The sequence below is a fragment of the Amblyomma americanum genome, chromosome 3 (genome assembly GCF_052857255.1).
Source record: "Amblyomma americanum isolate KBUSLIRL-KWMA chromosome 3, ASM5285725v1, whole genome shotgun sequence".
Taxonomy (NCBI): domain Eukaryota; kingdom Metazoa; phylum Arthropoda; class Arachnida; order Ixodida; family Ixodidae; genus Amblyomma; species Amblyomma americanum.
Window position 1 is genome coordinate 134432767 of NC_135499.1, and position 71639 is coordinate 134504405.

Sequence of the window (71639 nt, forward strand, 5' to 3'; positions counted from 1 at the left end):
GCAATGTTTCAGGTGCTGGCTGCAGCAAACAAGCCACAAGGCTTGCACATGAGGGCTGCAGTAGATCTCGCATCATTGGTCATGGCACATGGTATCCAGCTTTCGTCAGTCCGCATTAAATATTTTTCTGATCGATCGTTACGCGGGACTGGTCGACAAGTCCTAAGTGATCTAATCATCAATTGCCCCCGACAGCTAGACACCAAAATGACATCCCAGCCTCGTGGAAAGGACAATTCAAGGCAGCTCCCCTACCCAGGAATATGCACCCCGATTTTTACCAGTCAAGACGACAAGGATAAGCCGAAAAAAAATGAAAAGGCACTACGGCGGGCGCGAAGGCATGTTCTATGTCGATGCTGCGGGTGCCGAGCAGGGAACGACGGCCGTCGTGGTAGTGCATCAAAATAAAACAATGGATGGAGTAGTACTGGCTAGCCAGGACATACTGGCTGCGGAAGAAGTGGTGATAGCTCTAGCTGCAACACCTACTACCTCGCAATACATTCTTACAGATTCACAGTATCGTAATTACCTCAGGGGCAGGATCGCACCGCTAGCAGCTAAAACTCCTGCAAGATAGTTACACCCGTGGCTACCAGTCCACACATAAACACTTAATATGTGTACCAGGTCACCAGGGCATCCCAGGTATCCAGAGCGTGCATGCCTCTGCCCGAGCATTTCTCCCCCGGGCACCCAGTACGGATGTCGTGGAACCTCCTAACCCGCTACTAACTTACACCGACATACTTCAGTACTTAAGATTATCCCGCGGGGTCTACCCTCCGCCGGCTAAGACACTAGACAAAAGGGAGGAACTACACTTCATAGGATAGGATAACTTTACTGAGCACTAGCGCAAGTACTTTTATGCAGTTCAGATGAGTACATCTCCGCAACGGTAGGCTGCCCCTATTCCAGGGCTCCGCTGGATGCTGCCGTCAGCTCAGCTCGCCGTATGTATCAGACCGAACTGGTCATCGCGGCAGTCGCTGGAGAGCATACCCTCCCATTGCTCCGCACTTGGGTTTGGTATAATTGGAACGACGTCGACTTTTTGACATGCCCATGTTATGTGATATAGTGTAGTTTTTTCATGGCACTACAGATACTTTTGTTCGTAAGAAGTGTGGTGAATTTTACTCAGTGTGTTTAGGTTTGGATATGACGCCGTTTGTAGTTGTTTCCATGTGACAGCCTCTTCTTTGTTTAATGATTTGTGCGGTGGTGGGTACGCATCCTGCGGCCTTTGTAGTTGTTTAGTATGGCCGAGCATTCCTGCGGTACTGGCAGGGATTCCTCAAGGTCGTTAACGTTGGATGCTCGGTAGTTAGTATATCCTAGAGCTGTCCAGCTCGCCTCTGTCCGCCAAAATGCTCACCCAGTATGTTGGCCTGTTCTTCTGATGATGTTTGTGTCCCAGGTGTATTCAATAGAGGAAGTGTGAAAGGGGTATGGTCACTGCTGAATCTACGAACCTTTTCCCACATTTTTTTTTAGGTTATTGAGCTGTTTTTGAGGACACATATTTCTGCCGCGAGGATTTCTCGGCATTTCTTCGAACGAATCGTGCTCTGGCCTTGGCTCTCTTAAAGACAATCAAGTTGAGTTCTCCGCTGTGGGAAACCGGCGCAGAGAGGCCCAAGCGTTAATTTGTTGTTTTTTTGCCAATGTGCATTCTTGTGCCCACCATACTTTATGTTTTTTGTGAATGAGTCTTGTTTGTGGTATGGCTAGTGTAGCGGCCGATATTATTATGCATGCAGTAAACTTTTCATTAATTTCGTCTATGCTGAGGTCTTCACAAAATTCTTTTTCTAGTTTGGCACTTGCTGTAAAAAGTGACCAGTCGGCGAGGTGAAGTTTCCAGCGCTGTAGTCTTGTGGAGATGACTGGAGTAGACGATGAGAGGCTGATGATAGTTGGTAGGTAATCACTTCCCAGAGGGTCATTTAAAACATCCCATTTAAAATCGTTAAAAAGCGATGGTTATGCGAAAGCTAAATCGAGGAAGCTCATTTTTGCCGAGCTTGGGCAAGAATAAGTGATTTTCCAGTATTGAAAAGATAGATATTAATTGAGAGGATAAAATCTTCGATTATTTGTCTCCTTGAGTCACATCGTTCGCTTCCCCAACATGGGGAGTGAGCGTTAAAATCGCCAACTACCAGATGTGGCTCCGGCAGTTGATCAATCAGGCTTTCTAAATCTTCTATTGTTAATGTGATGTCGGGGGGGGAAGATATACAGAACATACTGTTATTGTTTTGTAGGTAACGACGCTAACTGCGATTGCCTCAAGTTTTGTGTTAAGTTTGACTTCTTGAGCAGGGACGCCGCTTTGGACGACAATTGCGATGCCTCCCGATAGTCGATTTGCCTGCTCGCGATCGCGTCTAAAAGTTTTTTTAATGTTTCAGGATATGCACATGTTGTGGACCAAGTTTGGTCTCCTGAAGACATAAAACTATGGGTAACATTGACCCTAAAATATGTTATGTCACTGTAATTCCGCATAAGTCCCCTGCAATTCCATTGAATTAAAAAAGCCATGTTTATGCTTTTGAAAGGAAATGAAAGGAGATTTAATTACGTGGTGGGCCCGTTATGAGGGGCCTGTGTTTTTATCGCTCAAGAGAGCTGTTCCGCCGCTGTAATGGAGGCGCAGTGGATGTTGTATCCATCACCTCAACAGAGGTGCTGGAGGACCGCGCCGCCGCGGTTGTGTTAGTTTCAGGCCTCTCCCGACGGGCGGACGTCCTACGGGATGCCGACCCATGCACCGGCGCTCCCTGCTTTGGCAATGACAGGGCAGGTTTCGCTGGCCCTGCCTGAGGCGTGGATGGCCCTGCCATAGGCTCGGTGGAAGCGGCCTTGGCAGGTGCCTGAGTGCTGTGTGGTGCTATGCCCCTGCGCACCACATCAGCGAAGTTTTGTTTTGCTGCGAAGGAGAATGTGTTTGTAAGCGCAAAACGCCTTCTCATTTCTTCAAATAAAATGTTTTCCTTTGTATTTATGGTGAATATCTCTTTCTTTCTTCCAGGACGGACAGGCCCTGGAGTATGCAGCATGTTGTTCTTCACAGTTTGCACAGCGCAGGGCTGCGTCACATTCATCAGACTGGTGATCATTCCAAGCACATTTTGCGCAAGTTTTGCGACCGCGGCAACTCTGTGAGCCGTGGACGAACCTTTGACAATTGAAATATCTGCGAGGATTTGGTATGTATGGTCTTACATTGATTTCCAAGTATCCCACGTCGATTTTGTCGGGCAGGGTGCTGGTGTTTAACGTGAGGATCATGTGTTTTGTGTCTATTTCCTTATTGTCCTTCCGGATTTTGATTCGGTGGACATCTATGACGTCTTGGTCGGTGAGCCCTTAGAGCATTTCTTTTTCAGTTATGTGAGCAAAATCGTTTTCGGTTAATACGCCTCGGACAGTGTTAAGTGAGCGATGAGAAGTCACGGAGACCTGGACTTCCCCTATGGACGTTAGGTTGGAGAGCTTAGAGTGTTGGACATTGTCACACATTTCGAGCAATAGGTCGCCGCTGGCCATTTTTGAGAGCTTATAGCCAATGCTTAAGGTTTCAGTCAAGCACTTTGACACAAGGAAGGCAGATATTATTCTTGCCTGTTTACCTTGTTCTTCACTGTGGATCACGTGATATTTGGGGAGAGTTACTTTTCTTTTTTTGAAAGAAGTTGTCTGCCTCGTTCCGCCCTCTTTTGAGAGAGCGATCAGGTTTTGAAAGTAGGGGAGCCATAAAAATATTGTTTTTCGGTCATGGTGCCAGCCACCCACCACGGAGTCCAACAAGGGGACGGGAGAGGAACTTTATAGCAAGTCCTGCCCACGCCAGCTGTACACTTCGACTATAACCAAATATGACGACACTCAAGGTAGTTGGTCACACAAGGTTAACCCTCGATCGCCGCCAGGTAAGAAGGAAAAACCAAGAAGTGAGTAGGTGACAGGAGAGTTGTGAGAAAGAAATATGGAAGTGAAAGTGAGGGGAGAATAGGAAAAGGCGACGGCCGATTTACCCCGGTCGGTCGGGTCAGGCCGGAGATGCCGTCTACAGGAAGCTGGAGCCAAAGTGCTGTGTTGCCTCCACCGAGGGGCCTTAAGGGTCCAAGCGTTCGGCATTGGCTCAATGACCAGGATCCCCTTATCCCCGGACACGGCGATGCCACGCACGGCTAGACGTGGGTGCTCGGGTCCGTGGTGATGCACTGTTCACCATCATCCCCTTGTGGGGGTGTCCCTGCGGATGCTTGGGAACCCGTGGTGTCGGCACTCACAGACGCCTGCAAGCTGAAGACGCCCCCCTGCGGGGACGCTCCGGTCCGGTCTGAACATAATTCGATAGAATGGGCACTGTAATGTCAGATGCCTGGTAAAGGTTTCCACCTATTCCTTCTTAAATATATCCCTCATTGATGGTAGAACTTGGGATTAGAGCGCGACAACGTGCATCAGAACAAAGAGCAGAGTTGGCTACGCTAGTGCCACGGGGCGACACAGAGCTGATCAGACGAGGCACGAGCGACGTCCTGTCGTCTGCTAATGTCGTTCCATTGCGATGCGCTGGACCCTAATTTTTGAAACGTCTTTACCGAAGTCTTTGCTGGACTCCTCATGGAGTTGACGTCGCAACAGGTAGGCATTTTTGTGGAAAAATACGAGAATGGCAAAAAGACGAAATGCTAAGTAAAAACGAAAACTGAAACTCAAAAACCGTGCTGAGGTCCGATTTCGTGCACTGCCAAAGGCTGACTTCCGGGACAACCACGCTTACATGGATATCATATTTGATGTTGCGCATGCGAGATTGGATTGTAAAACAGTTATTCCATCGAGAGCAGGTTGCAGGTGACACATATTTGATGGCCGCTAGCCCATGGCTGACGGCGACCTCTCTGGCCCGCTCGATCGCCCGCAATTGAATCTTGGGTTCCGAGCTGACCAGCACGGCCTCCCACCGCTCGACAGAAGGTAGCTGCATCAACTCCTCCGGAGGCGGAACATTTCCACAGTTCCACAGAATATGGTCGTATGTGGCCCTTTCACTACATTTATGGCATTTTGGGTCGTACTGGCGAGGGTACAAGAGGGCAAGCACTGCCGGTTTCAGAACGGAGCGTGTTTGCAGTGCGAAGTGACTTCCTGCACTTTTGTTACAGATTTGTGGGGAGGGGTATATGCGCGTCTCTCCAGCCTAAAGTGATGGGTGATGTCATAAAATGAGATCAAAGCGTCCCTCGTGAAATTCGGGTAAGAGGGCGCGCTCACTGCCCGGTCGACTAAACCTCGGGCTTGCGCGTGAGCCGCCTCGTTCCCCGGATTAGACGAGTGGGCCGGGACCCAGGTCAATTCAACTTCTCTAATCGGAAGAGGGGTGTTTTGAAGGAAGCGAAGTGAGGTAGATGTGATACGGACATTCGCGAAGTTGCGAATGGCTGTTTTGGAGTCTGAATATAACATCAGCATGCGTGTTCGTTTGGCTAAGGCTACTGCCGCTTCCTCCGCCGTCTTGGAGGAGGTGGGTTCTATCGACGCGGCCGCCAACGGGTTACCGTTCTCGTTTACCGCAACCAGTGCAAACGCTTTTCTCGGGGTTTGTCGGTATTCCGCTCCGTCCACGTACGCTACATTTTCGTTTCGTTCGTATTTGGTGAGCAGGGCGCGAGCCCTCGCTGTGCGTCGGCCTTCGTGGTGCTCGGGTGCATGTTCTTAGGTAGCGGTTTAATCAAAAGAGCTTTCCTGATGTGCGTGGGTAACTACGTTTTCGCGTCCCCCTCTGGAAGCTGTTCGCACATCTTTAGTCTGTATAGGATGGGCCTTCCTGCGATCGTACGAGTGAGTTGTCAGAGCTTGGAAACGAGGTGCGCCTCGCACAGCTCCGAGAGTGTGTTGTGAACCCCAAGAGCCTGCCACCTTTCCGTGGACGCACTGTGCGGGAGCCCAAGGGCCGCCTTGTAGGCCTGCCTGGTTGCAGCTTCGAATTTGTTCCTTTCCGCGAGCTGCAGTTGCAGGTAAGAGAGGGAGCAGACGGTCCTGCTCAGCACGAAAGCCTGCGCATGTCGACACTGATCTTTCTCTTTCATGCCTCGTCTTTTGCTGGAGATCCGTCTGATAAGCCCCACAATCTGATTGACCATGGCCGTTAGTCTATTGACTGCTGCGGTGTTTTTGCGATTGGTCTGTATGTACATGCATAGCATGCGTATGGCTTGGACCTCCTGGACCGGAACTCTTTGCACATATACATTCAGTCGGGTCGGCGGGGTAAGGTTTGCGTTTCTACAGCGTGGCTTAACACTAAGAACCAGAAGTTCCGACTTCGAGTGCGAGCATTCAAAGCCCGCTCCCGACGCGTAAGTTTCAACTATGTCAACTGCCTGCCGCAGGGTATCCTCTATTTGGCCGTCATTACCAGTGGTTACCCACAGGGTGATGTCGTCCGCGTATACGATGTGCTGCAGCCCCGGCGAGGCGGCGAGTTTGGGGGGTAGTGTAATGATCGAGTGCAAGTTTAAAGAGGGAAGGAGAGGGCACCGAGCCTTGTGGCGTGCCTTGGCTTCCCAGAGGAATGGGCTCCGATTTGTGGACACCTAATGCAAGATCTGCGGTCCACTCGGATAGGAACGATTTAATGTCCGTTCTCTCGGGTCTATTTTAGAGAGGATCGTGAGGATGGCCTCATGCGAGACGTTGGCCAAGGCCTTGTTCAGGTCTATCCCGAGCAATGCCTTCGTCCCGATTCCGCGTGAAGGGTCCAGCACGTCCTTGTTAAGCTGGAGGCTCAGGTCCTGCGTGGACAAGCTAGCCCTCAAGCCTATCATTGTGGGCGGAAGTAGATCGCAGTCGCAGTGGGCGGATGTAGGCCGCGGTTGCAATCGGTTATGGATGACATGCTCCGTGAGTTTTCCGATGCAAGATGTGAGGGAGATTGGCCGCAGATTCTCGATCGAGAGTTTCTTTTCCGGTTTGGGGATGAAGGTCATCCGTGCATGCCTCCATTCCTGGGGGATCTCGCCTTCCCTCCAGTAGGTGTTCATTAGATCAGCCGGAGTCGCGACAAACTTAGGGTCTAGGTTTCTGAGCGTCTTGTTCGACACTCCGTCCGATCCCACCATGGAGGTGGTACGGAGCTGACCCAGAGCAAACCAGACCTCGGCATCTACTATGTCTGCGTCCAGGGTCTCATTAGGGAGGCCCTCGTATGCGGGTAGGGGGTCTGTATGCGACGTGTTCAGGGAGAATTTTTGCATTTCGGCGAGTAGCTCTGCGTCTGTGTCCTGATACTGGTGAATTAGTCTCGTGAGCTCGTCGCGTTGTTTGGATTTTCTTAGTGTTGGGTCAAGCAGGGGGCGGCGCAACAGCCATATCTTTTATGCGAAGCATAATAGGGACACTACTTAGCTCAACCATAGCCCAGCCTGGCGCGGCCGCGACCACCAAGGCTAACTCCCGCTCCTCCCGCCAGGGGCGCTGCAGCCGAGCACGTGGTCTGACGTCACGACAGCTGAGGAGAGACGGGGCTCAACTCGCGCGGTCGCCGCGCGGCCGCGACCACCAAGGCTAACTCCCGCTCCTCCCGCTAGGGGCGCTGCAGCCGAGCACGTGGGGGTACAGGGTGATATGGGATGGGCGTCTTTCGAGAGCAGAGAGGCTAGCAGTAAGATAGCATTTGAGGAACGATTGAGAAGGATGGAGGAAAAGCGGTGGGCTAGGAAAGTTTTCAGATACCTGTATATAAAGAATGTTGACACGAAATGGAGAAAGCGAACTAGAAAATTGACAAGCAAATATCTAGACAGCAGTAAGGGGGCAAATCAGCAATTATCGGTTAAGAAAAAGGTTAAAGGAACAGAGAGAGCTTTGTGGAAAACAGGGATGCTGACGAAATCGGCACTAGAAACATACCGGACCTTTAAACAGGAAATTGTCAAAGAAAATATCTATGATAATTGTAGGGGAAGTTCTTTGTTGTTTGAGGCCAGGACAGGAGTTTTGCGGACTAAGACGTATAGAGTCAGGTACCAGGAGATAGACACTTTGTGCATTGCGTGCGGAGAGGAGGAGGAAACGGCTGAACACTTGATACTTTTCTGTAAAGGGCTTCACCCTACAGTGGAAGGCAGCGGGGCTGACTTACCCAAGGCATTGGGGTTTAGGGATAGTGAAGGGAAAGTGGATTTTAAGAGGTTAGAAGTAACCAAGCGAAGGTTATCTGATTGGTGGCTAAAAGCAAGACAGGAGTAAAATTTCACAAGACATGGCTAGGTGGCTTGAGCCACCGCCCGATGTAAAGGGTTCAGCCGTATCCATCCATCCATCCATGGTCTGACGTCACGCCTGCTGAGGAGAGACGGGGCTCAACTCGCGCGGTCGCCGCGCGGCCGCGACCACCAAGGCTAACTCCCGCTCCTCCAGGAGATTGCTAAACAAAGAAGAGACTAGCCTGACTTACGGGCACGCGATACCGAATCCCTTTCACAAATCTATTATGCTTCGCATCCTAGGCTTAACCTTAGCTAAGCCAGGCCATTTTTTTGCATCCCATCTTCCCATTCATATTATCACAAATTTGGCCCCATTGCTTTTCTTGTAGTTCTAATGTGTGTTTTGATTTGGCGCTCGAGTTGCGCCATACGCTTGCCTAAGTTTCGCGACTATTCATCCAGCAATGATCTCAGATTAACCCTCTCCTGGAAATGAAAATGTAAATTGGTTTTTGAGGAAAGGAAATGGTGCAGTATCTGTCTCACATCTCGGCGGACACCTGAACCGCGCCGTAACGGAAAGGACAAGGAGGGAGTGAAAGAAATTTTTCGGATAGAACATTCTTCCGCAGTGTTGTTTGCCTCGCGTTAGAATAATAAGCTTTTTTCTAGCGTTCCCTGCCGTTGCCTATTTCGTCCGGACCTACCGTGGCTGCGACTCTGCTCCACGGGTTGGGGAAACGTGTAGCGTACGAATAACGCATGCGTGTAGCTGGCACGGAAGGCCGGCTGGACGCAGAGTGACCCCATATCTTGGCGCCCAACGTGGGGCGAATAAGGCAATTGAGCAGTGAACTTTGTTCGAGTGAACGACTACCGTCTCCCTAACAAAATAAGACAGCCGATAGACCTGATTGTTCATGCCGTCAGAGCTAGCGGCACACAGCCAGGGCTCCTTACTTGACGCGCATTTGGAAGGGTTTGAATGTGCGAATCTTGGGCGTTCCACGCAGACTAGCCGAAGAACATCCTGAGACGCGTTGGCAGGACTTAGGCTTGGTATGGGTGGCTGCACATCGGGCACCTAACCGCTCCGCGGCGCGGACAATAAGGCACTTAGGCCTCATGATTCGACGCGATCAGCGGCTGCGCCCAATTTCGAGAGCGTTAGTCCGCAGACATCCGAGGTGCTCTTGCAGAACTCAGTGCAGGTTATGCAGAGTTTAGCGGGTATTTTGCGAAATAGTATGCAAACCCCGGCCCAGTCATCACGTGTTAGGTTTGGTTTGGTTTGGTTTAAGAGGGTTTAACGTCCCAATGCGACTCAGGCTATGAGAGACGCCGTAGTGAAGGTCTCCGGAAATTTCGACCACCTGGGGATAGACTTGTTAGGATAGACTTGCCTGTCTACACGGGGTACCATGACAATACGGGAGCAAATGAGTACCTCGACCGTCTGCTGCATTATCAGCAAGTGACAAGAATCGCAGACGCCGAAATGCTCGCGCGTGTTGTGCCTGTTTTTTTGACGGAACAAGCGACTCGCTGGTACCGACTAGCCGGCAACCGAACTTCCGCAAGCTTCCGCTCCCTACCTCCACCTGCGGAAACAGGAAGAGGATGCTCTCGAGGTCATCCTCCGCAAAATCATGAAATGCGCGCTGGACCTCCCGGTCTCTACCTCTACCAGCCACCTCATGAGACTGGGGATGGTGAACACTTTCAGGGAGCTTCGGGAGGCCCAGCTCACAAACCAATACACTCGTCTCACAAAGACAGGGTCAGGTCGCCGCCTTCTAGCCCGACTTCACATCCAGCACACCCAATTCACAGAGGAGAGAAGCCGCCTTCCCGTACACTGGAGACGCGCCCTCCACGTGCGGCCTCTCCCCACCAACATGTCCAAACAGGACCATAATGGCAGGCGCCAGGCGCGGGCGGAAGCCTTGGACCGCCATTTTGGGAATAAACCAGGAGTCTTCTACGTGGACGCCTCCGGCCCGGACCCCAAGGGATGGTACACGGCCGCGGTCGTCCACGAGGGCAAAACAGTAAACGCCCTTACTTTCAAGGCCCAGTCAGCAATTCACGCAGAAGAGGTCGCCGTCGCCCTGTCAGCCTCCGACTCCTCCTCCAAATACATAATCACCGACTCGCGAGGGGCTTGTCGAAACGTCGAGCAAGGGTGGGCTACTTTCCTGGCTTATCGCATCTATCAAAATTGTAGCAGAGACTCCGATCCTGCGCACCGATCTATTATTTGGGCTCCAGGTCACCAAGGCCTCCACGGGAACGAAGCAGCCGACGCCGCCTCCCGCGCGCTCTCTCTCCGGGCGTTTCCCTCGGTACCCGACGATGACCAGGACTCCGATTTCAATCCGGTTTACACTTTTAAGGAAATATGCGATTACTACAAATCCACCCACCAAACTCTTCCCACTCCTTGCAAAGGGTTGGGGAAGGCCAACGAGCGGGTACTCCTGCGCCTGCTCATTAACACGATGCTGTGCCCGGCAACTCTAAAGCATTTCAATCCTCAATTCGACGGGCGGTGCTCACACTCTGGGGAGGTGTCGGACACCTACCACATGGTGTGGGCCTGCCAGCAGACCACATCCCTACCCCCTATCCCAAACCCCACCCGAGAGGACTGGGAGGCGACCCTGTCCGGCTGCTGCACCCTCCAGGCCCAAAGGGCCTTAACGCAGCGTGCCCGGGCTGCGGCAACCGCCAATGGGGTGCCTGACTAGGCATCCCCACCTAGTGGTTGTAAGGGCGTGACCCTTCAGGTCACGGACCCCAACACCTCTCTCTATAATTAATAAATGTTTTTACCACCACCACCACCGACGAATTCCTTCCCGCAAATTACGAGTGGCGTCTGAGGAGAGAGCTGGAGCTCCGCACCCAGCATCTCAACGAGTCTCTGTTAGAGCACGTCCGAGCGATGGACGAACTTTATCGTCTCGCTTACCCTCGCGCCTCAAACATGGAGCAAGTTGAGCGTGTCACGAGACAAGCGCACCCGACTTTCACGGCCTACCTGAGAGCGCATTCAGGGCGACATCCTCTCTGCGCGTGCGAATCGGCCGCCCCCACCCGCATCGCTGCCACTTGAGCCACGCTGCGCATGGAATGGCAGCTCAGAGCGCGCACTTCATCCACAGCTGAAGCGTCAGCACAGTTCGCTGACTAGCGTGTTCCAAGGGGTTGGGAGTTGTCTGACCGCCCTACGGACCCATTCAGCTACGCATTGCGAACAGCACACGCTGCTGCAGAGCGGAACGAACCTAGGCCAGATAGCGAGGCCGACACGCGGCCGCACGAGCGGCCCCCATCTTCCACTCCGCGAGTTCGAGACGACCGACTGGAACGTGGCGACCAGCGCCTAGCCCGTCTAGGCCCGGGCAACCGTTGTTACCGGTGCGACCAGCCGAGCCACTTCGCCCGCGAATGTGGCCGTCCTCCCGCCCGTGACAAAACACGGTCGGGAAACGGCCAAAGCCGCCGGTGATCGATCTTCAATCCCGCGCGGCGTACGCAGAGAACCCCGGTTTGCTAGCGCCTAGGCCACGTCGCGTAGGCAGTTCTGTTGACTTGTCAGCGCCGTTCATTGAGTTAACGATAGCTCGAAAGAAATTCACCGCGTTACTCTATACAGGAACAAGCGCTTCTTTGTTCGGTGAGGAGATGTTAAACAATCTCCGCGAGGACAAAATCCGGTTGAGAGAGTGCGATAGCACTTTTCGCCTCGCGAGCGGCACAGCGCAATCAAGCGGTGCAGCTAGGATAGTGGTTCGCTGGGAAAGACGCGTGCGGCGACAACGCCTCATTCATCTTCCCTGTTTATCCGTTCCTGTAATTCTTGGGCGAGGAACACCTTCGCCACTTGAGGGATGTCCTAGAGAGGCTGAGGCGCGCGGGAATCACTTTGAACCCGAAGAAGGCACAGATCGCTCCAACCAGAATAACATTGTTGGGGTTCACGATCGACAGAGGCCGTATTCTGCCGCGCGATGATAAGCTTGAGGCTTTGCTTAAGTTTCCGTCGCCCACAGATCAAGGCGATCTCAGACGCTTCCTGGGAATGGCGAACTTTTATCGCCAGTTCATCCCAGATTGCGCCGCGCTGCAGGCGCCTTTGACAAAGCTTTTGAAGAAAGGCGAGCGCTGGAGTTGGGGTCACGAGCAAGAAGATGCACTGCGCAACCTCACCAAAGTGCTCATTGACACGGCTGAATTACAGCTATCCGACCTAAACCGGGAGTTTGTGTTCCAAACCGGCGCAAGCGACCTCGGCTTAGGAGCAGTGTTGCTTCAGGTGCATGAATGCGTTCTCCGTCCGGTAGCATTCGCGAGCCATTCGTTGAAGCCGGCAGAGAGAAACTAGTTGGTGGCAGAGAAGAAATGTCTCGCGATAGTTTTTCCTTTGCGAAAGTTCGACTACTACGTCGATGGGGTGGCATTTGTGATCGCGACGGATCACATGGCGCTCACCTGGCTGAGACGACTCAGCGAGCCGAGCGGCCGCCTAGCATGTTGGTACCTGTCACTGCAGCGTTACGACTTCACCGTGCGCTACCGCAAAGAGAAAAACAACGCTGTGCTGACACACTCTCGCGAGCGCCTGTCCAGAGCGACGAAGGTCACGCGACCGAACGCCCGACAGCCGGAAAGAGTGAGGGATAGACTCGAGCCGTAGCGCATGTAAGGAACGCGGACCAAACGTTGATCCAGGGCGAGAGCGCGAACCACGCGGACTACGCGAGTTCCGTGGGGATTGTGTTCAGCAGAAAGGAGTTGCTCGAAGCTCAGAACAAGCATCCGTTTTGTCGAAAGGTGTTCGACACGCTCTGGGAGCCTGGCGGCAGGGCCGCCACGCACACGGAGACAGCTGGTTTTCTGTCAGTGCAGAGCACTTGGAAACAGCTGGTAGTACTGTGAGCGCGATGGATTCGTATCTGCTGGGTTTCGATGGCATCCTGCTAAAGTATATCCCCTCCGAGAACGACATAAACGAGGCATTCAAGTTGGTGATACCGCGAGCATTGGGAGCAGCACAGTTAAGCTACTTTCACGACTCATGCATCGCTGGGCATGCAAGCGGCCCCAAGACTTACACTAAATTGTGTCGCTTCACTACCTGGCATGGCATGAAAAGGGACGAAATATGCTACGCCCGCTTGCGCCATGTGTGCCAAAGCGTGAAGCTCCGAGGCGGACAACCGCCCGACCTCATGCACCCGATTAGCAACCAGACTCCTTGGCAGATCGCGGCGTGTGACATCATGGGACCGTATCTTATGACACAGAGTAGGAAAAAGTTCTTGCTGATGTTCACGGATAACTTCCGCAAGGGGGTTGACCTTTTCCCCCTTAGAAAGCTGACGCGAGAGTGATCATGGAGAACCTGATGGACGTATTCACCAGGTTCGGTTCCCCAGAGCAGCTGAAAATGGACAACGCGTCCCACTTCACTGCGAAGGTGTTCATTGATTCGTGCGCTGCACTCGGCATTAAGCACAAGAAAATGACCACCTATTATGCTCAGTCGAACCCCACGGAACGAGTCAATCGCAACGTTAAGCACATGCTTGTCGCGTACTGTGAGAGGAACAAAGATTGGGACTTCTATCTGCCGGAGATCGCGTTTGCTTTGCGTTCGACCGTGAACTGCTCGATTGGGTATGCGCCGTCTAATCTGGGTAGGGGGCTGCTAAATCCGATCGACCGGATTCTATCGGACAGCAGGAAGACGCCAGTCGCTTCGTCAGCACGAGCTGAATACGCGACGCAGCTGCGCGCTAAGGTGACGGAGGCCTTACGCAAGGCTCGCCGCAACCTGCGCACTGCTAGGGCGCAGCAGAAAGCACGGTACGACCGCTCGCACAGTGACGTTCGCTACTAAGTGGACGATCTCGTGCTTCGACGCCCAGCACTTTCTCAGTGACGCTAGCAAACAGGTTGCGGCCTCGCTGGCGCCGAAATGGATCGGGCCGTTCCGCGCGAGAAACTTTCCTAGCTCGTTTACAGGCCCGAGGACTTGTGGTCGCAACCGACAGGCGGACCGGTGCACGTATGCTACCGGAAACGTTACGTGCAGCGAGATGAGTAGGTAGAGGACACAGCCCGACCCGCACCCCGTCGGATAACGAGCGCTGCGATCAGCCGGCGATTCCCGCGTCCCGCTATAACTTGCGCCTTAGGCAGAAATAGAATCTGCCTGCGCAGCCTAGAGCGAGGGCGCTAGCTGGCAGGCAGTCTCGTTAGATGCATGAACGTACGGGCCGCTCATGCCGATCAACGTTACGTAAGATTGACTTGCGTTAACCCTCATGACTCTCGTGAGCATCGAACAGCTCGTAGCGCGCGCTGCGGTTGTTGGCTACATCGGTGTTGACCTTTTGAGCGCAGATGGAAAAGAAGCAGGGCACATCAGAACATCGTTCACCATCTCCTAGAATCAAAACGTCTACCATCATAAGCTTTCGTACTGCCCATACCATCATAAGCTTTCGTATTTGGGTAACTACTTTTTGCAATTCCTGCTCTCTCACTCTCAATCTCATTTTTTTCTGATTCCCATACCTAATTTTCAGTTTGTTAGGTAGCCCTAACCTCCTGCAACCTCCTCTGCAACGGAATCAGAGTTACACAATTTTTGTTAGGTTATCCCACGCTTCCCATATGCAATCTGCAATTTAAATAGTCACCGCCTGGTTATGGCCAATCCCCCTTGCGGGTATGTGCCATTTTGCTAGGGGAAGAACAACAACAACCTCCAACTGCCAGCCATCATCCACCTTCGGCGACGCGTCGCGCCCAAGGCCCGACGATAAGACCCGCCCACGACTTGCGGTCGCCACCCTGCTGTAACTATGCCTCCCGGTATACCTATCACACCGCATCGGAGTTGCCCACCCGCCGACTTTGCGCCGCCGCCTGGTGAGAGCGTATACGGCCGTTATCACAGACGTCGCCATATCCACCGCCCTCAGAGCAAGTTGGCTAAACGTAGACAGCGCAGCCGTGGCCCCATTTCCATCGCAACCCTGGGCACTCGCCTGCTGACCAAGTATGCCAGGCCAGCCCGACCGCGGCCTCAACTATAGAAGCGCCGCAGCCCTGGCCCCTGAAGGCACCTGACCCAGCACCTCAGGGCAGCACAGCCATGGACCTGGTTTCCAAGCCATCGCAGCCGGCGCCAAAGAGGCGGTCGACAAGACTGACTGGGGCGGCGCAGCCGCGCGCGCTAGGAAGTACGAGACGGGAGCAAGGTCGTCATCGTGCGGGACGCCAAGCCTTCGGAGCGGAGCAGCTGATCGGCGTGGGCGTGGCGTGGCCGTCAACTTATGCACCTGCGGGAGCCGAAGAACTTCGACCCTCGATCCCTGGATGGCGGAGAAGATCAAGTAATGTCGCCCCTGCTTCTGCGTTTGGGAGGCTTTTTAATGAGGGGAGGTTGCGGGATACGCTGGTAGCCCTCCTTGTCCCCCGCGCCAGCAACGATCTCGACTTCCACGCGCGCGCGCTGCCGGGAATGTGGAGAGAAGACACCCCTGCGACTCTACTCACTTCCGGCCCAACACTGACGTGACGTCACGGCAGCCCGCTAACAACTGTGGAGAGGGTTTGCATGCCTGAGCATGTCGGCAACGATTTGCTCCTACGGAGGCAATGTCCGAGGGGGTAAAAGGAGGAACTGGTGGCGGAAAACTCTCGCTGCTGGCCCACATTTGGCTGTCCCGAGGAACCTTTTCGCTGCCCGCCGGCCCCCGAACCCAGCGACGGTCGACATCAACGACTTGGTGAGCTACTGAACATCTATTTTTCGAATAGAACATTCTTCCGCAGTGTGCTTCGCCTCGCGTTTGGATAATAAACTATTTCCTAGCGTTCCCTGCCGTTGCCTATTTCGTCCGGACCTACCGTGGCTGCGACTCTGCTCCATGGTTTGGGGAAACGTGTTGCGTACGAATAACGCCTGCGTGTAGCTGGCACGGAAGGCCGGCTGGACGCAGAGTGACCCCATAAGCTGCGTGACCTGCGGCAAGCCTATAAACACAAATTACCTATTATTATCTCTAAAGCTGACCTGTCTCGGCTCTGTTACGTTTCCGACCCTCCTTGCACTACTCACCTTATCCCCAGGACCTACGAGCTTTCTGCTCCTTTCATTACACGTCGCTCAAGGGAATTTCTACCTTCTATATTTCAGCTGGGCTATCATTAACAGTCGATCGCTCTGTCTTCAAATAGTTTATCAAAAGAGGAAAAAAACATGCGGGTAAGAAGAATGAAAATCAGTCATGCAAGATAAAAATTTGCTTCTCTTTGGGAATATGAAAAGCAAAATAAGTAATAACAATGGACGTATTCGTATTATTTCAAAAATCAAAACAGAATTTGCGCTTGAATTTACGAGAAGTTTACTTGCAAGCATAGTCACAAACGAAGAACCTTATGAAGAGACTTCACTTCTAAAGTAACGCGTGCTATATAATTTGAAACCAGAAAAAGGTGAAATACAGAGGTAGTGCTGCTTCGGGCAGCGTTTGTTACCTACAGACCCCAATTTTACATCTTGACCCTTTATCCTGACGAGTAGAAAAGAAACGTCAAGGAATACTCAACGTGGAAGGTTTCGAGCCAAGTAAGGCGAAAGGTGTAATTCACGCGGTATAAAAAGGTAGTGAGGTGCTGGAAGTGGTAAGCGAATACGTCTGCTTAGGGCAGGTATAGTGACCGGTGATCCGGATCATGAGAGGGAAATAACAAAAATTAAGAATGGGGTGGAGTGCATATAGCAGGTACTCTCTGATCAGGAATATCAATTTACCAATATCCGTCCAGAGAAAAGTATGCAACACTTGTATCTTACCGGTGCTCACTTATGGGGCAGAAACGTGGAGGCCAAGGAAAGGGTTCAGCTGAAGGTTAGGACAACTTAGCGAGTTATGAAAAGAAAGATTATAGGTGTAAAGACAGGGTTATTTGGAGAGACAGGGGTGAGGCCTTTGCCCTGCAGTGGGTGTAGTGAGGCTTCCGGTGATGATCTTGATGAAAAAGAAGAGCAAAAGTCTGCTGTCACAAGAGCGCTTCGAGCCGAGATTTAATATTAAACAACTAAAAGCACAAATAAAATACTGATCGCAGAATATAAAAGAACAATCGTGACACTTCTAATTGAAACTGAAAATGGTTCGCCATTCAAAGGAAACAAAAAGAGCTCACTTGAGGTTTTGACATTTCTAGAGCAATGACTTTTCTCGAAAACAGCTGCCCGCCTCTCCATATGTCCCCTGACTGCGAGCCCACGTGGATGACAAGAGAGCAAAGAGAGACGTCATTGGGCTGAAATACACCCGGTGGTTTGAGCTATGCCTGCTTCGTACCCTATACCACCGGCGCTACATCGAAACGTCGCATCAGAACAAACTTAGTGGATAAATATTGTGAGGATCCTCCAGCTCTGTCCCCTTTGTTTTGCTTCCCTGACGTTGCGCTCTCCTTAGTTACCTTAACAGGGCAGTTAGCCTGCGTCGCAGCGACTCAAGGGCCGTCGACAGCAGGATTGCTGCGCGTGCGGGGGAGCCAGCTCTCTCCCTTCGGGTTGGGACTCGTCGCCTGGAGACGTTTCGATGCGGCACTCCGCTCTCCGCTAGCGAGGCAGAACATCGTTGGAACATTTTCCCGCCAGCTTGCCCTGCCCGGCCTGAGAGGTTTTCCTCTGCATACCATGGGTGAACGTGGGACGACTTCGATTTCTGATAGTATTTTGCTGCTAGCTACCATTATTGTTGTAGAAATAAATGCCGTTCTTTGTCAGCCAGTGTACTTCCTGTGTTCCCACAGAGGTGGGCCTGCCGTTGTCGACGTGGGCTTGTTAACGCCCGCGCACACTGGGTTGGTTGCGGTGGTTTAGATTGTCAGCCTGGGTTAAGCGGGGAAAAAGTAGTGATCCTTCACTTTCAATGCCACATCTGGCACCCCATCTTGGGACTAGCTCCGGAAACATTGGACGACTATCTGTTCGGTCCGAGGACTGCTGTTCAGACTTGACAATTGCTAGCCCTTCCGTGAATTTTGATCGCTATGACCTTCCGCATGCTTTCTTTAGTGCGACGTGGATTCCGGTTTTGCATGCTTTAGCTTTTTGACTTGACCAGCGCATTTTCTTACAAGTTGTTCCAGAGCTTCTTCATTGCGAGAACGACGCTGTCCGCATCGAGGAAGCGCGAGGCCTCGCGCCTGCGGAGTTGCCAAGCTCGAGGGGAGTGAGTACGGAAGCTGCGTGGGGGAGCTGCCTCTCTGCCAGTCGCGGCTCCGGGAACCCTGTGGTCTGTTCGCCACGGGTGACACTGCCAGCTCGCTGGTATTAAAGCTCCGGCATCGGGAGCTCCGACACCGTCCCATATGGTGGGCGGTGACCCATCAGCAGCTGCTTAATGTAGCAAACCGGGTAAGACCACCTCAAAAAGGTGACGCCTCCTCGCGGCTGAGCAGACGTAACTTTTTTGGACCTTTTGATTTGCTGGTGGTCGTTGCTGGAGTGTGACATGTTGGAGTAGTCAGCACTGACGCTTTTCAAGCTGCCTGAGCCACGTCAGAAGAGACACAACCACAGGGGCGCACATTGTAGCCCACCCTTTTTGTTGCCCCGCACGAATTCAGCAATCTCGTTCAACTCGAGAAATGGCTGTTTCTGCCTCGAAGTTTCCGCTTGCACAGCCGCACGACACGTTTTTCTGTCGGGTTCGCATCGCGCCACGAGGCCCTTGTGGACATCATTTCCTCTTCCGTGACGAACGTTAAAGGCGTGTGGAGTGCCTTTCAGCAATCATGCATATCCAGATGAGCCACCCAGGCTTACTGTCCAGTGAACATTGTCTCACTGCCTCGTGCTGCGACGGAGCTTCATTTATCCTGTTCGGCGCATGTATGCAAGAATAGACCGTGCGAACATTTTGTGACGTTGATGAATATCTGTACCGGCACTCTCAAAGTGTACGCAGCTAAAACATTAACGACGAATGCTAATGTTGTCTGATCAAGTAAGAGAGGCTGTGTCCGTAAGAGCACCAATGTTTTCCTTTCAAATCCTTCCAAAATGAAGAGCAAGCATGTTTTCCTAGCCCCGTAGAACATTTTGGACACAATGGATTGAGTGCCAAGCGCAGCGGATCGAACCTGACCACCCTTCACTCCCCCTTTCGCCCTCGCATGAATAAGACTTTGCAGGGAGAGGCTGGCTTCTTTCTATGCTTGCTTCTCAACAATCTGTTCACGTAGAAGCCCTCTCGACCAGCAGGAATACATGAATTTTCACCACTGCACTGGCGGTGACTTTTGTGCCGCGGAGATCACTTAATTGCCGGCAGCATAATCGCAAGGCGTATACCATGATTAGCTAACAAGCTCAACACGACACAAGATTGTTGCTAGACCTATCGCTGCGAGGCTATATAAATCAAATTTGGAAAAAATAGGTTTCAGTAGCGTTGCGAACAAAACTGGATTCGACATTGTCGATATCCATATGACCTTCATAGTAACAGTGAGCTTGCGGGCTTTATGTTCTGCTTTTTAAAAGAAGGCTTGCAAAAAGAACAAAAACACATATGGTCTATAGCAGCGCATCGCACAGCGCTGCACATATGATTGACCTGGGCCGCATGTAGCCCCATCCTTTCTTTTTAGTGCTCTCTTCTACAGAGACAGACCGTAATGCAAGAGGAGGTGCATCAGCATCATTGCATGAAAGCAGACACGAATGAGAGGTATGAGGGCAAATTTTATTTCTTTTTTTTGTTCAGCTTGCCTAACTTTCTGCTGTCAAGGAAATACACTATGTCATGCGCCATGAGCCGAATAGACTTAACTGACACAATGATTGAAAGTGAAACGGCTGAGAACGTCAAGCGTTCAGTGAGTCTGCATGCTGGTGTGGGCGGCGCTTGTACGATATTGCCCTGTTATAAGGCCGAGTGGTGTGACATTAGAATAGGTTGCTTGTCTAGCGGTAGGATGGCGCGCTTGTTTTCAACTATGCTGTTATCTGCATGTTTTTTGCTCCTAGCTTTCTCGTCCGCCTCTTGCAAAGAAAAGCGCCATGATACGGTCGATGTTTTTACGGTAAGTGTACTCTATCCTTGCTTTGTGGCAAGCGCGTTTTAGTGTACGGCTGATAACACCAAAATCTTAGGATTGTGAATCGTGTATGTTTTTATCGTAGGGATGTCCTGTTCAAGTGACTCCCTAAATGTACAGGTAACTAAGATAAGCCGAGCCGCAAGTAAACGCCCCGCTTGGTGACGATCTTAGGCACACGAATCAGCAATAGCTTATTCTTGTCATCTATCATTTTATTGCTAGGGCTCCACATATTGTCGTTCTGTTCATTCGATAATTAGCTAGAAAGCAACAAACTATACGTTTCAGTACACCCGCTGCACAAGTTTAGCGGCAGGAAGTTCTGTTACGCAGGAAACGACACTGTGAGGAATGTAGCACGGAGGATGGCACATAAGGCTGTACTGTATGTGAATCTCTTCAGAGGATGCAAATTACATGGCTGAAATCATTACGATAGCGTGCAAAGGACTGCCAACGTTTTCATAAATATTGGGAGTGCGCAGTTAAGCCCAAATATATTTTAATACAGGGAGAAAATGAACTTCAGGTCCTCCAGCCCATGGGCGCTTTTGTATCTCGCTTCCCTTGAAACAAGAGATGCGAGACCGAGTTTTACCGCGCAGCCCAGACCTTAGAACCCGTGAGCAGCAGAACGACAAAGCCGCAGCGACGTTTCCACTCGTGAACAGTTGTGGCAAGCCATCGACGGCGGGCATGCAATTGCCTGCGGATTGTGCCTAACTCTTTCGACCCCTTTTACGACTCTTTGCCGGGCTGAACGGCTGGCATAAAGCTACCCAGTGGTCCCATCCTATACTAAGAAGACCGATCTGCGAAGTTATCAATTAATAGCATAATGTTACTGTTAGAAGTCCTGTGAGCAAACCACCCCCACGGTGGTTTTGGGATGCTCAATCGCATCAGGCACCTGTTGCCAATGCAGACTAAAAGGCAGTTGTATTTTACGCTAATCCATTCTAAGCTGGTATACAGTAATTTAGTCTCTGGTACATGCAATTAATATGACGCAGACAGATTATTTGATTTAAAAAAGAGCTTAGCGCGTTTGTTCCCCAGACCCTTCTATGGGAGACCGCTTATTTCAAGCCTTTCATGTTTCTCCATTCCCACTGCGTCATAAATATTCTGTTGCTGTACGCTCTTTTCAAGTAATTAAGCAAGACATTGCATTTTTCAGACAAACATATGTGAACAGAAATATAGACTACAATCTACGTGTCACTTCTATCTCCACTCGCGCTCGGACTAACTACAGCACCCAAAATATAGATAACCAAATTGCTACATTATGTATTGCCTACCTTTCAGTACTTCATGGTGCTTCAACCAGTGAAACACTTTTTCAATTAAAGTTAAATCAAGTTGCTATTTTCACTCCTTCATTATATACTAAATGCTTATGACATGCAGTGTTTGCCCCAGCTCCATTATCTTTTCTTTCGTGTCGCGAATTGTAGTGTTAATGCTTTATTTTCTGTGTTTATAATGCCATGTGTCTTAATATCTAACTATGTCGAAACATAAATTGATGGAATATGACTTTGTTTTTCTATTTTGTTACTTCATTTGCTTTTTGGGGAAAATGAATGTGTTCATCCTTCTGCCACTGATGTCTAACCCGGGCTGAGGCCTCGTCAGGAAGTATCCTTTTAGATTTCCTTTTGCCTCATCCCGTGGGCATCTACTGTGTTTCATGTCCGAGTAAGCTGATTTGATTTCCTTTGATTTAATTTGATATGAAAACGTAATCATTGAGAAAAACATGATGTCGCCATTTATCATGGACCGTATGATTTGCAGAGCACACATGAACACATGATGCTGAATGTACCATGCTCGAAGAACTTATCTATAACTGCAAATAATGCCATTGAATTCTAACTCTGCAGCGAAAGTTAGTAGAAGCAGCATCTCGGTTTTGTTTAACAAGCCGTCCAGCTATCCTCTCTGAGGTGCTCGAAAGTTTCGAAGGATGGAAAAGGTCACTGATAGAAAATTTTTGAGTAATAACCTAATCTACTTTTCTTCCGCAATGTCAGAAGGAAGACTGAAATAAATACGCTAATAAGTATTACCTCCTATAAAAATTTAAGTAACAAACCTCGAAATAGGTAGGCGAAGGTAACGAAGGCGAAGGGGAAGGTTTGTCGCTGATAAACCAAAAAAGATCAGCGAATTCTTTTTCTAAATTTTCTTCTGCGAAAATACACTTGAGTTCTCCTTTTATCATTTATTTAGATGATTCTTGTACATTTCTAATGAAAGGCGATCGAAAAAGCAGTGACTGCTGTTGCATATAAGAACTAGCGAAGTGTGGTAAATTATTTGCGTAACGCACGTGATTTATAGTTAAGAAGCATATAAGGAAGTTAGTAAGGAGTCCTGTGCAGGCAGATATATAAACTGGTGTGCCTTTTGTTGCAGAGCCTAGAGCACTTTGATTATGCCGTTGCTTTCTACGACATCGACAACGATGGAGACCTGGACTGCCTTAATGCTGTGCGGACGGAATTCGAAAGGGAGCCCAAAAGCGCTACTTACGTTCTTTCTCTCAAGGGTCCGAATGGGCAGAACGTGTATGTTTTTAACTGAAGTTTTTCAGGCGTATTTTCATGATTCGAAAGAGCCCGATTACATATTTCTTAAATAATGTTTGTGCAGCCTTGTAATCTAGACGCACCTTTTGAACGAAACTACCGTGAAGCAAAACTGCCAGTAAGCGAAACTTAAGCCAACGCTACACCATCAGAAACTACTGTTTTTGCGGTTTCTCTTTTTTCGTGGGGAGTGGAGGTGTACATCGAGCAAGCGAGAAATCTTTCACGCAAGTCAGACCTGTGGATTCCTTTTGAATTATGGTTAACACACGCGTGTTTCGTTGCAAGACGCCACCGCGATGAATGCTTATGTTTCGGCCTAGTTTCGCAACCGGAATCAAATGGTCCCGTAATAAGGTTAGGAATGCAGTTCAGTTTTCGATTAAATAAAGAGTTTGCCCTCTTGGCAGTTTTATGGAAATATCATTTTTGAGAACAGCAGAGAAATAAAATAAACAGATCTAAGCGTATTAGTCTAACTGACATTACACTTAATTCAACCTGTCTTCATATTTTGTGACTGTTGGAACAGAAACAAATACATAAACATTTTTATGTGCTGTATGAAATGAACACAAACGAAGAGTGTTTAGAGGAGGCGGATTAAGTTTTACCATTCTTGTTGAACCTCAGATCAATTGCCCATGTAAGAAAGGCTAGGAATAGAACTGGAGAATGTACTGGTAGATGCAATAACAAAAAAAAACGCATTGGGCGCAGCCAAAAATTGCTTCGTAATAAAGAGTGAGAAGCACCCTTCTGCTGAGTTTAGGCATGAAATAGTTTTTCCCCTCATTCTTGGCAAACTCAAGTTACTTTTGCCTGGAAACTGAGGATAAATTGAAACCGAGCATAGAGAAATTTGATGTCCGTATGGCAGCCAGCACAAAAAAAAATCTGAGTAACATTCTCTAGCCCCGAGTGGCGTTCGAGCCAAGAGATTCCGAAACGTAGTTCACCCTGATAAAGGCGCAATAGGTAACATAAAAGGTCGTCTATTGAAAACTCCAATCTTTACTCTTTCTCACGTTTTCTGACTGTAGGCTTTTGTTATTATTTCAGGCGAAACTACACTTACTTTTTGCGGCCTGGACACACACCTGACAGCAATGTAGTCGTTATCGACAACGGTAAATATGAATATGGACTAGCTGGAAATCGTTCGTATCGCTTGATTATTGAGGCGAAAACACGGCCGCAATCCGCCGAGAAACAAGAGTGCAGTAAATGAGCTCTCTTTCAGAGAACGCTTCAAACTGCTGACGATAAACATGCAAGAGATTTAAGAAATAGCTATAGCAGAACAGCAATAAAAAGGTCAGCAGTAATACCAAGAACCAGACAGCAAGAGTAGAGGGCCAAGGAATGATGTGTATAATTTTTGAATGCAATGATTGTTGACGGTAAAGATCTTTTTGTTGTTTTGCAACAAATTGAAAATATCTTGCTTTACCGCTTTACTTATCTTCCGCCAACTCACTTTTTTAACAAGTGAGGTGTCCACTCTATTGGCAATTTATAGATAAAATACTGGCAAGTGTCAGAAACGTCAAAGTCTAATGATAGTGTTGTTTGGTTCTGAAGGATATATACAAAATATTGGCACGCTCTAATACGCCGCACACCCACCAGTTGTCATGAACCAGAAGGAGGCAGCCGCGGACGCAGAGGGAGACCACAGTGCTGAGGAGCTTAATTCCGAAAATCTTGCCCAGCCCTCGCACCCCTCATGTGACTCAGTCTGCTTCATCGCCCTTGCAGCTCTGCGCGGAGTTGGCGCCGGTCAGGCGCGTGGCAATATTTTAAATGTCTTGAAAATGATAGATTAAAGATAGAAAAGCATCATCCACAGCTGCTGCTTCTGTTAACGTTATTGTAGCTACAAAGAGAAAGCATGTAGCAATTTTTGAGCAAACTGAGTATTTACGATGTCGATATTTTTCACATAAATTGAACAAATAACTTGGAGGATGCTTAAGCTTCGCCTTTAAGAGCGGAAAACGACAGCGTGTTGCAGCGCTGCCAGGGAGTCCACGGAAGGCCATCGCTCGTTCTTTGCGATGCCTTGCCCGTTGGGGAGATCGCTCGGAGTCTCTACAAGAGGCTTCTCAAAACACCCCATCCACCGCCCGAAGAGATCACGAACGGGCTGGAGTGACTCTGGTCCCTGAATTGGCCGTTGTGCGTCTCTATTGTGATTGTGATATTTAGAGGAAAGAAAGGCACAGTAACTGTCTCAAGTATTGCTGGACGCCTCAACCACGCCGTTGGGGTGAAGAGGAAGTTTGCAGTCAAATAGAAAAGACAGAGAGGCCGTAACGGAGGTCTGCGTCTCCGTTGGCGTCGCATTCGTTAACGACAACAGCACACAGACGCGTACATCAGAGGGTGCGGGTTCCATCACGTCGCACTTGTTGACGGCCGCACAAAACATAACACGCGCAGGTCCGGTCACCGCTGCCTGTCCTTCTGAAGCCCGAAGCGGCAGCGAAGGGTTGCGCCCCACTGCCGCCCGCATGGTCTAAACCGTCGTGTTATCACCGGACTCCGCGTTCGGACCAGTTGACGTCTTCAATGGTTTCGTCTGCCAGTACTGCAAATTGAAATCCACAACCCCTGTGCGCTGTCAGCGCACGTTAAGGAAACCCAGGTCGCCGAATTTACCGAAACCTTCCACTATAGAGCCGTACATAGGCTGAGTCGCTTTGGAACGTAGAACTCCATAAACCGAAGCTCAAACCGAATACGGTCATAACACCAGCTATCGTACCCCAGCGCAAGCCACGGTGGCGCAAGCTATTCGCATTTACTTTCATCTCTACAACACAGATGGTGCTGCAATGCCACACCTCTTGGCAGTGAATTGAAACCCTTTATATATCAGAACGCCATTGTTATCGAGACCCGTTTCAAAATTCGCACACTCATAATTCGCACACTCATAAGTACGACCCCTGCCTGGACAGTCGAATTTTGATGGAGGTGGAATTCTAGAGGTCTGTGTATTCTGCGATGTCAGTGCACTTTAAAGAACCCCAGAGGGTCAAAATTTGCGGAGCACTTCCTACGGCGTCCCTCATAGCCGTGTTGCTGTTGGACGTTAAACCCTATAAATCAAATCAAACCAAACCAAACCAAACCAATCAAACACATTTCACGAAGTCAAAGACGCATTCAACAGGTCTACTTTATATTCAATTCGAATCAACGAGCCTTCTTATTGTTTGTAGATAGTTCATGCACATAGAACATCGTATCATTGTAATAAATGAACTTAAAATGGAAATTGGTTTTTGGGGAAAGGAAATAGCGCAGTATCTGTCTCACGTATCGGCGGACACCTGAACCGCACCGTAAGAATAGGAATAAAAGAGGGACTAAGAGAAGAAAGGAAGAAAGAGGTGCCGTAGTGGAGGGCTCCGGAATGATTTCGACCACCTGGGAATCTTTAAAGCTCACTGACATCGCACAGCACATGGGCGCTTTAGCGTTTCGCATCCATCGAAACGCGGCCGCCGTGGTCGGGTTCGAACCCATGTACTCCGGATCAGTAGCCGAGCCATGTTGAAAAAAAAATGCCTTCGTAGCGTTTTCTGCGCGTGCTCACCTCGCAATCCGAAGACTTGGATTTGATTCCCCGTATCTTGACATTTTTTATTTGGAGATTCTTGTGTTACAACGCCAACGACAACAATGACACAAATCAACAACGCCGACACCGGCTTTTCTTGGTCATGAGTTCGTTAATGCTATCATGTTAAAAAAATAATCATAGATGATCAGTGCGATTGTGCCGCAAACTATATATTATCATTAGCGTTCCCCTTTTGTCACCCCCCCCCATATGGAGCAGCGGATGCCGCTTATGGCTTCAGACCATGCAATCGGGTGGCGTGACTCAGTCCGTCAATCACCGTGTGAGATCCCAACCCCCGTTCCACTCTCCCAGTTAAGTCCAGAAATGAGAGTGTGACACATCGTACCTCCTCTCAGCTCTCTCACACATTCCACTGTTCTCTTGTCACTTTCTGTTCGTTTTCGCTCTCTCACATTCTCCCGCCCTCCTCTCCCCTGACAGTGGAGCAGGTGAGTTTCATTTTTGGCGGAGAGGGATTTTTCTCGTTCGAATATCATCATCATCGTCATCACCAGCCTCACTTCAGCCACTGCAGGACAAACGCCTTTCCCATGTCTCTCCAATTAACCCTGTTATTTGCCAGCAGCGACAACCTTATCCCCTAAAACTTCTTACATAGACGCACCTAACTTTCTACCTGCCGCTAGTACGCTTTCCTTCTCTTGGAATTCACTCCGTTCTCCTTAAGGACCATTGGCTATCTTGCCTTCGCATTACATGCCCTGCCCAAGCCCATTTCTTCGTCTTGATTTCGACTAGGGTGTCATTAACAGCGTTTGTATCCTCAGCCGCTCTTCCCGCTTCTGGTCTCTTAACGTAACACCTAAATTTTTTCGTTCCTTAGCTCCCTGCGTTTTCCTTAACTTAAGCTGAACCCTTAACCTCCACGTTTCTCCATAGGTGAATGCCGGTACGATACAGTTGTTCTATACTCTTCTCTTGAGGGATATTTGTAAACTGCCGTTCATGATCTGAAAGAACCTGTCGTATACACTCCATCCCATTCTTATTATTCTAGTTATTTCCCTCTCATGATCCACATCAGCGTCTGCTACCTGCCCTAACTAGACATATTTCCTTACCACTTCCAGCACCTCTCTACCAAGTGCAAACTGCTGTTCTCTTGCTAGAGTGTTGAACATTACTGTCACCTGCCAACTCGGCCTTCAGACGGACGGAGGAACAGATTTTTTTATCAGGATGTTCTTATGATAAAGCACCAAAAGAACCGTGCAGGATGGCTATCCCTGTGTAACTCGAAATTTAACGACAGCTCTTATTAACTTTTCACGATACGTAAGGTAAAGAATTTAAGACAGACATGCACATATTTACAGCTATAGAGCACTTTTGTTAGTTTTTGCACCTACTAGTTTTTCGACAAACACTCCTTTCTTGTCCGCCAGGGCAGGCACGCAGTGCCACCGATGCTGGATCCCTCCTCGGGCAGCGCGTTCCATAGCAACCACTCTCAGACTGAGCGAGCAAAAATCCTCCGCTCTTTTAATTCTCTCATTCTTTATTTCACGGTAACCACTCTTCAGGCTCTTCCTTGCAAAACTACCATCCTCTTACGCATTCCTCCACTGTCACCATACCATACCTGCTCTCGCATAGCCTTCTCACTTCGCGGAAACCCACCGCCCCATCGCTCCTCTGTAACCACCTTCCGATTGGGCATTCGTACACTGCGCCACAGCCCTATTTCCGCGGTAACCACCCACCTGGCGGTTCTTTTAGCAACCACCATTCGGTAACGCATTCCTCTGATCTCACCATACCATCCTTCTTCCACGGTAACTCTCCCCCTGTTTCTATGGTGACTAACCCCTGGGTGGCTCTAGAGGCAGCCACCCTGAGTTTCAACAATCCTCCCTGCTTTCCAAAACCTCCTCGTTGAACGGTAACCACCCTTCGGGTCGTTTTCGTGGCAACAGTCCTCCTTTCGCGCAATCCTCCGTATCTTCCATAGTCTCCCCATTCTCCTTTCCCGTGGTTACCACCCTCCAATTACGCCAAGTAGTAGTACTGCTACTACGACGCGAATACTAAGCAACTTAGCTCAAACTCATGTCGTTGTAAAAACAATAGAAAGACACCCGCCCAACTCAGTTAGGTGGAAATCATTATCATTATCATCAGCCTGACTACACCCATTGCAGGGCAAAGGCCTCTCCCATGTCTCGCCAAATAACCCTATCCTCGGACAGCTGCGCCCACCCTATGCCTGCAAACTTCCTAATTTCATCCGCCCACCTAACTTTCCGCCACTCCCTTGCTACGCTTGCCTTCTCTTGGAGTCCACTCCGTTACCCTTAAGGGCCAGCGGTTATCTTGCCTTCGCATTTCTTCCTCTTAACTTCGACTAGGATGTTATTTACCCGTGTTTGTTCCCTCACCCACTCTGCCCGCTTCTGGTCTCTTAACGTTACACCTATCATTTTCCTTTGCATGGCTTGCGGTGCTGTCCTTAACTTAAGCTGAACCCTTTTTGTTAGCCTCCACGTTTCTGCCTCGTAGGACAGTACCGGTAAGATACAGCTGTTGTACACTTTTCTCTTGAGGGATATTGGTAACCTGCTAGTAATGATTTGAGAGAACCTGCGATATGCGCTCCACCCCTTTCTTATCCTACAAGTAATTTTCCTCTCATGATCCGGATCAGCTGTCACTACGTGCCCTAAGTAGACGTATTCCTTTACCACTTCCAGCACCTCGTTGCCAATTGTGAACTGCTGTTCCCTTGCTAGACTGTTGAAGATTTCTTTGGTTTTCTGCATGTTAATTTTTAGACCCACCGTAATGCTCTGTCTGTCTAGCTCATTGATCATGATTTGCAGTTCATGTCCTGAGTGACTCAGCAAGGCAATGTCATCAGCGAATCGTAGATTATTTAGGTATTCTCCATTAACTCTTATCCCCAACTGTTCCCAATTCAGGCCTCGGAATACGTCCTATAAACATGCTGTGAATAGCATTGGCGAGATTGTGTCTCCTTTCCTGACGCCATTATTTATAAGTGCTTATAAGTGCAAATAAGTGCAGTTAAAAATGTTCTGCAAACTGCATCTCAGAAAGCAAACGTGTACTCGGAAAGTGTTTCAAGAGTATAAATATCAGTCTCCAAACGGATTCTATGTGAGGCCAGCATTTTGACAGCGAGACCAATTAATGAAAATTCAGTAAATATGCAGCATCATGTTCGTGTACATTGAAGCTATATTTTAAAATGAGGCCAGGTGATTTGCAAAGTGAGGAGCCCTGGTAGATTAACTAGATCCAGGTCTATATGAAGTTTCTCATGTTCAGAGAATATGAGTATAAAAGGTATCATTTTTTGGCAATGTGCTCCTTAAGTACATCTAACTGAAATATTGCAGCAGTCTGGGACTTAGAAATTCTGTATTCTCGTTATTTGCTCAGTATCACCCATGTGCGATTTAATTATCTTCAAGTGCGCCGAGAGAAGCTCAGCTTGGTTAAAAAGTTAAAATTTATACACCAGTGGCAATTTTTTGCAGTGTGGCGAAATTATAATATAGAGAGCCGAATGCTTCAAATCCAGTGCGGACAAAACCGCGCACAGTACAGATGCTATGCTGTGCATATTTCCTGTTTACCGCTTATTTTCTCTAATATAAAACATCGTACTAGACGAACCAGCAAGCTTACATTTAGCTTTTAATTCCCAGCGTGCTATTAAGACATTAGCCCTTGCACGCAATTCCATTTTGGTGCGCAAAGATCTACACCGCTTGTTGTATTGTTTACAGATTTTGACCACCCTCTAAGTGACCATTACGTATACTCTGACTACGAAAACTGCATTATCATGAAGTTTCCACTGGAGGATCGTGAAGGTGAGGAATATTCCATCAGAATGTTGCGAAATGATTGGATGAGGAAACAGTCATTATTTTACAGCATTAGTAAGGAAACCCAGCAGGTGCTTGTGTGTTGGCATGGTCACATCCGGGGCGTGGGAAAGGGAGATGCGTTCAGGGGAAAGAGCAGAAACGTTGCTATGGCGGTGTGAAGAATGTTGTCTGGAGGCCTGATAGAAAAAAAAACAACACTAGGAGCAGACCCCCCTCCAAAAATAAAGCGAGAATAGTGCCCGTGTAGACCTCGGGGATCACGGGACTTTAAAGGTACGAGGAGCGCTCGTAGATAGTAAAATACAACCAACCGCGGCGAAAGCGATGACATAGCAAAAAGTGTGGAGAAGTGTGAACTATGTCTACTTGCCGGTGTTGGCCTTAACCAGCATTGAACTGTGTGGTCTGGAGGCGGGTCGCCGCTGCTTTTCCCGTAGCTTACGCATGTGTGTGTGCAGTCCATACAGGATAGAAATCCGCTGTAGGAAGGTAGATGCCATTTATCCGCGATGTGTGCTCGATTCCATAAAAATAATTCGCAGGCGCAAGCGTGATGAGGCTACCCGTTAATGGTGGGCTCGACATACACCGCAGTGCAATGCGGAAGGTCGACGCGCGTGACAAATTGAAGAAAGGCGAGCTGCTGAGGCCGAGATGATGAGAGAGCGACAGGCCAGCCAAACTGAGACACAACAGCGAGCAGCTAGACAGCTCGACGCTGCAGAAATCTATACAACACGCCAGAAAACGTCCGAAGGGCTGCGCAAGGTCTCTGCGTGTTACTGGCCCACAACAGCCCGCTACTCGCGGAAACAAAATTTAATGTCAACTTGTGTCGTGGTGGCAATATGAGGCTGAAAGATTTTTAGGACAGAAGAGCTTGGAGTGCAGACGTTCAGCGCTGACGCAAAATCAACCACGAACTATCGTGCTTTGTTGGATTTGGTGTCTCAGAAGGCGATTCGTAACGTTGGCTGTCTAAATGCTATAGTGACGCATTTCAGTTATCGTAAGTATATTACGTGTGTTGTATTTGTGCGTTAAAAAAATTGTGGTGTTACTTCTGGAGGATGTGTTGAGCTATTGTGACAGTGTATATGATCTATCTGCAGAGGAGCCTGCATCCCATCGGCTCTCTCCCCTGCTTGTTTACATGATACGAGAAAGAGAGAGGAATTGTTTTCCCATAGCGAGTAAAACAAGTGATAGGGCCACAAATCATTCTTACAGTCTCACGAGCTATGTACAGAAACAAGTATTTTGTCAGAAAGCAGCATTATAAACTATGATGAATACATTACCGTTTTATAATAAATCGTCTGCGCGAGATGGTTGTAGATCCATAAGGCTGCTGCTGTTATGTCTTACCGGCAATGCTATCAGTTACGAGAAAAACCCTGGGGTGGTCCCACCACGAAACCCATCAGTCTGCTAGAAATACTCCTATTTTTTTTACCATATTCTCTGCACTAATTGAAAGCCGCTATGTTGCTTTCACTGCCTACTACATCTTTCTATTCGTGCCACTCGCTTGTTCTTGTTGTATATTGCGAACCAATTTCCCACTACTGCTTCCGCAGCATGCGTATTGTGGGTGTCAAGTGCCGTAAAAGACGACGTCCCTCAAACCTGCGTCGACCAGTTCCAAGAAAACTGCAGTGGGGGAACGCCGACTTACGACAAAGACTCGTGCGGAGAGCTTGTTCATTAGAATATGAAAAAAGTGGAAGCGTCTCTGACGGCATAGTCAAGTGAATGATAAAATAAATCTTGATTGCAGTCGTTCATGTGCGTTGAAAACTGTGATTTATTCAGCCGCTTCGCCTACTACAGCATTCATGGTCGGACATCCCCGAGAAGTGGCAAAGCAGTACAAAACAATGAGTGAACGGTTGCGTACTGATTAGAGTAGTCAGCAGCATCGTTAGTAGCCGCCCAGTTGTAGATTCCGCTCGCTAAGTGTGTTCATGGCTGTTCTACGATGACATGTCCCACGGTCTCTGTGACCGACTATAGATAATGAAGAAAAATGTAGGGCGAGGGTGCTGCCTCGTCTACCAGCAGAAATATGCAAGTCAGTGTGTAACGGCTCTAGAAAAGCACACTAACCTCAACTTTTGAAGAAGAGAAACTCGCTACCCTCGCGCAAAATCCGTCCGCTTCTTTATGTTTGCAATGTTTTACAACTGTAAACTCCTGTACAGCGTATCTAGACGCTGTATGTCTAACATTGTATGCCCGGCGCTAATTCGAGTGTAATAACAATCTCACGGGGATGGTGACAGCATCGAGGCGGTGCCACCTGATAAGCGATAATGCGAGCAAGGCCCAGGTTACCTTTACACAATTGGAATAGTTCCTCATGACGACACTCTCTTGCCCTACTCTTCCTTCCCAATTTGTCTGCCTCATTCTCCTCTGCATGCTTGGTGACTGCTTTGTAATACTCAATTTTAGGCAGCAAAACTATACGGCGACGCCGGTTTTCGCTGTGCGCTATTGTCGCGCCAAGGTCATGTAAAAAACAGTGCTGCTCTTCACGGCCGCAATCAGACAAATTCGTTAATTTTTTTAGAGTGCCGCCAAAACCCGCTTGGCGCAAAACGCCCAAAGCTTGGCACCCACCTTACTTTTTTGCGGTCGTTATTACCTAGTCAGTAGAAGCGCGGCAACTGTTCTTCAAGTGGCATTTGACCACGCGCAAGAGTGCTAGTCAATAGATAAAAACGTGTCTGTGCAGCATCTCATTGTATTCCGTGATTTGCTATCAATTAGAATAGAAAGCATTAAGTTTTAGTTATCCGCTCAACGATACTGACAAGAGACAGGCAGCGCTATAGAATAGGAAATTATCAGGGATCTAGATGCTCAGGAATGCTGTGCTTCACTGCTGCTGGCAGTTTAATTCTAAGTGGCAGCAAACGTGACGTTTGAGCGGGACTTTAAAGTACTCAAACACGTGCGGTGAATTTACTGAATCTCTGATTAGAAAACACCCACGACAGCGACAAAGTCAGTCAGGCTAGGTACTCACGGGCCAGAAACCATAGCATGCCACAACGTCCCAGACACTCGACGCAATCTGGATGAAATTACTACGAGGGCATGAGCGCAGTTGTGGTAATATCAGAGATGGCCAATAAGAACTAAACAGCTATTAATAACAATATTAGTTACACAGGGAACGAGAATATCATAATTCAGAAATAAAACTGATGCTCTGCTTTATGAATCAGGCTCCATGACAGCTAAACAAAAGAAAAAACCTAACCTATCTGATGCGTAATTAGCGCCGTGATTATTTGCTCTACAGGTATGCACGAGCCAGGCATTGAAAAGAAGCGGAAAGGTCAAACGTCAAACGAATGAACAGACCAGGTCTTCCATGTAGCAACAGGCGTAAGGACATATCATCCGCATATCGCATATAGCCCGACAAGCTCCCAAAATCTGCACACCTCAGTAGGCTGCTTTTTCAGTGCTAGAATGGTGCAGTTATTTGCAGCAATGCTAGCTAGCGTCCGTAGCTTACTGGTAGCTCTCCCTCTTGCGTGCTCTAAAGCGAAGCACCAGCTAAAGCACTATACCCCGGATGCTTTCAAGGTAAGTTCACTGTTACTCGCCTTCTGATTAACACTGGACTAAAAGCATCAAGCTGCCGACGTCCATATTAGTTCATTTGTGAAGTGTACAGGGACTCATAGCGGAAATGTCAATAGTTATCACCGTGAATGGTGGGGTAAAATTAAAGTAATGAGCACACGTTTACTAGAACAGTAAACTAGGAGCATCTACTGGTGATTGTATTAGGTTCACTAACTTTCAATCCTAGAATACACAGTCGTCGCTTCTCAATGATATTACGTGTACTGGTGAGGTTCAATTTTAGAAGGGGTCTTCTCGCAAATAAAAAAAAAACTCCAAAGGTTTGGTGCTATAGTCGATTGGCTCACTTGGCTCACCAAAGAAGCATAATCGCCATAGGTAGCCACAAAACAAAGTCGGCTTACGCCATCTCAGTAAGGCTTGAGCATTATATGCTGATGAGGTTTGCGCAGCCGCGAACTACTCAGTATTCGTTCGCTTCTTGACTCTGTGAGAACGAGTTTATCTTCCGTTTGCGTAAATATCACTTGAAAGTAAAAAAAAACCATCCAGCTGTTTAGAAGATTTGAAGCATGCTCCCTTGAACACACGCTCGCGGTTTCCTCACTGCTCTATCCTAAAATAATTTGAACCGGAAACCAGAACGGCATGAAAGACAGGAAAAAGTAGGCGCTGAGAAAGTGCACCCACTATGAACAATGCCATTTTTATTCAAAACGTTTCGTCTTTATGTGCATGAAAAGGCGACATAATAAACTTTATATATAGCAGTAACATGATCACTGTTTTTTCTCGAAAGCGGTACATAGTGCACTCGCGTATTCATTCCCAGTTTTCTCTATAATAAAGGCTTCTAATATCTTACTCGCCGTTCGTCAACCGATATTATTTGACAACTTGGCGTTGTTCCGGGTGGTTTGAAACCGCATTCTCCGCAAAGACCGACACAGACGCTACAGTATAGACCGCTGTCTGAGGCAGCGGGCTTGCTCAAAAAACCTAACATTGAAACAGTCTAGTCTTGTGCATGCCTTAGCTACAACATTTACACGGCCTTCCAGCATCCTTATTTTGATACTTGCCTTATTTACTCTTCAGCAAAGCCCGGCAAGTTTATTCCGGTTGCAGAACATCATCCCTACCAGCTCAGAAAAAAATTGACAGTGGCTTAGCTCGGCTATGCCAGGATATGCGTAGCGAAAGCTAAGGCACAGATTCGTTAGCCTTGGTTAATCTTGATTGTGAGGAGGTTGCGCCGTGGCTGGTGACGTGGTTCGTCACGGGGTGGAAATGGAGTGGCATGTTGGTAGGACCCAACAATGCGGCAGATTTGAACGCACGCGAAAATACAGCCGTGAACAGAAATATACGAGACACAGGTTAAATTTTTTTCACTTTTTCAGCTCAGTAATACCTCATGTAATACCTCCCTTGCGTTGTGTTCTTTTACCCGAAGGCTCCGTGGACGCCCCTCGACCTGCTGTCTTGTCAAGCGCAAGGAAGGTCGCCAACTTCGTTAATCAGCCCCCAGCCAGCCCCTCTATCACGCTCCGATAAAGTATTGCTGCGGCTACTAGCGCTTCCGCGGCTGCTTCGTCGCCGCCACTAAAACCCAAAAAAGCAAGCAGTGAGATACTGCACCAAGTCATACAGACTATTGCGTGTATGCTCATGCGGCAGAAGCGCAGCAGTAAGCGCCTGTTCAGATGGGGCAAAAAAGCAGGACGGTACGTATCCACAGTCCTATGTGCACCAAAGCGATGACTAGTAGTGACTACTGGCACACATCACCCATCTGAGTTGTTTCATTGCTCCTGTGAGTGCACAGAAGTGTTTTACACAGAGCACTCTATTTTTAGCAGACATGATTTAATGCCTAATATTAGATGTACTGTGAGATTCAGGACGAAACGATCATTTTTGGCACTAGAAAGTATGGCGGCCACTTCTCCGAAGACGAAGATGCGCCATGGTGATGAACATGTACGGATGAAGTCCAAGCTCGCACACTGTGCTTACACTTTCAGAGGCAACGACTTTCTTCCCTCACGGATGAAAACGACCGGCCCGGGCGCAGGTTTTAGCGAAGAAGGGCGATGGGCGAAGGGTTTTAAGCGCGAAACATACACAATCTCTGGACCGCGGCAACGACGGTCATTTACAGGATGGACAGTGGCAACGCGATAGTACAACAGGGGACGTCTGTTCGAGTAGTGTGCACACCAATAAAGCGGCTGTGGAATTTTTCGCACAAGCCGGGGATGGTAACAGGAGCCCATAGCAACGTTTCAACGCCGGGGAAGAAACAGACTTCGCAGACGTTGAATTGATTGGTTCCTCTCTGGGGGGCTTGGCAGTCGTCAGTATTCAGGCGCCAGTATTCAGGTCTCAATACGTGTGGTCTGGATGGATATACGTGGACAGCATATCTGACCGCCTGCGATGAAAGCGTTCTGCGAGCCCATTGATCTGGCGGTGATAGGCTGAAGCTGTTTTATGGACGGTTCTGGAAGCATGAAGAACTTCGGCAAGGGATTTACACAGGGACTTGCTTAAGTCACTAATAAGGGCACGAGGGGCTCCATGGCGCAGAAGCATGACATGCAGGAAGAAATGGGCGATCTCTGATGCAGAGCCGGAAAGAAGGGGGCCGTTTCAGCGTATCCGTTAAGTGGTCGACGGCGGTGGCGATCCAACGGCTGCCAGGCGGAGTGAACGGTAAGGGACCGTACCGATCAATGCCAACGACTTCGAAGTGGGAGAAAGGACCGCGGAGATGTTGTAGAAGGCCCGCAGGAGGAAACGTGGAGCGTTTGCGGTGTTGGAAAGAGGTGCAAGATGCAATATTTTCTAACAGAGGTTGAGAGGCCAGGTGAAAAGAAACTGTGTTTGATACGGTCGTAAGTTTTCTGGAAGCATGAGTGGCTGGCCATGGGGCCGTCGTGAAACGCCTGCAACGGCGCAGTTAACGGGCGATGACAGGTACCCAGAAGTCACCGACGGGGCTGTGATTGCGTCTAAGCAGGGTGCCGTCGACCAGCTTGAAGCAGTTAAGTTGGCGACATAAAGCGGCATCTGGAGGCGACGCAGTGCCACTCACAGGATCGATGGGAGTCCCGTAGTAAGGGTGGGGCGCTGTGCTGTGGCATAATGGCCGAGACCGGGAGCGGGCATCAAATCAATGGCTGCGGCTCTCAATGTTTGGATAGCCACGCAAATTGGCACATTGAAGTGGTGAAGAAGCAGGAGTCGTGAAAAGAGGTTGCGTCGCCAGGCGAGGGGGCAGCGAGAGAGCGCATCGGCGTCCATGTGTTTTCTTCACGATTTGTAGGTGACTGTAAAATCATACTAGTGGAGGCGGAAGATAAGGATTCCGTGGTGCCCGGACAAGCTCTTCCGTGACGACAACCGCGATAAGACATGATGGTCAGTTACAATGGTGAACGGGCAGCCGTACTAAGAAGGGCGAAAGTTATAAATTGCCCAGAGAAAAGCGAGGTGCTCTTGTTCAGTAATCGTGTAGTTCTCTTTCACTGCAGTCAAGGTACGATTTATGCAGGCTAGCACTTGCGCGCTCGACGAGTGCTGGCGCTGCAAAAGAATGGCCCTAATGCCGTGTCAGCTGGCGGCCGTGCGCAAAATTGCTGTGGCGTAGTCATCAATGTGGCCAGTATCGGATCAGACGTGACACCCAACTTTATTGCCGCAAAGGCAGCTTTGCAGGATTGAGACCCACTGATCTCCACTAGGTGGCTGGATGACGCATTCCCGCTTTCCGAAATGGGCTCAAGTGAAGCCAGCGGAAGTTGGGTGGCATGTCCCGGAAGTTCGGAGTCTGCTGTGTATTGGAATGCAAAAAGTCGCCTTTGTCGCCCTTTCCTCCTCAGTTACTCGTGTTGTTTTCGTGTAACGTACATGTAATATCGAAGGAATAAGCTAGCTCAACTCGAGATACTTGAGCATTGTTTGAGGAACCCTGTAATTTCACAGAAACCGAAGAAAACAGGCATGCAGATCTCACCCTGCCGCGGCAAGGGGTATGTGCGTTAAACACTTATGTTCTTATCTGGTTCTTGTCTTCCGAGTGTAATTAGGGGAAGCAGTGGAACGACGATGAGGCTACGTCATCTTAAAACCGAATTTAATGTAGCAAAGAAAAGGCGAACGATGGCGCGCAATTCCTGAGCTGCCGCAGTTTCAGTTTCGAGTTAGTGGCGGACGATGCCTTCTCATCGATGGCAGCTGATGTTTGTCGCTTTACGGTGTCATTTACCTTCTAGACCTGCTTTTAACCTAACGCCATAGCACAACCATGTTTCAGCTGCAAAGCGCGAGAAAGGCGAATGCTGCAGCGCACGGGACAAGCGCTGTTTTAAGTCAACTGCACCTAGCCTCACGAATAAAATCTCCATCGGGCATAATTTGATACAGTACAAAACAGTACATGATACACTCCGCAGAAAAAGCGGTACCATGCCTTTTGGAGGTGCAATTGTGAACAAGCAGAACAGCGTCGGCACCTCACCAGATAGCAGCCTCGCCTTTGCTCCGGTTCGTTAGTAAGTTATATTGATTTTAATGGTGCAAAAGCAGCTGAAGCTATGATGCGCCAAACACACGGTTAGAGCTTTTGTAAAAGGTTGCGCTTTTTATATCTAAAGTGTGTAAAACATTGGCTTCTCTGAGAAACTTAAAAATGCTTGAAAAATCAACCAGTGCTTGATCACTCAAAAGTAACACGGGGTGTAGTGGGATGAAAAGTGTGTCGCGGGCGAGCTGATGGGCCAGCTCATTGCCGTCAATCCCTGAATGCCCAGGGACCCAGCGGAGGAAAACGATGGAAGGCTGCAGAGCGGAGACCGCTCGTTCGACCTCCTGTTGGAGAGAAGGGGTCAGGGTGCGTTTCTGTATGTGGTGTATAGCGGCTTGTGAGTCTGAATAGACTGTGTACTCTTGGAGAGAAGGAAGGAGGGCAAATGACTGGAGGGCATGCGCAATGGCGAGGACCTCGAGGGACAATGCGTCTGGAGGGTGTAGATACGGCCCGCTGGTGTGGGTTTCAGGAGCAGGGAGGTGTGGATGGTACAGGGCGTAGTCGCAGGAACCTCGAGGAGCCACGAAGGAGGCATCCGTGTAAGCTACACCCTGGGTATCAAAGAGAGGGGAATGGTGCTGTGCGGCCGCATGACGACGTCCGGCGTGCAGGACGGGGGACATGTTGGTCGGGAGGGGAAGGATACGAAGATTGGGAGCGGACCATAGCCGCACCATAAAAGAGGTCTACCTTGAGCTCCGCCTCGACAAACGCCTTTACCCTCCCCCTCATCCATCACTCACGGTGCCGGAGTCTCGCCTTCTTCGGCACATTCAGATGAATGCAGTTATCACCCCGTCCCGCCTCTTCCTCTATCGCTATCGGTCGGACCCTTCCTGTCCCAACTGCCCCTGCATCTATGCGGACCTGGCCCATCGCCTCTTCTATTGCCCGGCTGCTCAGCAGTCGGGTTCCTTCCCCCCACCCTTTCTATCCATCACCACCTGGCTCGACTGGCTTGGCGCTGAAGGGGAAGAAGAACAGCGGCTTCTGGTCGCCCAGGCGGTCGACATGCTCGGCCTATAAATTATGGTCGAATAAAAGTCTTTACTACTACTACTAGTGGGATGTATTCATTGTAGAATGTTGTGAAATATTTTTTCCTCAGTTTCTCCAGTTTTGTGCATACAATTAAAATGTGGTTTACCGTGAGTTCATGGCCACACATTTCGCAGACAGGTTTGTCATTTTTTGTCAGTAAGACGTTGTGTGTAAGGTGTGTGTGTCCAATGCGTAGTCGACACAAAATAAATTCTGTAAAACGTTCCTGATGTTTACATGATCTCCATTCTCCCAAAACGGGTTTTATAGAATGTAGTTCGTGGTTTGTCTCTTCGTCCCATGCAACCTGCCACTTATTCCTGAGTTTACTGTGCAGTAAATTAGAAAAATTCCTCTGTGGTATGTCAACTTGTTTTATATGACCAATTCGAGCTTGTGCTTCGCAAGCATCTGCTCTCATTACCTAAAATTCCAACAAGGCTAGGGACCCAGCAGAATATTATGTTATGTTTTTACTTTGAGGTTTTAACTACGTTATGTATGATTTTTCCTATTATGGGTTCAGCAGCATTTGTAGAGTGCCGCGCTTTGAGCATACTCAGTGAATCGGGTAAATTATGCTATTTTTATGTTTTATTTTACTATTTGTTCTACGGCAACAAAGATGGCATAACACTCCGCAGTAACTACCAATGCATACTGTGAAAATCATATCATTTTTTCGCTTTTCTCTTGAATTACTGCACTTCCGACATGACGTTTTGTTTCTGAGCCATCAGTGTAAAATTCAGTGTAGGAGTCATATTTTTCGTAGCGCAAAGAACTCTTGCAGTATGTGCTCGTGTGGCATTTTTCTCTTTGTTTACGTGTGTCAGTGTGAAGTCACACACCGAAGGGAGGCTGTACTATGGTGGGAGATATTCATGTCTTTGTGCAATATTCGGTAGGGTGTCCAGCACTGCGAACTCTTCACATTTATCTTCAAAACGCATTATTAGTGGCCTGATAAAATGTGGTTTATTATTGAATAATCTTCTAGATGGGCACATAGTAACAATGGAATAGCAGAGATGTTTAGGAAGGGAACAGGTTTTTAGGATGTACGTACGTGCATGTAAGTGTGACTCTTCTATCCTCTAGTGTGTGCTCATTAGCTTCAACATAAATACTATTTACCGGGGATGTTATATATGCTCCAGTTGATAGGCGCAGACTAAGATTATGAATAAGGTCCAGTCGTTTCAAGTAGGATGCTCTTGCTGAACCATATTCTATTCACCCGTAGTCCAGCTTGGAGTGCACCAAAGAGCAATATATTTGTAATAGGCATGCTCTAATCGACCCCCACCGTTTTCGCGAGGGTACCTTTAATACATTGAGGGCTTGGGATACTTTCTTTTTAAGGTTGTTAATGTGTGGTAGAAATGTAAGTTTCTTGTCAAAAGTCACGCCTAAAAATTATTGTTCTTGTTTGATTGGCAGTGCGGTTTGATTCGAGCACAGGTTTTGATCGACCTGTAGGCCTCGTCGTAATGAGAACAGAACAGCTACTGTTTTTTGAGGAGAGAACTTTAATCAATTTTTCTCTGCCCAAGCACCCAAGTTTTTTTTTATTAGTGTAATTTGTATTTGTCTCTCGCAGGACAGTATGCTGGAAGAAGTGTATGCTATCTGTAGGTCATCTACATAAACTGAATACATTACGGACTTGGGTATTACTTTGGCTAAAGAATTCATTTTTACTATGAAGAGTGTCGTACTTAAAATGCATCCCTGGGGTACGCCATTCTCTTGGGTGAATGTCATTCACAGAGTTGCTCCTAGACGGACTTTGAATGTGCGGTTAGTCAGGAAGTTGTTCAAGCAGTTCAGCATCCTGCTGCGGATCCCTAGCTCTGCTAGGTCATGGAGGATGCCGAACTTCCACGTGGTATCATAGACCTTCTCCAAACCGAAGACCCCGATACAGTGCTCTTTGTGGATGAATGCCTCCCGGATGGTGTTTTCTACGCGGACAAGGTGATTAGTGGTCCAGCATACATTTTTTTAAATCCACATTGATGTACATCTAAACGTCGATGAGATTCAAGTGTGAAGGTCAGTCTAATGCTTATTATGCTTTCGAAAGATTTAGCAATGCAGCTGGTGAGGGCTATCCGTCTGTAATTTTTAGGACTGGTTGGTGGTTTTCCAAGTTTCAGAAAAGGTACTATTATTGCTTTCTTCCACTCCTCAGGTATATTCCCAGTGGTCCATATTTTGTTAAAGAATTTCAACAATGCCTGCGCGGCAGCCTCAGAGAGATGGGCAAGCATAGTGTAATGCACATTATCTGAGCCTGGTGCTGTCTTTTTACCAGAAGATAATACCCTATTCAATTCCTGGAGTGTGATGGGTTGATTGTAGTCCTCGTGCATACCTGCTGCAAATGTAAGTTTTTGTTTTTCTGCTATTGCTTTGTACTTCTGGAACGTGTATGTGTAATTGGACGAACTGGAAAATGTTCACCCAGTATGTTGGCCTGTTCTTCTAATGATGTTTGTGTCCCAGGTGCAGTCAATAGAGGAAGTGTGAAAGGAGTATGGTCACTAATGAATATACGAGCCTTTTCCCACATTTTTTTACGCTACTGAGCTGTTTATTGAGGACACATATTTCTGCAACGAGGATTTCTCGGCATTTCTTCGAACGAATCGCGCTCAGGCCTTGGCCCTTTAAAGGCAATCAAGTTCTCCGCTTTGGGATACCGACTCAGAAAGCGCCAAAGCGTTATTTTGTTGTTTTTTGCCAATGCGCCTCCCGAGAATCGATTTGCCTGCTCCCGATCGCGTCTAAAAGTTTTATAATGTTTCAGGATATGCACATGTCGTGGACCAAGATTGGTCTTCTGAAGACATGACACTATGGGTAACATTGACCCTAAAAAATGTGTTCTGTCACAGTAATTCCGCATATGTCCTCTGCAATTCCATTGAATTAAAAAAAGCCATGTTTATGGTTTTGAAATGAAATGAAAGGGGATTTATTTATGTAGTGAGCCCGTTATGAGAGGCCAGCCTTTTTTTCGCTCAAAGAGCTGTTCCGCCGCTGTAATGGAGGCGGAGTGGGTGTTGTATCCATCACCTCAACAGAGGTGCTGGAGGAACGCGCAGCCGCGGTTGTGTTAGTTTCAGGCCTCTCCCGACGGTGGGAGGTCCTGCGGGATTCCAACCCATGGACCGGCGCTCCCTGCTTTGGCAATGACAGGGAAGCTTTCGCTGGCCCTGCCTGGGGCGTGGAGGGCCCTGCCATAGGCTCGGCGGAAGCGGCCTTGTCAGGTGCCGGAGTGCTGTGTGGTGCTACGCCCCTGCGCACCACTTCAGCGAAGTTTTGTTTTCCTGTGAAAGAGAATGTGTTTGTGCAAAACGCCTTCTCGCTTCTTTAAATGAAATGTTTTCCTTTTTCTTTATAGTGATTATCTCTTTGTCTTTCTTCCAGGACGGACACGGCCTGGAGTATGCAGCATGTTTTTCTTCACAGTTAGCACAGCGCAGGGCTGCGTCACACACATCAGACTGGTGATCATTCGAAGCCCATTTTGCGCACAATTTGCGACCACGGCAACTCTGTGAGCCGTGGCCGAACCTTTGACAATTGAAACATCTGCGAGGGTTTGGTATGTGTGGTCTTACATTGATTTTCAAATATCCCACGTCGATTGTATCGAGCCCGGGTGCTGGTGTTGAACGTGAGGATCATGTGTTTTGTGTCTATTTTCTTATTGTCTTTCCGGATTTTGATTCGGTGGACATCTATGACGTCTTGGTCGGTCAGCCCTTCGAGCATTTCTTTTTCAGTTGTGTGAACAAAATTATTTTCGGATATGACTCCTCGGACAGGGTTAAGTGAGCGATGAGAAGTCACGTAGACCTGGATTTCCCCTATGGACGTTAGGTTGGAGAGTTTAGAGTGTTGAACATTGTCACACAGTTTGAGCAATAAGTCGCCGCTGGCCATTTTTGAGAGCTTATAGCCAATGCCTCAGGTTTCAGTCAAGCACTTTGACACAAGGAAAGGGGATATTATTCTTGCCTGTTTACCTTGTTCTTCACTGCGGATCACGTGATATTTGGGGAAAGTTACTTTTCTTTTTTGAAAGAAGTTGTCTGCCTCGTTCCGGCCTCTTTTGAGGGAGCGATCAGGTTTTTAAAGTAGGGGAACCATAAAAAAATTTTGTTTTTCGGTCATTGTGCCAGCCACCCACCACGGAGTCCAACAAGGGGACGGGACAGGAACTTTATAGCAAGTCCTGCCCACGCCAGCTGTACACTTCAACTATAACCAAATATGACGCAACTCAAGGTAGTTGGTCACACAAGGTTAACCCTCGATCGCCGACAGGTAAGAAGGAAAAACCAAGAAGTGAGTAGGTGATAGGAGAGTTGTGAGAAAAAAATATGGACGCGAAAGATAGAGGTGAGAATAGGAAAAGGTGACGGCCGATTTACCCCGGTCGGTCGGGTCAGGCCGGAGTTGCCGTCTACAGGAAGCTGGAGCCAAAGTGCTGCGTTGCCTCCACCGAGGGGCCTTAAGGGTCCAAGCGTTCGGCATTGGCTCAATCACCAGGATCCCCTTATCCCCGGACACGGCGATGCCACGCACAGCTAGACGTGGGTGCTCGGGACCGTGGTGATGCACTGTTCACCATCATCCCCTTGTGGGGATATCCCTGCGGATTCTTGGGAACCCGCGGTGTCGGCACTCAGAGACGCCTGCAAGCTGCAGACGCCCCCCTGCGGGGACGCTCCGGTCCGGTCTGAACATAATTCGATAGAATGGGCACTGCAATGTCAGCTGCCTGGTAAAGGCTTCCACCTATTCCTTCTTAAATATATCCCTCATATATGGTATAACTTGGGATTAGAGCGCGACAACGTGCATCACAACAAAGAGCAGAGTTGGCGACGCTAGCGCAACGGGGCGACACTGAGCTGATCAGACGAGGCACGAGCGACGTCCTGTCGTCTGCTAGTGTCGTTCCATTGCGATGCATTGGACCCTGATTTTTGAAACGTCTTTACCGAAGTCTTTGCTGGACTCCTCATGGAGTTGACGTCGCAACAGGTAGGCATTTTTGTGGAAAAATACGAGAATGGCAAAAAGACGAAATGCTAAGTAAAAACGAAACCTGAAACTGAATAACCGTGCTGAGGTCCGATTTCGTGCACTGCCAAAGGCTGACTTCCGGGACAACCACGCTTACATGGATATCATATTTGATGTTGTGCATGCGAGATTGGATTGTAAAACATTTATTCCGTCGACAGCAGGTTGCAGGAGACACATATTAGATGGCCGCTAGCCCATGGCTGACGGCGACCTCTCTGGTCCGCTCGATCGCCCGCAATTGAATCTTGGGGTCCGAGCTGACCAGCACGGCCTCCCACCGCTCGACAGAAGGGAGCTGTATCAACTCCTCCGGAGGCGGAACATTTCCACAGTTCCACAGAATATGGTCGTATGTGGCCCTTTCACTACATTTATGGCATTTTGGGTCGTACTGGCGAGGGTACAAGAGGGCAAGCACTGCCGGTTTCAGAACAGAGCGTGTTTGCAGTGCACTTTTGTTACAGATTTGTGGGGAGGGGTATATGCGCGTCTCTCTTGCCTAAAGTGATGGGTGATGTCATGAAATGAGATCAACCCGTCCCTCGTGAAATTTGGGTAAGAGGGCGCGCTCACTGCCCGGTTGGCTAAACCTCGGGCTTGCGCGTGAGCCGCCTCGTTCCCCGGATTAGACGAGTGGGCCGGGACCCAGGTCAATTCAACTTCTCTAATCGGAAGGGTGGTGTTTTGAAGTGAGGTAGATGTGATACGGACCCTCGCGAAGTAGCGAATGGCTGTTTTGGAGTCTGAATATAACATCAGCATGCGTGTTCGTTTGGTTAAGGCTACTGCCGCTTCCTCCGCCGTCTTGGAGGAGGTGGGTTCTATCGACGCGGCCGCCAACGGGTTACCGTTCTCGTTTACCGCAACCAGTGCAAACGCTTTTCTCGGGGTTTGTCGGTATTCCGCTGCGTCCACGTACGCTACATTTTCGTTTCGTTCGTATTTGGTGAGCAGGGCGCGAGCCCTCGCTGTGCGTCGGCCTTCGTGGTGCTCGGGTGCATGTTCTTAGGTAGCGGTTTAATCAAAAGAGCTTTCCTGATGTGCGTGGGTAACTACGTTTTCGCGTCCCCCTCTGGAAGCTGTTCGCAAATCTTTAGTCTGTATAGGATGGGCCTTCCTGCGATCGTACGGGTGAGTTGTCAGAGCTTGGAAACGAGGTGCGCCTCGCACAGCTCCGAGAGTGTGTTGTGAACCCCAAGGGCCAGCCACCTTTGTGTAGACGCACTGTGCGGGAGCCCAAGGGCCGCCTTGTAGGCCTGCCTGGTTGCAGCTTCGAATTTGTTCCTTTCCGCGAGCTGCAGTTGCAGGTAAGAGAGGGAGCAGACGATCCTGCTCAGCACGAAAACCTGCGCAAGTCGACACTGATCTTTCTCTTTCATGCCTCGTCTTTTGCTGGAGATTCGTCTGATAAGCCCCACAATCTGATTGACCATGGCCGTTAGTCTATTGACTGCTTCGGTGTTTTTGCGATTGGTCTGTGTGTACATGAATAGCATGCGTATGGCTTGGACCTCCTGGACCGGAACTCTTTGCACATATACATTCAGACGGGTCGGCGGGGTAAGGTTTGCGTTTCTACAGCGTGGCTTAACACTAAGAACCAGAAGTTCCGACTTCGAGTGCGAGCATTCAAAGCCCGCTCCCGACGCGTAAGTTTCAACTATGTCAACTGCCTGCCGCAGGGTATCCTCTATTTGGCCGTCATTACTAGTGGTTACCCACAGGGTGATGTCGTCCGCGTATACGATGTGCTGCAGCCCCGGCGAGGCGGCTAGTTTGGGGGGTAGTGTAATGATCGAGAGCAAGTTTAAAGAGGGAAGGAGAGGGCACCGAGCCTTGTGGCGTGCCTTGGCTTCCCAGAGGAATGGGCTCCGATTTGTGGACACCTAATGCAAGATCTGCGGTCCACTCGGATAGGAACGATTTAATGTCCGTTCTCTCGGGTCTATTTTAGAGAGGATCGTGAGGATGGCCTCATGCGAGACGTTGGCCAAGGCCTTGTTCAGGTCTATCCCGAGCACTGCCTTCGTCCCGATTCCGCGTGAAGGGTCCAGCACGTCCTTGTTAAGCTGGAGGCTCAGGTCCTGCGTGGACAAGCTAGCCCTCAAGCCTATCATTGTGGGCGGAAGTAGATCGCAGTCGCAGTGTGCGGATGTAGGCCGCGGTTGCAATCGGTTATGGATGACATGCTCCGTGAGTTTTCCGATGCAAGATGCGAGGGAGATTGGCCGCAGATTCTCGATCGAGAGTTTCTTTTCCGGTTTGGGGATGAAGGTCATCCGTGCATGCCTCCATTCCTGGGGGATCTCGCCTTCCCTCCAGTAGGTGTTCATTAGATCAGTCGGAGTCGCGACAAACTTAGGGTCTAGGTTTCTGAGCGTCTTGTTCGACACTCCGTCCGATCCCACCATGGAGGTGGTACGGAGCTGACCCAGAGCAAACCAGACCTCGGCATCTACTATGTCTGCGTCCAGGGTCTCATTAGGGAGGCCCTCGTATGCGGGTAGGGGGTCTGTATGCGACGTGTTCAGGGAGAATTTTTGCATTTCGGCGAGTAGCTCTGCGTCTGTGCCCTGATACTGGTGAATTAGTCTCGTGAGCTCGTCGCGTTGTTTGGATTTTCTTAGTGTTGGGTCAAGCAGGGGGCGGCGCAACAGCCATATCTTTTATGCGAAGCATAATAGTGACACTACTTAGCTCAACCATAGCCCATCCTGGCGCGGCCGCGACCACCAAGGCTAACTCCCGCTCCTCCCGCTAGGGGCGCTGCAGCCGAGCACGTGGTCTGACGTCACGCCTGCTGAGGAGAGACGGGGCTCAACTCGCGCGGTCGCCGCACGGCCGCTACCACCAAGGCTAACTCCCGCTCCTCCCGCTAGGGGCGCTGCAGCCGAGCACGTGGTCCGACGTCACGACAGCTGAGGAGAGACGGGGCTGAACTCGCGCGGTCGCCGCGCGGCCGCGACCACCAAGGCTAACTCCCGCTCCTCCAGGAGATTGCTAAACAAAGAAGAGACTAGCCTGACTTACGGGCACGCGATACCGAATCCCTTTCACAAATCTATTATGCTTCGCATCCTAGGCTTAAAATTAGCTAAGCCAGGCCATTTTTTCGCATCCCATCTTCCCATTCATATTATCACAAATTTGCCCCCATTGCTTTTCTTGTAGTTCTAATGTGTGTTTCGATTTGGCGCTCGAGTTGCGCCATACGCTTGCCTAAGTTTCGAGACTATTCATCCAGCAATGATCTCAGATTAACCCTCTCCTGGAAATGAAAATGTAAATTGGTTTTTGAGGAAAGGAAATGGTGCAGTATCTGTCTCACATCTCGGCAGACACCTGAACCGCGCCGTAACGGAAAGGACAAGGAGGGAGTGAAAGAAATTTTTCGGATAGAACATTCTTCAGCAGTGTGCTTTGCCTCGCGTTAGAATAATATGCTTTTTTCTAGCGTTCCCTGCCGTTGCCTATTTCGTCCGGACCTACCGTGGCTGCGACTCTGCTCCACGGGTTGGGGAAACATGTAGCGTACGAATAACGCATGCGTGTAGCTGGCACGGAAGGGCGGCTGGACGCAGAGTGACCCCATATCTTGGCGCCCAACGTGGGGCGAATAAGGCAATTGAGCAGTGAACTTTGTTCGAGTGAACGACTACCGTCGCCCTAACAAAATAAGCCAGCCGATAGACCTGATTGTTCATGCTGTCAGAGCTAGCGGCACACAGCCAAGGCTCCTTACTTGAAGCGCATTTGGAAGGGTTTGAATGTGCGAATCTTGGGCGTTCCACGCAGACTAGCCGAAGAACATCCTGAGACGCGTTGGCAGGACTTAGGCTTGGTATGAGTGGCTGCACATCGGGCACCTAACCGCTCTGCGGCGCGGACAATAAGGCACTTAGGCCTCATGATTAGACGCGATCAACGGCTGCGCCCAATTTCGAGAGCGTTAGTCCGCAGTCATCCGAGGTGCTCTTGCAGAACTCAGTGCAGGTTATGCAGAGTTTAGCGGGTATTTTGCGAAACAATATGCAAGCCCCGGCCCAGTCATCACGTGTTAGGTTTGGTTTGGTTTGGTTTAAGAGGGTTTAACGTCCCAATGCGACTCAGGCTATGAGAGACGCCGTAGTGAAGGTCTCCGGAAATTTCGACCACCTGGGGATAGACTTGTTAGGATAGACTTGCCTGTCTACACGGGGTACCATGACAATACGGGAGCAAATGAGTACCTCGACCGTCTGCTGCATTATCAGCAAGTGACAAGAATCGCAGACGCCGAAATGCTCGCGCGTGTTGTGCCTGTTTTTTTGACGGAACAAGCGACTCGCTGGTACCGACTAGCCGGCAACCGAACTAGGACAATGGAGGAATTTTTCGAACCTCCACCTGCGGAAACAGGAAGAGGATGCTCTCGAGGTCATCCTCAGCAAAATCATGAAATGCGCGCTGGACCTCCCGGTCTCTACCTCTACCAGCCACCTCATGAGACTGGGGATGGTGAACACTTTCAGGGAGCTTCGGGAGGCCCAGCTCACAAACCAATACACTCGTCTCACAAAGACAGGGTCAGGTCGCCGCCTTCTAGCCCGACTTCACATCCAGCACACCCAATTCACAGAGGAGAGAAGCCGCCTTCCCGTACACTGGAGACGCGCCCTCCACGTGCGGCCTCTCCCCACCAACATGTCCAAACAGGACCATAATGGCAGGCGCCAGGCGCGGGCGGAAGCCTTGGACCGCCATTTTGGGAATAAACCAGGAGTCTTCTACGTGGACGCCTCCGGCCCGGCCCCCAAGGGATGGTACACGGCCGCGGTCGTCCACGAGGGCAAAACAGTAGACGCCCTTACTTTCAAGGCCCAGTCAGCAATTCACGCAGAAGAGGTCGCCGTCGCCCTGTCAGCCTCCGACTCCTCCTCCAAATACATAATCACCGACTCGCGAGGGGCTTGTCGAAACGTCGAGCAAGGGTGGGCTACTTTCCTGGCTTATCGCATCTATCAAAATTGTAGCAGTGACTCCGATCCTGCGCACCGATCTATTATTTGGGCTCCAGGTCACCAAGGCCTCCACGGGAACGAAGCAGCCGACGCCGCCTCCCGCGCGCTCTCTCTCCGGGCGTTTCCCTCGGTACCCGACGATGACCAGGACTCCGATTTCAATCCGGTTTACACTTTTAAGGAAATATGCGATTACTACAAATCCACCCACCAAACTCTTCCCACTCCTTGCAAAGGGTTGGGGAAGGCCAACGAGCGGGTACTCCTGCGCCTGCTCACTAACACGATGCTGTGCCCGGCAACTCTAAAGCATTTCAATCCTCAATTCGACGGGCGGTGCTCACACTCTGGGGAGGTGTCGGACACCTACCACATGGTGTGGGCCTGCCAGCAGACCCCATCCCTACCCCCTATCCCAAACCCCACCCGAGAGGACTGGGAGGCGACCCTGTCCGGCTGCTGCACCCTCCAGGCCCAAAGGGCCTTAACGCAGCGTGCCCGGGCTGCGGCAACCGCCAATGGGGTGCCTGACTAGGCATCCCCACCTAGTGGTTGTAAGGGCGTGACCCTTCAGGTCACGGACCCCAACACCTCTCTCTATAATTAATAAATGTTTTTACCACCACCACCACCGACGAATTCCTTCCCGCAAATTACGAGTGGCGTCTGAGGAGAGAGCTGGAGCTCCGCACCCAGCATCTCAACGAGTCGCGCCTCAAACATGGAGCAAGTTGAGCGTGTCACGAGACAAGCGCACCCGACTTTCACGGCCTACCTGAGAGCGCATTCAGGGCGACATCCTCTCTGCGCGTGCGAATCGGCCGCCCCCACCCGCATCGCTGCCACTTGAGCCACGCTGCGCATGGAATGGCAGCTCAGAGCGCGCACTTCATCCACAGCTGAAGCGTCAGCACAGTTCGCTGACTAGCGTGTTCCAAGGGGTTGGGAGTTGTCTGACCGCCCTATGGACCCATTCAGCTACGCATTGCGAACAGCACACGCTGCTGCAGAGCGGAACGAACCTAGGCCAGATAGCGAGGCCGAAACCCGGCCGCACGAGCGGTTCCCATCTTCCACTCCGCGAGTTCGAGACGACCGACTGGAACGTGGCGACCAGCGCCTAGCCCGTCTAGGCCCGGGCAACCGTTGTTACCGGTGCGACCAGCCGAGGCACTTCGCCCGCGAATGTGGCCGTCCTCCCGCCCGTGACAAAACACGGTCGGGAAACGCCCAAAGCCGCCGGTGATCGATCTTCAATCCCGCGCGGCGTACGCAGAGAACCCCGGTTTGCTAGCGCCTAGGCCACGTCGCGTAGGCAGTTCTGTTGACTTGTCAGTCTCTTCATTGAGTTAACGATAGCTCGAAAGAAATTCACCGCGTTACTCTATACAAGAACAAGAGCGTCTTTGTTCGGTGAGGAGGTGTTAAACCATCTCCGCGAGGACAAAATCCGGTTGAGAGAGTGCGATAGCACTTTTCGCCTCGCGAGCGGCACAGCGCAATCAAGCGGTGCAGCTAGGATAGTGGTTCGCTGGGAAAGACGCGTGCGGCGACAACGCCTCATTCATCTTCCCTGTTTATCCGTTCCTGTAATTCTTGGGCGAGACTTCCTAGCCAAGACACGTATTGTGATAGGCATAAGCAGCGGAGGCTACAGGGAGCGCGCATCAGGCGCCTCGAAGCTTTTCGCGAAAGCGCCCGCGGCATCCGAGACAATACAGACTCTGAACGCGGCGCGAGCGGGGGGAGACCGTGACAAATCAATCCCGCCAGCCCGAGAACCAGGAAGCGAACGGACAATCGCCGCTGAGAGAGAGAGCAGAGAGAAGGTTACCGCGGTAGAAAATATCTCTGCCGTGCAGGGAAGGTCAGCGCACCTCTTGTCGGAAGTGAACAGCGTGTCGGAGAGGCAGAAGGCACGGTGGTCATCGCTCCTCTACGAATACAACGTGAAATTCAGTGACCGCACTGGCCTCACTGCCCTAGTCAGGCACAGAATAGACACGGGTGACGCACTGCCTTGAAAGTGCAATCCGACACCAATTAGCCTGGCTAAGAGAAAAGCACTGGACAGCGCCTTAGACGAACTTATCGACACTGGCGTTGTTGAGAGGTCTAAGAGCCCTTGGGGCTTCCCGGTAGTCTTGGTTCCAAAGACAGACGATACATATTGACTTCGCGTGGACTACCGCAAGCTGAATGAGGTTAGGAGGAAAGACGCGTACCCTCTACCAACCATTTCTTTCGTAGTGTCCAACCTAGGTGGGGTGAAGTACTTTACAACGCTCGATGCTAGCCGCGGATACTTTCAGGTTGAAATGAATGAGCGTGACAAAGAGAAAACTGCTTTCACTTGTCACAGAGGCCTTTACTATTTCAAGATATCTTTTGGATTGCTAGGAGCACCCGCTACATATCAGCGCCTAATGGACTGTGTTCTGAGAGATGCGAAGTGGCAACATGCGCTAGCGTACCTGGACGACATCGTGGTGAACTCGAAAACGTTCGAGGAACACCTTCGCCACTTGAGGGATGTCCGAGAGAGGCTGAGGCCCGCGGGAATCACTTTGAACCCGAAGAAGGCACAGATCGCTCCAACCAGAATAACATTGTTGGGGTTCACGATCGACAGAGGCCGCATTCTGCCGCGCGATGATAAGCTTGAGGCTTTGCTTAAGTTTCCGTCGCCCACAGATCAAGGCGATCTCAGACGCTTCCTGGGAATGGCGAACTTTTATCGCCAGTTCATCCCAGATTGCGCAGCGCTGCAGGCGCCTTTGACAAAGCTTTTAAGAAAGGCGAGCGCTGGAGTTGGGGTCACGAGCAAGAAGATGCACTGCGCAACCTCACCAAAGTGCTCATTGACACGGCTGAATTACAGCTATCCGACCTAAACCGGGAGTTTGTGTTCCAAACCGGCGCAAGCGACCTGGGCTTAGAAGCAGTGTTGCTTCAGGTGCATGAAGGCGTTCTCCGTCCGGTAGCATTCGCGAGCCATTCGTTGAAGCCGGCAGAGAGAAACTAGTTGGTGACAGAGAAGAAATGTCTCGCGGTAGTTTTTCCTTTGCGAAAGTTCGACTACTACATCGATGGGGTGGCATTTGTGATTGCGACGGATCACATGGCGCTCACCTGGCTGAGACGACTCAGCGAGCCGAGCGGCCGCCTAGCGTGTTGGTACCTATCACTGCAGCGTTACGACTTCACCGTGCGCTACCGCAAAGGGAAAAACAACGCTGTGCTGACACACTCTCGCGAGCGCCTGTCCAGAGCGACGAAGGTCACGCGACCGAACGCCCGACAGCCGGAAAGAGTGAGGGGTAGACTCGAGCCGTAGCGCATGTAAGGAACGCGGACCAACCGTTGATCCAGGGCGAGAGCGCGAACCACGTGGACTACGCGAGTTCCGTGGGGATCGTGTTCAGCAGAAAGGAGTTGCTCGAAGCTCAGAACAAGCATCCGTTTTGTCGAAAGGTGTTCGACACGCTCTGGGAGCCTGGCGGCAGGGCCGCCACGCACACGGAGACAGCTGGTTTTCCTGTCAGTGCAGAGCACTTGGAAACAGCTGGTAGTACTGTGAGCGCGATGGATTCGTATCTGCTGGGTTTCGATGGCATCCTGCTAAAGTATATCCCCTCCGAGAACGACATAAACGAGGCATTCAAGTTGGTGATACCGCGAGCATTGGGAGCAGCACAGTTAAGCTACTTTCACGACTCATGCATCGCTGGGCATGCAAGCGGCCCCAAGACTTACACTAAGTTGTGTCGCTTCACTACCTGGCATGGCATGAAAAGGGACGAAATATGCTACGCCCGCTTGTGCCATGTGTGCCAAAGCGTGAAGCTCCGAGTCGGACAACCGCCCGACCTCATGCACCCGATTAGCAACCAGACTCCTTGGCAGATCGCGGTGTGTGACATCATGGGACCGTATCTTATGACACAGAGTAGGAAAAAGTTCTTGCTGATGTTCACGGATAACTTCCGCAAGGGGGTTGACCTTTTCCCCCTTAGAAAGCTGACGCGAGAGTGATCATGGAGAACCTGATGGACGTATTCACCAGGTTCGGTTCCCCAGAGCAGCTGATAATGGACAACGCGTCCCACTTCACTGCGAATGTGTTCGTTGATTCGTGCGCTGCACTCGGCATTAAGCACAAGAAAACGACCACCTATCATGCTCAGTCGAACCCCACGGAACGAGTCAATCGCAACGTTAAACACATGCTTGTCGCGTACTGTGAGAGGCACAAAGATTGGGACTTCTATCTGCCAGTTTGTTAGGTAGCCCTAACCTCCTGCAACCTCCTCTGCAACGGAATCAGATTTACACCATTTTTGTTAGGTTATCCCGCGCTTGCCATATGCAATCTGCAATTTAAATAGTCACCGCCTGGTTATGGCCAATCCCCCTTGCGGGTATGTGCCATTTTGCTAGGGGAATAACAACAACAACATCCAACTGCCAGCCATCATCCACCTTCGGCAACGCGTCGCGCCCAAGGCCCGACGATAAGACCCGCCCACGACTTGCAGTAGCCACCCTGCTGTAACTATCCCTCCCGGTATACCTATCACACCGCATCGGAGCTGCCCACCCGCCTACGTTGCGCCGCCGCCTGGTAAGAGCGCATACGGCCGTTATCACAGACGTCGCTATATCCACCGCCCTCAGAGCAAGTTGGCCAAACGCAGACAGCGCAGCCGTGGCCCCATTTCCATCGCAACCCTGGGCACTCGCCTGCTGACCAAGTATGCCAGGCCAGCCCGACCGCGGCCTCAACTATAGAAGCGCCGCAGCCCTGGCCCCTGAAGGCACCTGACCCAGCACCTCAGGGCAGCACAGCCATGGACCTGGTTTCCAAGCCATCGCAGCCGGCGCCAAAGAGGCGGTCGACAAGACTGACTGGGGCGGCGCAGCCGCGCGCGCTGAAAGTACGAGACGGGAGCAAGGTCGTCATCGTGCGGGATGCCAAGCATTCAGAGCGGAGCAGGTTATCGGCGTGGGCGTGGCGTGGCCGTCAACTGATGCACCTGCGGGAGCCGAAGAACTTCGTCCCTCGATCCCTGGATGGCGGAGAAGATCAAGTAATGTCGCCCCTGCTTCTGCGTTCGGGAGGCTTTTTAATGATGGGAGGTTGCGGGATACACTGGTATCCCTCCTTGTCCCCCGCGCCAGCGACGATCTCGACTTCCACGCGCGCGCGCTGCCGGGAATGTGGAGAGAAGGCACCCCTGCGACTCTACTCACTTCCGGCCCAACACTGACGTGACGTCATGGCAGCCCGCTAACAACTGTGGAGAGGGTTTGCATGCCTGAGCATGTCGGCAACGATTTGCTCCTGCGGAGGCAATGTCCGAGGGGGTAAAAGGAGGAACTGGTGGCGGAAAACTCTCTCGCTGCTGGCCCACATTTAGCTGCCCCGAGGAACCTTTTCGCTGCCCACCGGCCCCCGAACCCAGCGACGGTCGACATCAACGACTTGGTGAGCTACTGAACATCTATTTTTCGAACAGAACATTCTTCCGCAGTGTGCTTCGCCTCGCGTTTGGATAATAAACTATTTCCTAGCGTGCCCTGCCGTTGCCTATTTCGTCCGAACTACCGTGGCTGCGACTCTGCTCCATGGTTTGGGGAAACGTGTTGCGTACGAATAACGCCTGCGTGTAGCTGGCACGGAGGGCCGGCTGGACGCAGAGTGACCCCATAAGCTGCGTGACCTGCGGCAAGCCTATAAACACAAATTACCTATTATTATCTCTAAAGCTGACCTGTCTCGGCTCTGTTACGTTTCCGACCCTCCTTGCACTACTCACCTTATCCCCAGGACCTACGAGCTTTCTGCTCCTTTCATTACACGTCGCTCAAGAAAATTTCTACCTTCTATATTTCAGCTGGGCTATCATTAACAGTCGATCGCTCTGTCTTCAAATAGTTTATCAAAAGAGGAAAAAAACATGCGGGTAAGAAGAATGAAAATCAGTCATGCCAGATAAAACTTTGCTTCTCTTTGGGAATATGAAAAGCAAAATAAGTAATAACGATGAGCGTATTCGTTTTATTTCAAACATCAAAACAGAATTTGCGCTTGAATTTACGAGAAGTTTACTTGCAAGCATAGTCACAAACGAAGAACCTTATGAAGAGACTTCACTTCTAAAGTAACGCGTGCTATATAATTTGAAACCAGAAAAAGGTGAAATACAGAGGTAGTGCTGCTTCGGGCAGCGTTTGTTACCTACAGACCCCCATTTTACATCTTGACCCTTTATCCTGACGAGTAGAAAAGAAACGTCAAGGAATACTCAACGTGGAAGCTTTCGAGCCGAGTAAGGCGAAAGGTGTAATTCACGCGGTATAAAAAGGTAGTGAGGTGCTGGAAGTGGTAAGCGAATACGTCTGCTTAGGGCAGGTATAGTGACCGGTGATCCGGATCATGAGAAGGAAATAACAAAAAATAAGAATGGGGTGGAGTGCATATAGCAGGTACTCTCAGATCAGGGATATCAATTTACCAATATCCCTCCAGAGAAAAGTATGCAACACTTGTATCTTACCGGTGCTCACTTATGGGGCAGAAATGTGGAGGCCAAGGAAAAGGTTCAGCTGAAGGTTAGGACAACTTAGCGAGTTATGAAAAGAAAGATTATAGGTGTAAAGACAGGGTTATTTGGAGAGACAGGGGTGAGGCCTTTGCCCTGCAGTGGGTGTAGTGAGGCTTCCGGCGATGATCTTGATGAAAAAGAAGAGCAAAAGTCTGCTGTCACAAGAGCGCTTCGAGCCGAGATTTAATATTAAACAACTAAAAGCACAAATAAAATACTGATCGCAGAATATAAAAGAACAATCGTGACACTTCTAATTGAAACTGAAAATGGTTCGCCATTCAAAGGAAACAAAAAGAGCTTACTTGAGGTTTTGACATTTCTAGAGCAATGACTTTTCTCGAACACAGCTGCCCGCCTCTCCATATGTCTGTCCCCTGACTGCGAGCCCACGTGGATGACATGAGGGCAAAGAGAGACGTCATTAGGCTGAACTACACCCGGTGGTTTGAGCTATGCCTGCTTCGTACCCTATACCACCGGCGCTACATTGAAACGCCGCATCAGAACAAACGTAGTGGATAAATATTGTGAGGATCCTCTAGCTCTGTCCCCTTCGTTTTGCTTCCCTGACGTTGCGCTCTCCTTAGTTACCTTAACAGGGCAGTTAGTCTGCGTCGCAGCGACTCAAGTGCCGTCGACAGCAGGATTGCTGCGCGTGCGGGGGAGCCAGCTCTCTCCCTTCGGGTTGGGACTCGTCGCCTGGAGACGTTTCGATGCGGCACTCCACTCTCCGCTAGCGAGGCAGAACATCGTTGGAACATTTCCCCGCGAGCTTGCCCTGCCCGGCCTGAGAGGTTTTCCTCTGCCTACCATGGGTGAACGTGGGACTACTTCGATTTCTGATAGTATTTTGCAGCTAGCTACCATTATTGTTGTAGAAATAAATGCCGTTCTTTGTCAGCCAGTGTACTTCCTGTGTTCCCACAGAGGTGGGCCTGCCGTTGTCGACGTGGGCTTGTTAACGCCCGCGCACACTGGGTTGGTTGCGGTGGTTTAGATTGTCAGCCTGGGTTAAGCGGGGAAAAAGTAGTGATCCTTCACTTTCAATGCCACATCTGGCACCCCATCTTGGGACTAGCTCCGGAAACATTGGACGACTATCTGTTCGGTCCGAGGACTGCTGTTCAGACTTGACAATTGCTAGCCCTTCCGTGAATTTTGATCGCTATGACCTTCCGCATGCTTTCTTTAGTGCGACGTGGATTCCGGTTTTGCATGCTTTAGCTTTTTGACTTGACCAGCGCATTTTCTTACAAGTTGTTCCCAGAGCTTCTTCATTGCGAGAACGACGCTGTCCGCATCGAGGAAGCGCGAGGCCTCGCGCCTGCGGAGTTTCCAAGATCGAGGGGAGTGAGTACGGAAGCTGGGTGGGGGAGCTGCCTCTCTGCCAGTCGCGGCTCCGGGAACCCTGTGGTCTCTTCGCCACGGGTGACACTGCCAGCACGCTGGTATTAAAGCTCCGGCACCGGGAGCTTCGACACCGTCCCATATGGTGGGCGGTGACCCATCAGCAGCTGCTTAATGTAGCAAACCGGGTAAGACCACCTCAAAGAGGTGACGCATCCTCGCGGCTGAGCAGACGTAACTTTTTTGGACCTTTTGATTTGCTGGTGGTCGTTGCTGGAGTGTGACATCTTGGAGTAGTCAGCACTGACGCTTTTCAAGCTGCCTGAGCCACGTCAGAAGAGACACAACCACAGGGGCGCACATTGTAGATCACCCTTTTTGTTGCCTCGCACGAATTGAGCAATCTCGTTCAATTCAAGAAATGGCTGTTTCTCCCTCGAAGTTTCCGCTTGCACAGACGCACGACACGTTTTTCTGTCGGGTTCGCATCGCGCCACGAGGCCCTTGTGGACATCATTTCCTCTTCCGTGACGAACGTTAAAGTCGTGTGGAGTGTCTTTCACCAATCATGCATATCCAGATGAGCCACCCAGGCTTACTGTCCAGTGGACATTGTCTCACTCTCTCGTGCTTCGACGGAGCTTCATTTATCCTGTTCGGCGCATGTATGCAAGAATAGACCGTGCGAACATTTTGTGACGTTGATGAATATCTGTACCGGCACTCTCAAAGTGTACGCAGCTAAAACATTAACGACGAATGCTAATGTTGTCTGATCAAGTAAGAGAGGCTGTGTCCGTACGAGCACCAATGTTTTCCTTTCAAATCCTTCCAAAATGAAGAGCAAGCATGTTTTCCTAGCCCCGTAGAACATTTTGGACACGATGGATTGAGTGCCAAGCGCAGCGGATCGAACCTGACCACCCTTCACTCCCCCTTTCGCCCTCGCATGAATAAGACTTTGCAGGGAGAGGCTGGCTTCTTTCTATGCTTGCTTCTCAACAATCTGTTCACGTAGAAGCCCTCTCGACCAGCAGGAATACATGAATTTTCACCACTGCACTGGCGGTGACTTTTGTGTCGCGGAGATCACTTAATTGCCGGCAGGATAATTGCAAGGCGTATACCATTATTAGCTAAGAAGCTCAACACGACACAAGATTGTTGCGAGACCTATCGCTTCGAGGCTATATAAATCAAATTTGGAAAAAAATAGGTTTCAGTAGCGTTGCGAACAAAACTGGATTCGACATTGTCGATATCCATATGACGTTCATAGTAACAGTGAGCTTGCGGGCTTTATGTTCTGCTTTTTAAAAGAAGCCTTGCAAAAAGAACAAAAACACATATGGTCTATAGCAGCGCATCGCACAGCGCTGCACATATGATTGACCTGGGCCGCATGTAGCCCCATCCTTTCTTTTTAGTGCTCTCTTCTACAGAGACAGACCGTAATGCAAGAGGAGGTGCATCAGCATCATTGCATGAAAGCAGACACGAATGAGAGGTATGAGGGCAAATTTTATTTCTAATTTTGTTTAGCTTGCCAAACTTTCTGCTGTCAAGGAAATACACTGTCATGCGCCATGAGCCGAATAGACTTAACTGACACAACTAGCGAAAGTGAAACGGCTGAGAACGTCAAGCGTTCAGTGAGTCTGCATGCTGGTGTGGGCGGCGCTTGTACGATATTGCCCTGTTATAAGGCCGAGCGGTGTGACATTAGAATAGGTTGCTTGTCTAGCGGTAGGATGGCGCGCTTGTTTTCAACTATGCTGGTATCTGCATGTTTTTTGCTCCTAGCTTTCTCGTCCGCCTCTTGCAAAGAAAAGCGCCATGATACGGTCGATGCTTTTAAGGTAAGTGTACTCTATCCTTGGTTTGTGGCAAGCGCGTTTTAGTGTACGGCTGATTACACCAAAATCTTAGGATTGTGAATCGTGTATGTTTTTATCGTAAGGATGTCCTGTACAAGTGACTCCCTAAATGTACAGGTAACTAAGATAAGCCGAGCCGCAAGTAAACGCCCCGCTTGATGACGATCTTACGCACACGAATCGGCAATAGCTTATTCTTGTCATCTATCCTTTTATTGCTAGGGCTCCACATATTGTCGTTCTGTTCATTCGATAATTCGCTAGAAAGCAACAAACTATAAGTTTCAGTACACCCGCTGCACAAGTTTAGTGGCAGGAAGTTCTGTTACGCAGGAAGCGACGCTGTGAGGAATGTAGCACGGAGGATGGCACATAAGGCTGTACTTTATGTGAATCTCTTCAGAGGATGCAAATTACATGGCTGAAATCATTACGATAGCGTGCAAAGGACTGCCAACGTTTTCATAAATATTGGGAGTGCGCAGTTAAGCCCAAATATATTATAATACAGGGAGAAAATGAACTTCAGGTCCTCCAGCCCATGGGCGCTTTTGTATCTCGCTTCCCTTGAAACAAGAGATGCGAGACCGACTTTTACCGCGCAGCCCAGACCTTAGAACCTGTGAGCAGCAGAACGACAAAGCCGCAGCGACGTTTCCACTCGTGAACAGTTGTGGCAAGCCATCGACGGCGGGCATGCAATTGCCTGCGGATTGTGCCTAACTCTTTCGACCCCTTTTACGACTCTTTGCCGGGCTGAACGGCTGGCATAAAGCTACCCAGTGGTCCCATCCTATACTAAGAAGACCGATCTGCGAAGTTATCAATTAACCGCATAATGTTACTGTTAGAGGTCCTGTACGCAAACCACCCCACGGTGGTTTTGGAATGCTCAATCGCATCAGGCATCTGTTGCACATGCAGACTAATAGGCAGTTGTATTTTTCTCTAATCCATTCTAAGCTGGTATACTGTAAGTCAGTCTCGGGTACATGCAATAAGTATGAAGCAGCAAGATTATTTGGTTTAGAAAAAGAGCTTAGCGCGTATGTTCCCCAGACCCTTCTATGGAAGATCGCTTATTTCAAGCCTTTCATGTTACTCCATTCCCACTGCGTCATAAATATTCTGTTGCTGTACGCATTTTTCAAGTAATTAGGCAAGACATTGCATTTTTCAGACAAACATATGTGAACAGAAATATAGACTACAATCTACGTCTCACTTCTATCTCCACTCGCGCTCGGACTAACTACAGCACCCAAAATATAGATAACCAAATTCCTACATTATGTATTGCCTACCTTTCAGTACTTTATGATGCTTCAACCAGTAAAACACTTTTTCAATTAAAGTTAAATGAAGTTGCTATTTTCACTCCTTCATTATATACTAAATGCTTATGACATGTAGTGTTTGCCCCAGCTCCATTATCTTTTCTTTCGTGTCGCGAATTGTAGTGTTAATGCTTTATTTTCTGTGTTTATAATGCCATGTGTCTTAATATCTAACTATGTCGAAACATAAATTGATGGAATATGACTTTGTTTTTCTATTTTGTTACTTCATTTGCTTTTTGGGGAAAATGAATCTGTTCATCCTTCTGCCACTGATGTCTAACACTGGCTGAGGCCTCGTCAGGAAGTATCCTTTTAGATTTCCTTTTGCCTCATCCCGTGGGCATCTACTGTGTTTCATGACCGAGTAAGCTGATTTGATTTGCTTTGATTTAATTTGATATGAAAACGTAATCATTGAGAGAAACATGATGTCGCCATTTATCATGGACCGTATGATTTGCAGAGCACACATGAACACCTGATGCTGAATGTACCATGCTCGAAGAACTTATCTATAACTGCAAATAATGCCATTGAATTCTAGCTCTGCAGCGAAAGTTAGTAGAAGCAGCATCTCGGTTTTGTTTAACAAGCCGTCCAGCTATCCTCTCTGAGGTGCTCGAAAGTTTCGAAGGATGGAAAAGGTCACTGATAGAAAATTTTTGAGTAATAACCTAATCTACTTTTCTTCCGCAAAGTCAGAAGCAAGACTGAAATAAATACGCTAATAAGTATTACCTCCTATTCCAATTTAAATAGCAAACCTCGAAACACGAAGGCGAAGGTAAAGAAGGCGAAGGGGAAGGTTTGTCGCTGATAAACTAAAAAAGATCAGCGAATTTTTTTTCTAAATTTTCGTCTGCGAAAATACACTTGAGTTCTTCTTTTATCATTTATTTAGATGATTCTTGTACTTTTCTAATGAAAGGCGATCGAAAAAGCAGTGACTGCTATTGCATATAAGAACTAGCGAAGTGTGGTAAATTATTTGCGTAACGCACGTGATTTATAGTTAAGAAGCATATAAGGAAGTTAATAAGGAGTCCTGTGCAGGCAGATATATAAACTGGTGTGCCTTTTGTTGCAGAGCCTAGAGAACTTTGAATATGCCGTTGCTCTCTACGACATCGACAACGATGGAGACCTGGACTGCCTTAATGCTGTGCGGACGGAATTCGAAAGGGAGCCCAAAAGCGCTACTTACGTTCTTTCTCTCAAGGGTCCGAATGGGCAGAACGTGTATGTTTTTAACTGAAGTTTTTCAGGTGTATTTTCATGATTCGAAAGAGCCCGATTACATATTTCTTAAATAATGTTTGTGCGGCCTTGTAATCTAGACGCATCTTGTGAACGAAACTACCGTGAAGCAAAATTGCCAGTAAGCCAAACTTAAGCCAACGCTACGCCATCAGAAACTATTGTTTTTGCGGTTTCTTTTTTTTCGTGGGGGAGTGGAGGTGTACATCGAGCAAGCGAGAAATCTTTCACGCAAGTCAGACCTGTGGATTTATTTTGAATTATGGTTAACACACGCGTGTTTCGTTGCAAGACGCCACCGCGATGAATGCTTATGTTTCGGCCTAGTTTCGCAACCGGAATCAAATGGTCCCGTAATAAGGTTAGGAATGCAGTTCAGTTTTCGATTAAATAAAGAGTTTGCCATTTTGGCAGTGTTATGGAAATGTCATTTTTGAGAACAGCAGAGAAATAAAATAAACAGCTCTAAGCGTATTAGTCTAACTGACATTACACTTAATTCAACCTGTCTTCATATTTTGTGACTATTGGAACAGAAACAAATACATAAACATTTTTATGTGCTGTATGAAATGAACACAAACGAAGAGTGTTTAGAGGAGGCGGATTAAGTTTTACCATTCTTGTTGAACCTCAGTTCAATTGCCCATGTGAAAAAGGCTAGGAATAGAACTGAAGAATGTACTGGTAGATGCAATAACAAAAAAAAGCGCATTGGGCGCAGCCAAAAATTGCTTCGAAATAAAGAGTGAGAAGCACCCTTCTGCTGAGTTTAGGCATGAAATGGTTTTTGCTCTCATTCTTGGCAAACTCAAGTTACTTTTGCCTGGAAACTGAGGATAAATTGAAACCGAGCATACAGAAATTTGATGTCCGTATGGCAGCCAGCACAAAAAAAAAAATCTGAGTAACATTCTCTAGCCCCGAGTGGCGTTCGAGCCAAGAGATTCCGAAACGTAGTTCACCCTGATAAAGGCGCAATAGGTAACATAAAAGGTCGTCTATTGAAAACTCCAATCTTGACTCTGTCTCACGTTTTCTGACTGTAGGCTTTTGTTATTATTTCAGGCGAAACTACACTTACTTTTTGCGGCCTGGACACACACCTGACCGCAATGTAGTCGTTATCGACAACGGTAAATATGAATATGGACTAGCTGGAAATCGTTCGTATCGCTAGATTATTGAGGCGAAAACACGGCCACAATCCGCCGAGAAACAAGAGTGCAGTAAATGAGCTCTCTTTCAGAGAACGCTTCAAACTGCTGACGATAAACATGCAAGAGATTTAAGAAATAGCTATAGCAGAACAGCAATAAAAAGGTCAGTAGTAATACCAAGAACCAGACAGCAAGAATAGAGGGCCAAGGAATGATGTGTCTAATTTTTGAATGCAGTGATTGTTGACGGCAAAGATCTTTTTGTTGTTTGGCAACAAATTGAAAATATCTTGCTTTACCGCTATACTTATCTTTCGCCAACTCACTTTTTTAACAAGTGAGGTGTCCACTTTATTGGCAATTTATAGATAAAATACTGGCAAGTGTCAGAAACGTCACAGTCTAATGATACTGTTACTTGGTTCTGAAGGATATATACAAAATATTGGCACGCTCTAATACGCCGCACACCCACCAGTTGTCATGAACCAGAAGGAGGCAGCCGCGGACGCAGAGGGAGACCATAGTGCTGAGGAGCTTAATTCCGAAAATCTTGCCCACGCGCACAACCTGGACACATTACTTATTGTGTAAATAGTTTGTACATATTACTTCTCCCCCTGTCCTCTACTCCTGTCCCCTCACCTCTTTCATTTCATTTCTCCATTCTGCCTGCTGTCCTTTATTTCCGCTGCCCCAGCTCAGGTGCTTCAGTATCGATGGCAGATGCCGGGGCTAGCAAAAATCTTTTCCTTCCTTTTTACTATTATTTTTAATAAAACCACTACCACCACCGCCCAGCCCTCGCACCCCTCATGTGACTCAGTCTGCTTCATCGCCCTTGCAGCTCTGCGCGGAGTTGGCACCGGTCAGGCGCGTGGCAATATTTTAAATGTCTTGAAAATGATAGATTAAATATAGAAAAGCATCATCCACAGCTGCTGCTTCAGTTAACGTTATTGTAGCTACAAAGAGAAAGCATGTAGCAATTTTTGAGCAAACTGAGTATTTACGATGTCGATATTTTTCACATAAATTGAACAAACAACTTGGAGGACGCTTAAGCTTCGCCTTTAAGAGCGGAAAACGACAGCGTGTTGCAGCGCTGCCAGGGAGTCCACGGAAGGCCATCGCTCGTTCTTTGCGATGCCTTGCCCGTTGGGAAGATCGCTCGGAGTCTCTACAAGAGGCTTCTCAAAACACCCCATCCACCGCCCGAAGAGATCACGAACGGGCTGGAGTGACGCTGGTCCCTGAATTGCCCGTTGTGCGTCTCTATTGTGATTGTCATATTTAGAGGAAAGAAAGGCACAGTAACTGTCTCAAGTATTGCTGGACGCCTCAACCACGCCGTGGGGGTGAAGAGGAAGTTTGCAGTCAATTAGAAAAGACAGAGAGGCCGTAACGGAGGTCTGCGTCTCCGTTGGCGTCGCATTCGTTAACGACAACAGCACACAGACGCGTACATCAGAGGGTGCGGGTTCCATCACGTCGCACTTGTTGACGGCCGCACAAAATATAACACGCGCAGGTCCGGTCACCGCTGCCTGTCCTTCTGAAGCCCGAAGAGGCAGCGAAGGGTTGCGCCCCACTGCCGCCCGCATGGTCTAAACCGTCGTGTTATCACCGGACTCCGCGTTCGGACCAGTTGACGTCTTCAATGGTTTCGTCTGCCAGTACTGCAAATTGAAATCCACAACCCCTGTGCGCTGTCAGCGCACGTTAAGGAAACCCAGGTCGCCGAACTTACCGAAACCTTCCACTATAGAGTCTTACATAGGCTGAGTCGCTTTGGAACGTAGAACTCCATAAACCGAAGCTCAAACTGAATACGGTCATAACACCAGCTATCGTACCCCAGCGCAAGCCACGGTGGCGCAAGCTATTCGCATTTACTTTCATCTCTACAACACAGGTGGTGCTGCAATGCCACAGCTCATGGCAGTGAATTGAAACTCTTTATATATCACAACGCCATTGTTATCGAGACCCGTTTCAAAATTTGCTCACTCATAATTACATAAGTACGCATCAGTACGACCCCTGCCTGGGCGGTCGAATTTCGATGGAGGTGGAATTATAGAGGTCTGTGTACTCTGCGATGTCAGTGCACTTTAAAGAACCCCAGAGGGTCAAAATTTGCGGAGCACTTCCTACTGCGTCCCTCATAGCCAGAGTTGCTGTTGGACGTTAAACCCTATAAATAAAATCAAACCAAACCAAACCAAACATATTTCACGAAGTCAAAGACGCATTCAACAGGTCTACTTTATATTCAATTCGAATCAACGAGCCTTCTTATTGTTTGTAGATAGTTCATGCACATGAAACATCGTATCATTGTAATAAATGAACTTAAAATGGAAATTGGTTTTTGGGGAAAGGAAATAGCGCAGTATCTGTCTCACATATCGGCGGACACCTGAACCGCACCGTAAGAATAGGAATAAAAGAGGGACTAAGAGAAGAAAGGAAGAAAGAGGTGCCGTAGTGGAGGGCTCCGGAATGATTTCGACCACCTGGGAATCTTTAAAGCTCACTGACATCGCACAGCACATGGGCGCTTTAGCGTTTCGCATCCATCGAAACGCGGCCGCCGCGGTCGGGTTCGAACCCATGTACTCCGGATCAGTAGCCGAGCCATGTTGAAAAAAAATGCCTTCGTAGCGTTTTCTGCGCGTGCTCACCTCGCAATCCGAAAGGCTTGGATTTGATTCCCCGTATCTTGACATTTTTTATTTGGAGATTCTTGTGTTACAACGCCAACGACAACAATGACACAAATCAACAACGCCGACACCGGCTTTTCTTGGTCATGAGTTCGTTAATGCTATCATGTTAAAAAAATAATCATAGATGATCAGTGCGATTGTGCCGCAAACTATATATTATCATTAGCGTTCCCCTTTTGTCACCCCCCCCATATGGAGCAGCGGATGCCGCTGATGGCTTCAGACCATGCAATCGGGTGGCGTGACTCAGTCCGTCAATCACCGTGTGAGATCCCAACCCCCGTTCCACTCTCCCAGTTAAGTCCAGAAATGAGAGTGTGACACATCGTACCTCCTCTCAGCTCTCACACATTCCACTGTTCTCTTGTCACTTTCTGTTCGTTTTCGCTCTCTCACATTCTCCCGCCCTCCTCTCCCCTGACAGTGGAGCAGGTGAGTTTCATTTTTGGCGGAGAGGGATTTCTCTCGTTCGAATATCATCATCATTGTCATCACCAGCCTCACTTCAGCCACTGCATGGCAAACGCCTTTCCCATGTCTCTCCAATTAACCCTGTTATTTGCTAGCAGCGACAACCTTATCCCCTAAAACTTCTTACATAGGCGCACCTAACTTTCTACCTGCCGCTAGTACGTTTTTCTTCTCTTGGAATTCACTCCGTTCTCCTTAAGGACCATTTGTTATCTTGCCTTCGCATTACATGCCCTGCCCAAGCCCATTTCTTCGTCTTGATTTCGACTAGGATGTCATTAACCGCGTTTGTATCCTCAGCCGCTCTGCCCGCTTCCGGTCTCTTAACGTAACACTTAAAATTTTTCGTTCCATAGCTCCCTGCGTTGTCCTTAACTTAAGCTGAACCCTTAACCTCCACTTTCTGCATAGGTGAATGCCGGTACGATACAGTTGTTCTATACTCTTCTCTTGAGGGATATTTGTAAACTGCCGTTCATGATCTGAGAGAACCTGTCGTATGCACTCCATCCCATTCTTATTATTCTAGTTATTTCCCTCTCATGATCCATATCAGCGTCTGCTACCTGCCCTAACTAGACATATTTCCTTACCACTTCCAGCACCTCGCTACCAAGTGCAAACTGCTGTTCTCTTGCTAGAGTGTTGAACATTACTGTCACCTGCCAACTCGGCCTTCAGACGGACGGAGGAACAGATTTTTTTATCAGGATGTTCTTATGATAAAGCACCAAAAGAACCGTGCAGGATGGCTATCCCTGTGTAACTCGAAATTTAACGACAGCTCTTATTAATTTTTCACGATACGCTAAGGTACAGAATTTAAGACAGACATGCACATATTTACAGCTATAGAGCACTTTTGTTAGTTTTTGCACCTACTAGTTTTTCGACAAACACTCCTTTCTTGTCCACCAGGGCAGGCACGCAGTGCCACCGATGCTGGATCCCTCCTCGGGCAGCGCGTTTCATAGCAACCACTTTCAGACTGAGAGAGCAAAAATCCTCCGCTCTTTTAATTCTCTCATTCTTTATTTCACGGTAACCACTCTTCAGGCTCTTCCTTGCAAAACTACCATCCTCTTACGCATTCCTCCACTGTCACCATACCATACCTGCTCTCGCATAGCCTTCTCACTTCGCGGAAACCCACCGCCCCATCGCTCCTCTGTAACCACCTTCCGATTGGGCATTCGTACACTGCGCCACAGCCCTATTTCCGCGGTAACCACCCACCTGGCGGTTCTTTTAGCAACCACCATTCGGTAACGCATTCCTCTGATCTCACCATACCATCCTTCTTCCACGGTAACTCTCCCCCTGTTTCTATGGTGACTAACCCCTGGGTGGCTCTAGTGGCAGCCACCCTGAGTTTCAACAATCCTCCCTGCTTTCCATAACCTCCTCGTTGAACGCTAACCACCTTTCGGGTCGTTTTCGTGGCAACAGTCCTCCTTTCGCGCAATCCTCCGTATCTTCCATATCCTCCCCATTCTCTTTCCCCGTGGTTACCACCTTCCAATTACTCCAAGTAGTAGTACTGCTACTACGACGCGAATACTAAGCAACTTAGCTCAAACTCATGTCGTTGTAAAAACAATAGAAAGACACCCGCCCAACTCAGTTAGGTGGAAATCATTATCATTATCATCAGCCTGACTACACCCATTGCAGGGCAAAGGCCTCTGCCATGTCTCGCCAAATAACCCTATCCTCGGACAGCTGCGCCCACCCTATGCCTGCAAACTTCCTAATTTCATCCGCCCACCTAACTTTCCGCCACTCCCTTGCTACGCTTGCCTTCTCTTGGAGTCCACTCCGTTACCCTTAAGGGCCAGCGGTTATCTTGCCTTCGCATTTCTTCCTCTTAACTTCGACTAGGATGTTATTTACCCGTGTTTGTTCCCTCACCCACTCTGCCCGCTTCTGGTCTCTTAACGTTACACCTATCATTTTCCTTTCCATGGCTTGCGGTGCTGTCCTTAACTTAAGCTGAACCCTTTTTGTTAGCCTCCACGTTTCTGCCTCGTAGGACAGTACCGGTAAGAGACAGCTGTTGTGCACTTTTCTCTTGAGGGATATTGGTAACCTGCTAGTCATGATTTGAGAGAACCTGCGATATGCGCTCCACCCCTTTCTTATCCTACAAGTAATTTTCCTCTCATGATCCGGATCAGCTGTCACTACGTGCCCTAAGGAGTATTCCTTTACCAGTTCCAGCACCTCGTTGCCAATTGTGAACTGATGTTCCCTTGCTAGACTGTTGAAGATTACTTTGGTTTTCTGCATGTTAATTTTTAGACCCACGGTAATGCTCTGTCTGTCTAGCTCATTGATCATGATTTGCTGTTCATGTCCTGAGTGACTCAGCAAGGCAATGTCATCAGCGAATCGTAGATTATTTAGGTATTCTCCATTAACTCTTATCCCCAACTGTTCCCAATTCAGGCCTCGGAATACGTCCTATAAACATGCTGTGAATAGCATTGGCGAGATTGTGTCTCCTTTCCTGACGCCATTATTTATAAGTGCTTATAAGTGCAAATAAGTGCAGTTAAAAATGTTCTGCAAACTGCATCTCAGAAAGCAAACGTGTACTCGGAAAGTGTTTCAAGAGTATAAATATCAGTCTCCAAACGGATTCTATGTGAGGCCAGTATTTTGAGAGCCAGACCAATGAATGAAAATGGAGTAAATATGCAGCATCATGTTCGTGTACATTGAAGCTATATTTTAAAATGAGGCCAGGTGATTTGCAAAGTGAGGAGCCCTGGTAGATTAACTAGATCCGGGTCCATATGAAGTTTCTCATGTTCAGAGAATATGAGTATAAAAGGTATCATTTCTTTGGCAATGTGCTCCTTAAGTACATCTAAGTGAAATATTGCAGCAGTCTGGGACTTAGAAATTCTGTATTCTCGTTATTTGCTCATAATCACCCATGTGCGATTTAATTATCTTGAAATGCGCCGAGAGAAGCTCAGCTTGGTTAAAAAGTTAAAATGTATACACCAGTGGCAATTTTTTGCAGTGTGCCGAAATTATAATATAGAGAGCCGAATGCTTTAAATCCAGTGCGGACAAAACCGCGCACAGTACAGATGCTATGCTGTGCATATTTCCTGTTTCCCGCTTATTTTATATAATATAAAACATCGTACTAGACGAACCAGTCAGCCTACATTTAGCTTTTAATTCCCAGCGTGCTATTAAGACATTAGCCCTTGCACGCAATTCCATTTTGGTGCGCAAAGATATCTACACCACTTGTTGTATTGTTTACAGATTTTGACCACCCTCTAAATGACCGTTACGTATACTCTGACTACGAAAACTGCATTATCATGAAGTTTCCTCTGGAGGATCGTGAAGGTGAGGAATATTCCATCAGAATGTTGCGAAATGATTGGATGATGAAACAGTCATTATTTTACGGCATTAGTAAGGAAACCCAGCAGGTGCTTGTGTGTTGGCATGGTCACATCCGGGGCGTGGGAAAAGGAGATGCGTTCAGGGGAAAGAGCAGAAACAACGTTGCTATGGCGGTGTGAAGAATGTTGTCTAGAGGCCTGATAGAAAAAAAAAAACACTAGGAGCAGACCCCCCCCCCCCCCCCCCCCCCCTAAAAAAAAAAAAAGCGAGAATAGTGCCCGTGTAGACCTCGGGGATCACGGGACTTTAAAGATACGAGGAGCGCTCATAGATAGTAAAATACAACCAACCGCGGCGAAAGCGATGACATAGCAAAAAGTGTGGAGAAGTGTGAACTTTGTCTACTTGCCGGTGTTGGCCTTAACCAGCATTGAACTGTGTGGTCTGGAGGCGGGTCGCCGCTGCGTTTCCCGTAGCTTGCGCATGTGTGTGTGCAGTCCATACAGGATAGAAATCCGCTGTCGGAAGGTAGATGCCATTTATCCGCGATGTGTGCTCGATTCCATAAAAGTATCTCGCAGGCGCAAGCGGGATGAGGCTACCCGTTAATGGTGGGCTCGACATACACCGCAGTGCAATGCGGAAGGTCGACGCGCGTGACAAATTGAAGAAAGGCGAGCTGCTGAGGCCGAGATGATGAAAGAGCGACAGGCCAGCCAAACTGAGACACAACAGCGAGCAGCTAGACAGCTCGACGCTGCAGAAATCTATACAACGCACCAGAAAATGTCCGAAGGGCTGCGCAAGGTCTCTGCGTGTTACTGGCCCAGAACAGCCCGCTACTCGCGGAAACAAAATTTAATGTCAACTTGTGTCGTGGTGGCAATATGCAGCTGAAAGATTTTAGGACAGAAGAGCTTGGAGTGCAGACGTTGAGCGCTGACGCAAAATCAACCACGAACTATCGTGCTTTGTTGGATTTGGTGTCTCAGAAGGCGATTCGTAACGTCGGCTGTCCAAATGCTGTAGTGACGTATTTCAGTTATCGTAAGTATATTACGTGTGTTGTATTTGTGCGTTAAAAAATTGTGGTGTTACTTCTGGAGGATGTGTTGAGCTATTGTGACAGTGTATATGATCTATCTGCAGAGGAGCCCGCATCCCATCGGCTCTCTCCCCTGCTTGTTTACATGATACGAGAAAGAGACAGGAACTGTTTTCCCATAGCGAGTAAAACAAGTGATAGGGCCACAAATCATTCTTACAGTCGCACGGAGCTATGTACAGAAACAAGTATTTTGTCAGAAAACAGCATTATAAACTATGGTGAATACCTTACCGTTTTATATTAAATCGTCTGCGCGAGATGGTTGTAGATCCTTAAGGCTGCTGCTGTTATGTCTTACCGGCAATGCTATCAGTTACGAGAAAAACCTTGGGGTGGTCCCACCACGAAACCCATCAGTCTGCTAGAAATACTCATATTTTTTTTACCATATTCTCTGCACGAATTGAAAGCCGCTGTGTTGCTTTCACTGTCTACTACATCTTTCTATTCGTGCCACTCGCTTGTTCTTGTTGTATATTGCGAATCAATTTCCCACTACTGCTTCCGCA

The 71639-nt window shown here is 49.0% G+C and overlaps 2 protein-coding genes across 2 annotated transcripts in view; both read left to right on the forward strand.

The window, feature by feature from the left end:
- Positions 1 to 15883: 15883 nt before the first annotated feature.
- Positions 15884 to 32282, forward strand: LOC144124140 (uncharacterized). Its single transcript, XM_077656801.1, has 5 exons — positions 15884 to 16045; positions 22818 to 22969; positions 24053 to 24120; positions 30401 to 30487; positions 32086 to 32282. Exons 1-5 carry the CDS (start codon positions 15884 to 15886, stop codon positions 32214 to 32216), a joined length of 600 nt encoding a protein of 199 aa, XP_077512927.1. The 3' UTR covers positions 32217 to 32282.
- A 27195-nt stretch (positions 32283 to 59477) lies between these two features.
- The window catches only part of LOC144123331 (uncharacterized), a 12361-nt gene continuing 199 nt past the window's right edge, over positions 59478 to 71639 (forward strand). The window contains exons 1-4 of the mRNA XM_077656183.1: positions 59478 to 59672; positions 62118 to 62269; positions 63356 to 63423; positions 69936 to 70022. Of these exons, the coding sequence (XP_077512309.1) occupies positions 59565 to 59672; positions 62118 to 62269; positions 63356 to 63423; positions 69936 to 70022 (415 nt within the window). The 5' untranslated portion in view covers positions 59478 to 59564. The remainder of the gene's footprint in view (positions 59673 to 62117; positions 62270 to 63355; positions 63424 to 69935; positions 70023 to 71639) is intronic.

Bases quoted from the DNA above. Each gene is read 5' to 3' on its own strand.
- LOC144124140 (XM_077656801.1), top strand. From the start codon at position 15,884: ATGTCGGCAACGATTTGCTCCTACGGAGGCAATGTCCGAGGGGGTAAA. The intron at 16,046-22,817 runs GTGAGCTACTGA...CTTTTGTTGCAG, and splicing joins CGGTCGACATCAACGACTTG to AGCCTAGAGCACTTTGATTA. The intron at 22,970-24,052 runs GTATGTTTTTAA...TTATTATTTCAG, and splicing joins GGTCCGAATGGGCAGAACGT to GCGAAACTACACTTACTTTT.